Here is a 69646-nt window from a genome sequence, read left to right as displayed (position 1 = left end):
GTAAGTCTTGTCTCTGTAAGATGGCACACAGGTCACTTTCAGTTGAAAATATGCATTGTCCCCGTGCTGACCTCCAGCTCTGTTCCTAGGCCTATCTCATCTACTCCAGCAGTGTGGCGGCCGGGGCACAGAGCGGCATCGAGGAGTGCAAGTTCCAGTTCGCCTGGGACCGCTGGAACTGTCCGGAGAGGGCACTGCAGCTCTCCAGCCACGGCGGGCTGCGCAGTGGTAAGGAAAGTATTGGATACCACTACTGGGACCCCCTTGCTACAGGTTAGAGCCCATGGCCCCCTCCTCTCTTCCCAAGTGCCTACTTTTCTTCCCCATTCTCACCTGAGAAGAGCCTCTCCCAGGAATCACCCCAGGGATCTCCCCAGGACACCCCTTCACCCATCAGCTCCCAGATACAGTGGGATCTAGCTCCAAGGCCTCCTTGCAATGCCAGCTTTACCCATGGACCTGCTGAACCCCAGCTGGCACAGAACCAAACCTTACACAATTGTCTCCCCACAAGGATGCATCCCCCTGACCTGCACATGATCTGCTGGATCCCATGCTAGATGGTGTCCCAGGGTATCCCCAGAGAGGCTGAGAACCAGCACAGGCTGCCTGGGTAGCAAGCAGAAAGATAAGGCTAAAGGGAGCAGGAAAGTTCATCAGCGGCTGTGCTCGGGCCAAGAGACAGGACAAAAGCCTTCCTACATTTTCCAGATGTCAGAATCACCCTAGGCAGAAATCCAGCATCGTTGACCTGGGCCACTGTAGAGCATGGGGCCGTGGTCATTGTCACTGTATCCTATTCCTTACCTATTTGCAGGTCCCAGGAAATATTTCAGTGCATATCTGGCCCTCAGAGCTATGTTTGATGCTCATACCTGCTTTGTAAAAGCAGGACCTGGGTGTGGAGGAGAGCCTCAGGCCTCTGGTGGGACTGGCAGCAGACAAGAGACCAGAGCCCCGGGCAGAGGTGGACAAAGGTTTCAAAGCAGGGCCTTGAGGAGACAGTTGCAGCACAAGGCCCGCTCTGAGACCAGAAGCAGGTCCTGGAACCATTCCTGTCAAGGTTATCCATACCATATTAAAGGAAAGCCAAAGGCTCAGGGAAGCCAGCTGATGATTCCCAGACTTATCCTGGTGGGTAGGTATGGTCACTGCTCAGAGCCCTTTCAGCAGAAGGTACGGCTCAAGGGGACTGTGGGGAAGGAGTTCTTTGATACTTGGAGAGAACCCCTTCCTGTTGGGGTGTGTTAGTGACAAGTGGGGGACATCGGCAATCTGTGCTATATCACCACTGCTGAGGTCCCACAAGGACAACCAGGTACTATCTCCTCCACACCCTTTCAAATGACATGAGTCAGTCTGGATCATATTTGGGAGATTCTATCTTCATGCAGTTCAAGCCCAAATTAAGCTAATCTGACATGTAGGGCCTCTTCTCCACTCCACAAAGTCTTCCCCAATGCAGATGTCCTGTGCAGACTCCTGCATGGTAGGAACAATTTCTAACACTGCCCTTGCCATGAAATCTTTTGCACATCTGCTCTCTTTGTATTCCCCCTTGACAGCAAACAGAGAAACAGCCTTTGTCCACGCCATCAGCTCTGCGGGTGTCATGTACACACTGACCCGGAACTGCAGCCTGGGGGATTTTGACAACTGTGGCTGTGACGACTCCCGCAATGGACAGCTGGGTAAGGAGGGATGAGCTGCTGCCCCTCACTCATCCCAGGTGGCAGGAGAAGCTCTTCTCTCCTCCACTGAGGCCTGCAGAAACACCTCCCCATCCTGGTCCCCACACCTGGGAATAATGCCCAGAGAAAAGCTTTCCCTGGTTCAAATCAAAGTAGCTCTGTGGAAGTTAATGGAGTCACCTCCAGTGTACACCAGCCAAGCTCTTGATGCTTTCCATTACTTTCTAAATGAGCAGGAAAGTAGAAGGGGTTGCAGTTTCCCTGGTTCAAATCAAGAACTCTATTTAAGCTGCTGGAGAGAATGACTATATCATACAGGCAGAGGAGTGGATCTGTTGCTATGCACCTAAATGATCTTGGTATAGCAGCACAGGTCAGGGACCTCAGGGTTCCCAGGGTCTGCAGGACCAGGTTGGCCTACAGCAGAATGACCATGAGAAAAAGCAGGGTGGCATTCATAAACCTCTCTAGCACTCGTCAGCATGACAGGCACACAAGAGCACAATCACTGTGGGTGCACACAGCCATCACACCCTCCACATGGCAGTGATTTCCAGGCCCTCAGCCACCAAGCACCCCTGGTGGGGAACTCCAGGCTGCACCACTTCAGCTCTCTGCTCAGCTTTCACAGAAAACACTGACATTTAGGGATTTTGTTTTGAATAGAAAGAGGTCAAATTTCACATTATCAAGATCTTGTAAAAGCCATGCCCTGCCCAGCTACACTAGGCAGTCAGTATGTGTCACTTTATGACAAACTCCTCTGGAGTGTCCAGTATTTAGTAATTTACTTTACTGGCTGATAGTTTTGAAAACAGACACTACTGCAGAGGTGTCCAAAGCTTGGGAATGCCCGTCTCTAGCAGAGCAAGACTTTTGGGTAACAACACATCGAATTCTATCTTCTCTGGAAAACCAAGTTAGTCATGCTACATTTCCTTTCCCCCAAATATATCTGGTTTTAATACAAAACTTTCCATTGTGGACTTAAAACCTTGTAAGGCACAGGAAACTTTTGGGCTTGACCAAAACAGCATGATTCAATTCAGCCACTGGACTGAATCCAAGCTGGTGAAAGGTTTTTCTACTTCCTTCAGTCCCAGTTCTTGATTTGGACTGCATCATCCACTGCAATTACTCACCTCCCATGAAGCACTCCTGTCTCTCCCTGGGAGAGGGGATCACGATGCCCTGGGGAAGTCCAGGTGAGGGCCAGGCCTTTCCAGAGAGGCACAAGGCCATTAAACCACAACTCCCAACATGTACCAATGTGGCATGTCAGAGTCAGAATGTTCCAGATTTCAAATCATCATTAAAAATTTGGCATCTTTCTCTAGGAGGAAAAGAACGGCATGATGTTTTTCCAGTCCCACTCAGCTCCCACTCAGTTAAGAAAAGTACTTTCACATATTTTTGTGTAATTTCACAGTTCTTTGCTGACTCCCTTGTTTCCTGATGGTAACTAGAAAATTAGACCCTTCTAAGATGCCAAACATCATCTCAGAATTCTGGGTGTGCCAAAACCACAGCCTCCTTGATGCACATGTGCCAGGTTTGGGCTGTTCTGGGCAGAGTGGGATCTGTTCCTCTGACCAGGATCCCTCCACCAGTTTGTTGATCCAAGTTAGCAAGATGCTGTTCCTGCAAGTCACTCTGAACCAGCTGAAGTCAGGGTTTGAGAAGTGATTAGAGACCCAAAGGCTTATCCGCATGTCTGCTAATGCATGGTAACTGATAGCTTCTAAATCCTGCTCTACAGAAAACCTGGAAAGCCCTGTGTTTGCTGTACAGGACATAACCCCTCTGCTGCCTACCTGAGCCACTTAACTATCCAGGCCTCAGGAGAAATGTCATGAACTCAATGGGAGGGAATCTGGGAGTACTGTGTGGTGAAAGGCTGGATTTGCCCCACAGCCTCCATTCCCTCCCATCATTTCTGAAACCTCTTCTGTGTCTTTGACAGCACACATCTCATCTCCTTTCTTAGGGGGACAAGGCTGGCTGTGGGGAGGCTGCAGCGATAATGTGGGCTTTGGGGAAGCTATTTCCAAGCAGTTTGTGGATGCCCTGGAGACTGGACAAGATGCCAGAGCTGCTATGAACCTGCATAACAACGAGGCAGGTAGAAAGGTGAGCGCCTCTCTCCCTCCAGAGCTGACAGTGCATACCAAATTGGCTCTGAGCATTCAATGTGGAGAGTCACAATTTGATGTGGCTAAAAACACATGTCCAGAAGAAACAACTTCCTGGGGGGATGGCAGCAGTACCATGGTGTCTGCTCTAAGGTAGCAAAGCTTCTGTGTTACAGTGTTAATGACTTTCTGCAGTCCTCCTTCTCCCAGTTCAAGGAGGGGAGCACTGTGGAAAAGCAAATCTGTGAGTTTCAGGACTACTGTGCAGGGAGAATTGATGCCAAACTCCTCCACAGGCCTGGAGCCATGGTTCTGCATGCATTGCAGCACAGAAACAGCCCCTCTGTTTTTGTTTTTTTTCTTGAACTCCTCTCTCTGATCACTCTGTAGGCAGTGAAAGGGACCATGAAGCGGACTTGCAAATGCCATGGTGTGTCGGGGAGCTGCACCACCCAGACCTGCTGGCTGCAGTTGCCTGAGTTTCGGGAGGTGGGCACTTACCTCAAGGAGAGGTACCACAAAGCCCTGAAGGTGGACTTGCTGCAGGGAGCAGGGAACAGCGCTGCCAGCCGGGGTGCCATCGCTGAGACCTTCAGTTCCATCTCCAAGAAAGAACTGGTCCATTTGGAAGACTCTCCTGACTACTGCCTGGAGAACAAGACGCTGGGGCTGCTGGGCACGGAAGGCCGGGAGTGCCTGAAGAGGGGCAAGGCACTCAGCAAGTGGGAGAAGCGGAGCTGCCGGCGGCTGTGCGGGGACTGCGGGCTGGCGGTGGAGGAGAGGCGAGCCGAGATGGTGTCCAGCTGCAACTGCAAGTTCCACTGGTGCTGCGCCGTGCGCTGCGAGCAGTGCCGCAAACGGGTCACCAAGTACTTCTGTGTCCGCAAGGAGAAGCGCGAGCGGAGCGGGGGTGGCGGAGCCAGCCGCAAGCTCAAGAGAAAGCTCTAACTTGCTTCTGCTCCTCCACAGTCCTGCCTGCCCCTCTCCTCCCCTGCCCTTCCCATCAGCTCCTGGCACCATTTCTCTTTGGCATAGTTTTGTCTCATTCCCACTGCTGCCTCACTGGCGCTTGGGCAAGGCAAAAGAGCTTTGTATGAGTGCTCGGGCCTTGCCCATACAGGGCATTAGTGCAGTGGGCAATGTCTTCTGGGGAGACCTTCAAGTGTTCACAAAACAAGGTGAGACTCGGTCCCTTCAACTCAGTGTCACTCTATCCAGTGACTATGGCATTATCTCTGAAAGCACAGGAGGTTTTGGTGGTTCCTGTGGTTTTGAGCTAGTCTGCTCTGGGCTTTTGAGTAAGTGAGATAAAAAGTATAAGGAAACCGAGATGGCACCAACAATTGGGCAACTCAGATCAGTAATCTGTAAATGAGAGGAAGCTTTTAAAAAAATAGAGGTACTAAAACAGTTATGGCCTCAGGCCTACACTATGAGGAAATACAAAAGACATGCAACTCCTTTCTCAGCAAGCCAGCCTCCAGGGACCCCACAACTTTGCTAAGCTCTCCAGTGCTTTACTTTACATTTGAAATGGCAGCAGCAAGATCGAAACTGCTGCTTGACCTTCCCATTACACAGCTGTCCAAAACAGGGATTCCATCACTTGATTTTTACATGCTTTCTCTGTGTCTTCCAACTCTCCACATCTGGTGTCCCCTTTTAGGCCAGCATTGCTATCAAAGCCCCTGACTGATGCCATAAAGATGTCCTCACACTTCTCCACTACCTCCTTCCTCCCAAATTGGTCCCAGAGAGGAGCTGCCAAGCTGAGCCTCCTCCCCATGTCCTGGTGTACTTGCCAAGCACTCTTACCCTGTCAGCTAACTAACTAAATACTTCTTACTAGTCTGAGAAAATAATGTCAGTTACTATTTAATGGTGGTGTAAATAGGAAAAGTGAAGCACTTTGAAGTTTAATTTATTGCACAGTTACTGTGATGTATACATAACAGTTTTTCCTCTACCACTTATTGTATATATTCTATAGGCTAAGCAAGCAGCAGGAAGATTTGGTTGATGCATCTCTGTTCCCTTGCTGAGGCTAGGGGAGGGAGGTAAGAAGCTGCCAGGTGCAGGACTTGGGGAAGCTCACTGCACCATCACAGCAATCTTCCCCTGTGCTGTGATAAGATCATCTACTTTGCTGTTTGAAGTGTCCTTTAGCCAGACAAGAAGCCAGCAGAGCTGTTACTGGCCATTAGACCCATCTTGTAGCCAATATTTGTAAACCAATAGCCAATGCAATAAATCAGTAGCCAAGTGCTTGCAAAATGCTGTTGTGTCTAAGTGGCTGGGTGTTCTTTCGTCCCATTTTGCATGTGTATGTTGAAATTTAAGTGTCCTGGAGATTAAAACATACTGCTTACCCATCTGAGCCCAGGAAGACAACCAGTTCCAGCCAGCACAACCTCAGCCCTTACCACAAGGGGAAAGGATGTGCTCTCTCCTGAGCTTGCTTGAGGATGCATCCAACTGCAATGCAACTGCCAGGAAGAAATGGAGTGGGAGGGGGGGTAGGCAGGGCCCAGTTGCCCACTACATAGCTGATATATTAAAGACACTCAGCAGCCTGTATTTGTCTCTCCATTATCAATTAGTCCCTTTACTCTAGGACTACCTCAGAGGGAGCAGGAATTTGGATCTCGGGTCTCAGAGCAAGAGCATTCCCGTGAAGCAAGAATCTGGCCTTTCAAAGATTGCAAGAAACCTTGGCCCATTCTCAGGGAAAACTGAAACACTTCCACTTCATACACAAACCACCACTGTTTGCACAGAAGTTCTTACTAGCACAGTGACCCTGCCCAAGGTCTCTTGTATTCCCAGCAGCAATTCCCCTACGTCCCTGTGGATGGTCAGGAAAGGAAGGAGGAAGCGAGAGCCTCTCGACCACCAGGGAAAGCTCCAGCATGGGCCTCCCTTTTCCTTCTGGCTCCCCCCGTTCCACAGTCAGCTGTAGAAGCTGTAGAAGCCGCTTCCCTCTTCCTGCCACTCGCAGTCCATCTCTCCCTGCTGACACTGCTGCCCGCGCAGGCCGTGGCACAGCCCCGGCGGTGGCGGCTGCTGGCGCAGGGGACATGCGGGGCACCTCAGCGACAGCCCCACCGCCACACGCTGCTTCCGCCGGGGAAACGGCGACACCGCAGCTGCAGAATGTGCTGACCTCAGCAGCGGGTCCCCCCTCCCGGCGCACGGAGCCCTCAGCGGTAAAGGCCCTGCTGCCATTGTGGGCAGGATTGGATGCTTCCATGTATTCATTTCGGTTTAATGAAGGCGCATTCCTCAGAGGAGAAATATTTACATTCAGCTTCCCAGGTGGTCACCTTCGCCCAGATGACACACAAACAGGCAGCCCCCCGCTCCCTTTTCCAATCCCAGCCTCTTTAGAGGCCTCGGGAGGAGGGGAGACAGCGGAGGGGGGGCTGCTGGGCGAGCAGAATAGAGAAGGGAACAAAATGCTAATAAATCAGCCAGCCAGCCCTTTTCCCCTCCCCTCAGTGGAGTCAATGGAAAGTGTCATTTCACATGCTAATCCCCCTCCGATCTCTTTACAACACCTTTTCCGAAAAGTGTTTGGGAAAAGTCCTTGTGGCCCGTTTACAGCTCCCCGCCGCTTCAGATTCCTTCTTGTCTAAGGCCGCGGCCCCGGTGTGGGTCTCTCCCTCCAGCAGGGCTCCTTACAAAAAACATCTCAACAAAGACTTTGGAGTTCATCAGCCTCCCACTGAAATTCACAGCTGCTGAACAAACTAATCCCCTCTCTTGGCCTTTCTTCCTTTCAATGGGTTCTTGGCTTCAAAGACACTTTGGGAAAGGACTTTGTGGGGACTCACACTGCTCCCTCAATAGAAGTTAGTGCAAGCATTATCTTCAGAGCAAGTGGCTTTACAAACAAATACTGCCTAACAATCTCTGCCCCTCCAGCTCCCCCAAACACACACAAGCCTAGCCTGCAGACATGATGTTATCTGCCACAGGATTAGAGCTCTGTTCTCTGTGCCCAGGGATCCTTCCCTGCTGCCCCCTTCCCCCCAGATTCTTTGTCAACCCAAAGGCCTTCTCACCCAACTGAAATGCCTTCTCTGGTGCCCGGGTGCTGTGAAGCCATGTGCCCACACGGGAGGGGGCAATGCTCACTGCCCACAGACTGGGATATTGCCAGCCAGCAGAGATGGTGCTATAAATGGAGTTTGAAGGGTAATATACCACACCAGGGCTGCAGAGACAGGGCCTCTGCCACAAGCCTCTCAAGCGAGTCACCTCACTTCCCCCTCTGCTTGCTTTCAAAGCAAAGAGTTTTAGGGATGGTGCTTACAGGGGTAAACATGAAGCAAAACTAGCAACTGAGGGGCAGGTGGGAAGGATGCACATCAAAGGCAGGATAAACAGCCAGTCTCTCCATAAGTAGCAGTAGCTATACGTGCTGGAGGGACCTAATGTCATTTGTATCTGAGAGGTATGTGGAAAGTCTGTGCTTATTTCTCAGCAGTAGAAGTGGCCTGAGTTAAAGAGAGCAAAGGGCTGCACTGCAAAGAGTACTTATGTAACTGAATCCAAAAAGGCAGAATCTAAGAAATGCCAGGCTTATTAAGTGATCTCAGAAAGCTGGAACTTCCCTTATACACTCATTAAGCAAATGTATGCCACCTGGGCTACCTGTGTGATAACCCCATTCTGATGCTGCTCCAGTGTTACCTTTGAAAATCAGCTTTGCTTGTCCCTGCTGGGGGACAGCTGTTAGGCCAGGCTGTTTGCTAACTGCTCCAGACCAAAAGCTCTTTAAGACTCCTTCACACTGGGTATTTGCCTCTGCCAGCAGCAGAACTACAAAAGCTTGTTTTCCTTGAATGCATGTGGTGTGTCCCTAACACCCACAACTCTCAGAAACCCCTGGGCCCTTCTCAGCAACAGCCCTTCAAATTTTCACCATTCAAACAATCTTTTCAAGCCTTTGCTTCCTTTGAAGTCCTCCAACCCTGGGCCATGTAATACAGTCCTTCATATTTCAGAGTTTCATGACTGGCAGGGCTGTACATACATACTAGCTAACTGACAGAAAAAAATCAGAATTTCTTTCTTTTGTAAAAAAGAAGTTTGATTCCCCCACCTTTATCACAATACTATGTTTCAATTCAGAATTTAATTCCTTCTTACCTCCTTAAAAGATTACATGAAATCAGCCAACAGATTCCTAATTTATTAACTTACGATAAGAACTGACAATTCAAGGGTATAAATTTCCACACAGGTCCAATCCTTATCCTAGTTCAGGCTGCATGGCTTCAGTGGTGTAATGTTTTTTTCCAATGAGAGACAATGCCATCAAGGGCTCTCTGTTTACTTACTCACATACTTCCAACTCTTGATGTCATGTGCAAAATCTCAAACATTGCTGAGATTCCCCAAGAGAACCTGAGTCTGGGGCCTTCTTGTGTCTGATGCAGATGAACAGTCACAACTGACGCAGGTGACCTGGAGAAGATCAGTGCTCTGACCCTGCAGCCTTAGGGAGTGCATAAGACCTGAGGTCTCACCACACCAGGATAGATGCCACCCATAGCAGCAGAGCCCAAAATCTGGTTTGCCCACACAGTTCCCAACTGCCCCCTCTGTGGGTGGCCATGCAGACTGAGGAAGTCTCATGCAGCCAGAGTAACAAGCCTATGAAGAAAAGCATCACAAAACACAGCTTTTATTTCACTGTTCTGTAATTTCTCAGTGCATCAAACCGCAGCAATAGAAACAACACAGCAGCAACAAGGAGGCACTTTGACCTGGAAAGGAGTGAATGAGACATGTCCTCTTCCTCCCTTCTCTGATTCTCCTCCCTCCTAAGTCTCATGGTAGACTAGGTTGATTTGTGTATGTCACTGAACCACAGGCCCACAATAGCATTATCACTCAAGCAGCAAGCAGAGCAAATAGGGACTGGCTACATCCAAATCTTGGGAATAAGCCTTGCTCTCAGCTATGGATCAATGATTGTGCTGCCTGGTTAATAACAAGGATGTTGAGAGAGCAGGCAGGGAGGGAGGAAGAGAGGGAAATAAACACACACAAAGATGTGCCCTAAAATCCCATCTACCTTCCCAGATTTCTTCCTCAGGACAGATATGCTTCATTCATCTACTTCCAGAGGAATTGCCACAGTGATGACAAGTCTCAGCACAATCTGTATCTTCAAGTCCTGACAAGATCACCTCCTGCAGCATATTCCTACCACCATAGTGCCAATGGGCCTTTGAGAACCACCTTTGCATCTATCTGTAGATAGTATGAATGCACCATACCTGTAGCAAGGAGCTGTCTCTCCCTGCTCAAGTCTGGGCTGGTCAGGGTAGCTCAAGGGAGATCTTTATGGGACTTAAACAATCCCTCCTGCTCTTAAAGCCCCTAGGCCATCTGAAAAACCTGAAGTAGGTGGCTTTTAGATAATACCAGTAGGTGAAAAGTCCAGCTGTGCTAAAGTAAAAGAAGTGAAAATGGCCAGGAGCCAGAAAGGGCAGGTTTTAGCCCCAAGACAGGATGTGACTGGCTCTGGGGAGAAGTGCACAGAGCACAACCTGCCAATGTTCCTGAATGGGAGAGTCACAGGAACTGGAAAGGGAAATTAGCCCTGGATCTGAAACACTGTGGGCTTGAGCCTGCAGATGATGGGGGAAAAAGATATAAAGGAAGGTGGATGGAGGGTAAACAGGAGACTTGACTTTTAAAAACAAGAGAGCTGGGTGAAGAAGAGAACCAAAGCTGTCCCAGAGTAGACTAGTAGTTAGTCCCTTAGCTGTAGCAGGATATGGGTGCAGAGGGGTGAAAGGGTGAGTCAAGGATGAGAATGAAGAGAAAGAAGGAGCCAGGAGAGATTCTTGCTGCAGCCCAGCAGAGTGAGGACACACCAGCCTAGGTTCCCAAGGCAGCCCAGCTACCACTCAGGAAGTTTACTCTGCAGCGGGGAATAGAGCTTGAGGCTCTTCTGTGGTGGTGCTGCAGGTACCAGCCCTGTTTGTTTCCTGAAAAATAGAAAGCAATGCCAGCCTAGAAGGGAAAGATTTTCCCCTTTGTGCTGGGGATATAGGGAAGAAGAAGGACCTCTGTGCAACCTGGACAGCCTGAAATTGAGATCCCAGGGCTGAAAAGTGGCCTCAGACTAGTAAGAAAGAAGAGAGAAAAAACAGTCTCCAGGAGCTGCAGGCACCAGTGGGCTGTCTGGAAAGTGGATGGGGCCAGGCGTGCAGGCTTAGCACAGTCCCAGGCACTGGCACAGACCTATTTCTCCAGAATCAGAAGGAGAGTCCACAACCTGCAGCACATCAACAGGTGAGGCAGTCCACCAGCTCCTGGTGTGCACTGGTCCAGCTGCTCCACACTTTACACATTCAGCTTGCCTGCTATGGTCATGAGGACTTTCAGGATGGGCATGAAACCAGACACCTCACTGAAACTGCTGCTGCTCACAACTTGGGTGTGAACCAGGAGACCCTGTGGGTAGTTCTTAGCCTCAATGCATCGGGCAATTTCGTGGAGACCCATGAGGATGTTTGGAGAGAGCTGTGGAGAGGGAGAAGAAATGAGTCAGCATGTTCTGTGATATAACACAGGTCTCTCTCCCTCCACACCCTTCATTACTCTTCTCCACTTCATTTTCACCAAACAGCACCTATACAGTCAAGCACTGGCAGGAAGGACAGCTGCTTCTCCCCCTGCTTTCCCAGACTACAACTGCCAGCTGGCATCAGCAACTGGCATCAGCAACTTCAGAGTTTTCTAAGCTAGTTACACTATGTTCACACTTAACCACTCCCAATTGCCCCTTCCCATCCAGGATCTATGTGCCAGTATACTTCTCGAAGGGTAAAAGCACCTTTCAGATACTTCCTCAACTTCTCCTTACACGATGTCTGGGCCAAAGTTAAGACAGAAGATACAAGGCAGGCTGGATTAATGGTCATTACAAGGTTTGGCACTCCCCTTGTCTTCCAAGAGAATATGTGCCAGTTACACAGGTACAGACATCAAGACCCACAGCCCAGTGCCAAGGTGTGCTCAGGGACCCAGCAGGACCACAAGGAATGTTGGCATCTACTTACGGCCTGCTCGCGCAGCTTCTCGTACAAACACTCCAGCCGCTGCAGCGCGTCCTCCAGCTTCCGTCGCGTTTTCTGAAGCAAAACAGGTATTGCTTGTCTGCCAGAGCTTCAAAGGCACCTCTCCAGAGCCAAAGTGCTCTCACTCAGTCCCTCCCTTCCTCTGCCTTTCCACAGCACCTTACCATTCAGCTGCATCTCAGCCTCTGACAGCCAGGGTCTGTGATACAAGCCAACCATGCTCTTATTCTGCACATATACATACATGTACATGTATACACATTCTCTCCCCAACACAGAAAGATGGATTGTCCCTTTTCCCATCTCCCAGCCTAGGCACTCCTCCCTTCTGCCAGTACTTGCAGACCACAAGATAGACTGATGACTTCCTAAGTGTGAGAAACATCCACTAGTTAACCCATGGGGTGTTCAGACAGCCTCACCCTGACTGGCCCAAGAAAGAGCTTCTTCCTGGTCTTCTTAGGGAAAAGAGGGAATATCTTTCCCACTCTAGATAACCACCAAGGAAAGTGTGTGAAGTGAGTACTGAAGCTCTGATGAGACTGACCTCATTAAGCCCATCTTGAATAATCCACTCACAGGTAACTTATTCCACTAACACAAATGCCTGGCTCCGGGCACTGCTGGAACAGGCCTGAAAGCCACAGGAGTTCAGGTGCCTTGCACTGCTGTACAGAGCCAGCTATGCAACCACCACCTGAGCTAAGTGCTTAAGCCCAAACCAACAGGCCTTTCTGTCCATAGAGGGAACCTTTAGATTATGCTGCAGAAATTGCTATGCTGCACTCACAGAAAGCACAGAGCAAACACACTGAAGATGCTGCTCTAATTGCCTGACTCTGGCATAGCAGTCTGGGCTCAGTGTTCATCATAACACCTATCAACCAGATAGTATTCTGGAAGGCTTCTTAGAAGCCCCAAGCCCTGGGAAGACTTAGCAACATAACACAATGTGCAAACACTGCTTTTCTGCTTTCAGACAGTCTGGCCTGACACATTGACCCAATGTGACAGGTACCAATAGCATTTCAGGAACCAGGGTGGAGAAATTACATTTACTTGGACAGAAAGATTGATTGGCTTTCTCTTCCACCTGGGATATCTCAGCCTTTTTTCTTTAAGTCTAAAGATAGCTGGTAATACCAGCTCTGCAGGAACTGTCTGCAGATCAAACCAGTGAATTAGCTGGGTAAATTCTTCTACTTTCCTTAAAAGAAAGAGCCAGGAGGAAAGAATCATTGCTCCAAAAAGGCAATGAGAAGCAGGGGATAAAAGTTAGAGAATGCATCTCAGTTCCCAAAGATGAACAAGCCTGCAGCCTAAAGGAAGGAGGCAAATGGACATTAACTTGGTTATAGGGACAAGACTTTTCCTTTCTTTACCCAAACAAAAGAAGGAAGCACCAGTCAAACATCTATAAGGGGAAAAATCCAATATCAGAGAAGGGAGGACTTACTGGATCAGTGGCAACAGCTGAGCAGCGTTGTACCAGCCCTTCAAATGTAGCCTTCAAAGCCTGGTGCTCAGGGGGCAGCTCCTTCCTCTCAATGCTTTCCCTAGGTAGCTGGTGATACTGACAGAAAAAAAATGCAGCTGAATGAATGCAACAGGAGCATGAAAGGCTGGAGCAGGTAGATTCCCCTCTTCAAACAAGAGAACAGAAAGAATTCCACCCCTTCACAAACCTAGAGAATATCTGGAAGCACAGAGTTAGGTTATCTTCAGACTGTGATACAGTTCCCGGCCTCTCTGGATTCTCAACTCCCAGCAGGCTGACAAGCCTGCCTGGTCTCCCTCGCTCTCTCCCACCCATACCCAGGTGTCATTTTTCCAACCTGGCAATTCCTCTAATGCTCAGCAGAGATGCCTTGTAGGGGCTAGGGAGCAGCATAAGCCCTCTGCAGCTGCCAAGTAGTAAGAACCTCAAAAGCTGAGCTGTTTTTCTACTTGACAGGATGCTGGTGGCTGGGGAGTGCCCCACTTTCCCTGGTACCTGTAGGCTGCCTTCCTTGGGTGCTCCTGGGGGTGACTGGCCAGATTCTTGCAACCTGGATAGCTGAGGATGGATCCCTTGGGTTTCAGCAGGCACGCCCATTACTGGAGCTGTGATGGGGGCCAGAGGAGTAAATTTCTCAGGCAACTGTCAGCAAAGAAAGAAAAAAAAAAATCAAGAAAACCAAGTCGAAGGAAGAAGGGCTGGTTGCTTCTCCACAGAAAAATTCAACATCCTTTCTAACTTGAAGAGTCTCCAGTTCTCAAGATGATGAAAGAACATATCCCTGTTCTTTCAGCCCCTGACTCAGAGAATAGGGCCCTTCCTCTTCCATCCTAGATGAACAGTCAAAGCGACAGCAAGAAAACCCCTCTGGAATTGCTCAAACAGATCCGTTACTCCTGAGAGCACTGGTCCTCAGAAAGCCGCTTGGTCTCTGCAACGGCACGAGTCCTGAATGTAGAGATTAGCAGCAGTAAAGTGTCCAACTGAGCAAGTATTGGGGAAAATCCCACGACATGGGGGGAGATTCCTCTTGCAAACACTTCATCATGCCCCTGCTAAGCCAGAGAGTCATGACAGATTCTCTCCAACAGGGCTAGATCAAAAGGAGATGGCTTTAACAAGAGGCTAATCCTGTTGTAGTGAGCACAGCCTGAAGCAGGTTCCCAGCTATGCTGCCAGAAAAAAAGGGCGAGAAGTCTGTTCCAAGCTAAAGAAGAGGGGTGGGGGGTGGGAAGGATGCCAAAGATGCTTCTCATCACACCTGCCAGCAAGCACCAGTGATAGAAACAGGGTACTGAGAGCATTTGTTGCAGAAGAGCTCAGCTCACAGGCCCTCCAGTGCAATCACGACAAGGCAGAGAGCTGCAGGACCAGCACAGCAGGCAGCTCACAGCTACACCTGTTCCAGCTTCTCAGCACAAGTGCCTTATCATTTGGTATCAGCATCTGAGGAGAATCACTGTTGTGAGGGAAAATGCTGCCCCTAGCTGTCAGGTGTGAAGAGAATGTGACCTCCTCAGCCGCTATCAAAAAAATTGTGTAGGCAAGGGCATAAGATTAAATCTGTATTTTTAACAACAAATTATTGTAGGCAGCCTGGGAAGTACTGACAGAGGATGCAACACTAGAGCTGATAACCATATTACAAAACAGCCACCCTGCAGAACAGCATGTGACTTTGGATGGCAAAGAGTCAAGATTGCTTGGACTCCATTCCTAGCCATGAAGGCAGTGCAGACCTAGACAGAGCAACAGGGATAGAGACCTGTGGAGTTTGACAGCAAGCATTTATAGGAATGTATCTGTCACATGGAACTCCCTGGCTAAAAGACAACCAACACATACTGTAGCTGAAAACTTACCTTTTTCTTTTGAAGGCCTCCTCTTCCAGTAGAGGGATCACTCCAAGATTCCTGAGCTGCCAGGACAGAGGACAAGACACAAACCTCAGACTGTGAGAAGCTGGCTGCAGCAACAATTCATGCACAATTTAGAACTTCCTCCAGGAGATGGCCCTTTGGCTCCAATTCCCTTGTCATTGCACTTTTAGACTTTTTCAGCTGAGGAATTTCAAACCCAGCTCACAGGCCCATGAGATGCTCTTGCTTCCCCTTCCCATTCTTAATTTCATTCTTAGGATCCTAGTGTGTGCATAGCCTTAATGAGGTGATGTCTGATCAGACTGAACTGGCACATACCCACTCCCACACAGGAAACTTTTTTTCTAACTACCTGAAGCTTTCTGGATTCTGTATAAGCTGCAGAAGTCAGCCTCAGAGTCAGGCCTGAACCTTGGTGGGGACCTGCTAAGTGTGCGCCTCACATTTCAGGAAGTTCTTGGGGTTCCCCAGAGAATATGGCACTGTGGTAGCACAGCAAGAGCCATGCTACAGGTGAGAGGGCTTCTCACCAGTACTCACAGGAATGCTCATGGTGGCAGTTCAAAGCAATACAGGCTGTTCTGAAAAAGGCAGAAAGATTTAGGGGTGGGTTCCCTTCCAAAATCATGTTCAGAACCAAAGCTTAGCAAAATTTGCTGACTGCCAAATAGAAGGGAATAGACTTAACCAGTAAATGCTTTGGGAGCAGAAGGGTGTCTCAGCAGATGCTTCTGTGGTACTCTAACCTCACTCCAGATAATTTAAAATCCATCAGACAACATGACATCAAAAGACTTGCATCCACTCTTTGTTCTGCAAAGGTCAAATTGCAACTACCTTGTCTGCTGCTGTCCTGTAAAGGTACCTGCATCTTTAGACAAAACCCCAGTATTAATAACCTCAAGCCCATGAGACAGGAATAATCTGTGAGAAAACAGAGGAATTCTAAGGGGGCAATATCAGAATTGCTGGAGCTCAGAGCCACACTTAATGAGCTACTGATCCTGAACTGAGCTTTAAAAATCGCAGGGGAAAGATGCAAAAGGTGCTTCATTACTTTAATTACCTTTATTATTAAAATCCTGGCAGCCTCTTTTTGCCCTCCTTTTTCCCATGATTTCAAGACTTGCTCTCTGATGAGTTTGGATCAGAAGTTTAATTAAGTTGGCACCTATTTCTAGCTTGGGGATTCTGTGCCCTAGAACTCTGCTGGCCCCCACAGAGTCTGTGGCCCAGCAGTCCTTGGCACTATTCCAACCCAGTGGCACTCTGTATCCTCACTGGAAACAGCTATTTAAATTATACCCTTTAAGCCAGGCATTTAATCATCAGACATGAGAGACAACAGACCCTGGTGCATTTTGCTGGGGTGAAATACTACCTTCCCTACGCTACTTGTGAAATAGAATTTCTCACCATCCCTGAAAGGAGTGCCCCATGTCAGCAGTCTCCAGCAATGCCTGTCCTAGAAAAAACAAGACCATCAGAGGCTGGAATCAGGGATTATCCTGGCCAGAAAGGAGATGAGCCAACATGTTGCTGTCTTTCTCCCTGTCCCTGACACTCTCAGGAACTTGGGATTTCTGCGGGTGGAGGTGTCTGTTCATTGTGTTAGTAATAATGTTCATGAGCTGTAGATACTATGTTCAGGAATGTCCAGAGCAAACAATTTTGGCCAGTCAGATTGAGTGATTTTACAGTCCCTTTTCAGATTAAGAGAAATACAAATCAAAACCAGAACAATAATAGCAGGCAAGAAAGCACTCTCAAGGAAGCCAGTTTGCACTGCTGAACCAAGCATGCCATACGCTGCCATTAAAACCAGGGGCAAATGCTACCACGGAGAAGGGAATTTCTCAGTAGTGAATTCCTGAAGGGCATCTTCAGCCTAAAGAAGTGCTTGAAATCCTTGCTGTGGAATCATCTTCCCTTAACACGGAGAAACGGAGGTATTTTGTTTCTCTGCTGAAGGGACACCTCCTTCTCTGGAGTCCCACTCCATGCAGTCAGACTGCTTGGGGATCTAAGTGCCTGCAAGTACTTGGATTTCCTAAATGAAGCTGTGATATTTGTGCCTGGTAGATAGATGGTCCTGCCAAAGAGCAGCAATCAGAACAGTGACAGCCCACAAAGACATTGAGCCTTACCCCACTGACAGTGTAGATTAGAATATGACTACCTTCCAACACCAATAAATACCAAGGAGAGAAATCAGTACAAAGTATCAGTCAGAAAACCCCTTGGGTCCAAATTTTCCCCCACAGTCAAAGTAAGATTCAAAGCCAAACCTCACTCTTTAACTAAAGCCAAAAGGGATTTCCAGTTCCCCTTGGAAGAGAGCCCCTAAATTCTGCTTGGGAAGCTCTACTCCACCACTGCTTCTACTGGGACTCCACCTCATCCAAACCACAGGAGGAAAGCACAAGCAAAACCATGCACAAGGCTGGGAGAGTAACAGGGAGAGATGAATTACAACCACTGGCCTGTTCCTCACCTAGAGAACCAAGACAGGAAAACTGTCTGCTTCCCTGTCCTGCTGGCCCAGCAACTGCCTGAAAAGACAGAAACTGAAAAAGGTCTAATACCTCCAGAACTGGAGGGAAATAGAGAAGGAAGAAGCAGGAGACATTATTTTCTGTATCCAACCTCATGAGTGATAGCATAGAACTTTTATTTCACTTCCAATATCCCCAGCTGTCATTTACTAGTCCTCAGGACAGGTATGTTCCCTACCCCACCTGGACAGCTCCCCAGGCATGCAAGGGAACAACAAACAGCAGTGAGCATGCACACATGCACACACATCAAAACATGCATTTCACTGGAAGCAGCAACATTGCCTGCCCCACAGGTCTGGAGGTTTCTCTGGGTACTACCTGCATGATCCGTGTGGGGATCTAGCCAAGGGAAGAAACCTGAAAATCAAGGCAGGGTGGAAAAGGCATAATCACCAACAGCTTTAATTCAGTGAGTAATTTCACTGGAGTACTATGCCAAAAAGCTTTTCAGGAAGGAATCTGTCCAGCTGTAGCTTAGAGCCTTTGGTGTGTAGTCCCCACAGACTTCACACAGTGGGATTTGCTATCCTTGGATAAACACAGGTCAGCAAAGAATTTCAGGTGAAGGCAAACATCATAGCCTCAGATCCTTCACTCTCAGCATACATGTGGCTTGGAGAAGCATCTGCTCAAAAATCTATGGATTGTCAGCCTTGTTGTTAGGGATCTCCACAGCCTGGTTAAGCCTGTCCCTTGAGACAGCAAACAGAGAATTAATAAACACCAGATATTCTGGGAAATAGAAGGAATGCCCATGAATGGGGAACTAGGTCCAACAACACTCTTTCTATTCATCATGCTAGCAAGGACTTCACACAATAGACTGGATTCAAACTATAGACCCAGAGGGGTCTAAAACACTGCAGAGAGGAATCCAGAAGTGATTCCCAGACAAGTCCTTTATGACAACAGGAAGAAAATGGTAGCCCTAGAGCACAGCAGACAGAAGAATTTAGTCCTGAGGCTAAATAAGGAGTATCTCATGGACAGGAAAGCTCTCCCACCATTTCAAATACGCTTCTCATGTAAGTTGCATGAGCAAGGGTGAGATGAGCAAACCTTCCATCAGGCATTCCATGGGAACCACCACCCTTTCCATCACAGCAGATGCCTTTGGAGTAGATGACTATTCAGGGTGCACTGAGGACCTGAAGAGACATCACCTTGCAACCACAACCTGGGAGACAGAACAACTGAGCAGGCTGAAAGAAACTGTCAGCATTGTTGTGTTCCACCACCACAGCAAGACTCAGCACTCTCTGCCTTTAAGGTCTGCCTCAACACCACATCCACTCTTTATGGAGACAGACCAGACCTCAGAAGATCCATGTCCATTACACACTGCAAACCCCACCTGGGCTTGTCCTGGGCACACAAGTCACACAAGCAGTACTTACCTGTGGGAGGAGGAGGAATGGCTGCTGGCAGTGGTTTAGTAGATGGAGCTCCGGGACCTCCCTGAGGATAACCCATGTTCATGGGGCAGTTGAAAGGTGCTGAAGAGAAGTCTAGAGGAGACTGGCTTGCCACAGGGAGAGGACAGGCTGCAGGAAGCTGAGATGATGGGGCTGAGGCTGGAGTGAAGAGGGCAGGTCTGGGTGGTGGAACACCAGGAGGTGTCATGGGCATCAACTGTCCTGGCAGAGAGGGCTGACTGGAGAAAGGAGCAGGACCAACAGGTCTGACTCCCACCGGTCCAAATGGCTGAGACTGTGACACAGCTACAGACAACAAAGGGAGTGTATCAGCATCACTTGTTTCATGTGCCAACTTCTCATGACACTATCCTTCTTGGTAATAAGCCTTCCCTTCTTCAAGCCATATCCTTTAATATTCCTGCCCCCCTAGCCCTGGCTACATCAGTGAAACTGCCACCAAGCCAGCTGTGGCTTTTCCACCCCTATCAGCATACGTGCAGCAACAGTTACTACAACTAAATCTGTCAGAAGCACTGAGAAGCCTCTTAGACAGCTGACTTGTTCTTCGTCAGTACAATAGGCCTGTGAGTAAAAAACTAGAGTGGCCACCCACATTGAAGGCTTTAGTCTCAGAAAACCTAGAAATAGACACAACTATCAGACAATGCTTACCAGGCCCTGAGACAGTTGCTGGATTCAAGCCCAAGTTGTACTGTGGGTATGGGTATGTGTCTCTGGAATAGACACTTGTTTGTGGACCTGTGCTGGCCTGGGAAGGGGCAACGTGGTGAGGTGTCACAGGCATTGCTGGCACTGGCTGAGGTGTGAAGAGGGAAGGCACTGAAGGCTGAGATGGTGCTGAAGGGGCCAATGATGACGGATAGTTGGGCTGCAATCAAAAAACAAAGAACTTGCAAATGGCCAACAGAGTCATATGCATACACAATACTAGCAGATGCAATTTCTATCTCTGTAACTTCTCAGGCAACAGAAGCTGCTGCTGTTTTTGGTGCCCTGGATGCACTCAATCAAAGGCCTTTCCCACCACGTAACTTGCTCAATATGATGAGCACCACACTCTTTCAGAGTATTCTCCAGCTCTCAAAAGGATTAGTCCTCAGGAGCAAGTTCCCATATAATGACTTCCTGGAAGCACAACCAGGAGGAAATAATGAAGGAACAATAATGGAATAATAGAGATTGGAAGCAAAACTTTTTAAACAGTCTTCTTGTGCAAGAACTGAGATGAAGCTGTGAAGCCGTACTACACTAATTCTACTAAGATATCAGGGTAAAATGAGCATAGCAAATTGACCCCAGCCCCTTTCACCCTAAAATTTGAGATCTCAGTGGATCACTACACTTGTAACATTCTCCTCCAGGATCTACATGTAGGACAGGGCTTTGTGAAAAGACGGCAGGCCACTGACTTTTGGATTGCCACAGAGTTCGTGTTTTCTCCAGTGAAGGACATCAATGAGGAGTTCCTCAGTGTCTGAAGTTTATGTCATCTCATATTACTTCTTATGCCTTCCACAACCCAGTAGCCTTCCTCCCTCTTCCCAAGCCATGACACCTGTGTTTAGGGCCTACCTTTTCTGGATGTCTGGGACCTACTTTATGGGCTGCTCCTTCAAGGATGGAACCACTCTTGGCTGCTGTGGGTTTGATGACCCCTACATTGACACGAGCGTAGGGAAAAGGGGGTGGCTGCTGATCACCCACACTCTCTCCTTGAGCATGAAAGAGCCGGTCTCGGAGCTGTTCAATCAGGAGCTGAAACAAACCATGCTTTAGAAGAAGCACTTTGAGAGCCCCAGATGGAAAATGCTGGGGAGGCATTTAAAGAAGACCCTGACCTATAGCACTATGAATCAAACTACAAAACTAACCATGTTCCCAACAGCCACCAGGAAAAAAATCACAACAAATGGTAAATGACAATCTGGGACATCACCTGCCATACTATCAGGCAGATGAAGTCTCCCTAATCCTTCCCCCAGTCTTTATAGTATTCCCTCCCCAATCCCTATCCACATTTAGGCACTAGATAGATTTATTTCAAACCGCCAGGTGACCTCCTCATTCCCTTCCTCTACAAGCTAGTTTCAAGAAGAGAGGCAGCTTCCCTGGCAAGCTGCTTCCCAATGTTGTTCTCCATCAACCATTTTACAGTTCTATAACTCTTTCCTTTTCCTTGAATCAAAGGCACTACAAAGAAAATGCAAATGAAGACAAAACCCATATCCTGGAATACCTTCCCCTCTCACCCTCTATTCTCAAGTTAGCATAACTAAGGTGAAACTTTAAGTCCTGATGCATGACAAAACCCCAGCTTTCTCTCATACAATCTCCCCCCCCTACTTCTCTTTCCCACAACAGCTTGCTGCTCACTCACCTCTTTAGAGCTGCTGGGTAGGTAATTCATTGCAGCTGCCAAGCATCCTTGTGATGCCAGGAGATTGGCATACTGGGTGATTCGTTCTGCCAAGACAGGGCCTGGTGCTGGTCCTGCAGTGCCTCGGAGCATCTCAATGGACCTGCTCAGCACCATCACCTTCTCTATAAGATCCTGAATAATACAGGGGGAAGGAAGAAATCAGACTACTCAGAATCTGACTGGTTTTACTGGTCTATCTCATGCTGAGACAATACCAGATAGCTCTCCCCACTTTCAGTTGACATCAGGGCCAATGTGGACAGAAGTTACTCCCCTCTGCACCAAATACTATCACTGATGACCATTTCCTCAGATGCACTTGGAGAAAAAGAGGAACCAGGAAGCAAATCCTGACATTGCTACTTTAATAGTAAGGGAAAAAAAAGAAAATCAGAAGCCACAAGATTGTTCCAATCAATAATTTTACTAGGAAGCTTCTATTGTTACAGGCGATCAACTTGGAAGAGGAAGGCTTAAAACCATACCAAGAGAAATTCACTAGAAAAAAAATACTACTGCTGGCAAAAGGACCAGAAGTGTTTTAGTTACTCAAAACTCCTTCAACTCCTAGGAATGAAAGCAGTGTTTACAGCTGGAGAATGATACATGCTGATATCTGGCAACTGGGAGGGGACCAATTTCAGAAAGCACCAGGAGTGCTGAAGATGCCTTTTTTTGCTTTTACTCAGTAGTGCGATTACAAAACCAGGGGACTCTAGCAGAGGGCATTATCTGCAGATATCCAAGTGGAAGACTTGTCTAGCTCATTCTAGCAAGTGACAGACACAACAGGGCTTAGTCACTTAGCCAGGACTGGTTGAAGTGTAACAGATTACTGAGATTAACTCAGTTGGTCAGAGCATGGTCCTGGTAATACCAAAGTTGTGGGTTCAATCTCCATATGGGCCATTCACTTAAGAGTTGGACTCGATCCTTGTGGGTCCCTTCCAACTCAGAATATTCTGTGAAATAATCAACAGGAATGAAGAGAGGTAGGTAACAACATTGACTTAGAAGTCCTGATTTATCTGCAAGGTGTGACTTCCCATATGTGATCATTCTACTTGCAGTGGGATATCATGATCCAGACTTCATTTTATTTTGCTAAGGCTGTTCTGAAAGTACAGCAAGATAACTGCAGCATTAAGTTATACATGACAAGCACAGCAGCAAATGTATCCCAGGCTACTACCAGTAAAAAAAAGGGTATAGCTCAAACTTCCCTGACCAAAAGGAAGCTCAGAGATGACATCAGTATGTAAGAGAGGCAAGTAGGCTGTAACTCCTGTCCATGGCTGGATTTACGTGCAGTGTAAACACACAAACCCTGGCTGATTCAGAGTGCAAGCCTCCTTTCAAAGTAGGCTCATAACCCAGGCTAGGAGGAGATACCTGGGTGAGTACAAACAGGTCTCCACTGTCTACTGGAAGCCAGATACCTTGAAGGGAAAATGCAGACAGTTCAGGGCTACCAGACTGGCCTGAAGAGGAGTCGAATCAACATCATAGCACCTGTACCTGTAGGGCAAGTGGTGATGAAGTCTCATGGTTTTTTACCCAGCATTCCACCAGCCTCTCCACATTGCCTGATGAGATATAGCAGAGGCAGGCATCATTGGACAGGGCTGCATCTCCCTCTGACTCCAGGCGGGCACCCAGCATGTCTAGAGAGAAGAGATGCAGCCAACATTTAACACACGTCCCTTTGGAAGAGCTCATTAACCCCAGTGCTTTGAATCTGCACCTAATTAGAATCATAGAATCATTTAGATCAGGAAAGAACATTGAGTCTAACTATAAACCTAGCATTGCCAAGTCCCACTAAACCAAGATTTTAAGTGCCACATATACTTGTTTTATAAATAACTCCAGGGATGGTTCCCTGGGCAGCCTGTCCCAATGCTTGACAACCTGTTGAGTATAGGTGGTTTTCCTAATGCCCAGTTTAAACTTCCCCTGGTGCAACTTGAGGCTGTTTCTTCCTCTCCTATCATTGCTATTTTGGAGAAGTACAACCTCCTTTTGGGTGGTTGTATAGAGCAGTAACGTCACTCCAATCCTCCTTTTCTCCATGCTAAACAACCCCAGTTCTCTCAGCTGCTCCTCATAAGACTTGGGATCTAGACCCTTCACCAGCTCCAATGCATAACTGTTGGATAACAGAGAAATGGGAAGGAAACCCAAAGACAACCTGAAAAAAACCTACTTTTGCACATCTGCCAATTTTTATGTCTGCCCAAACACATAAAAGAAACGACAGATTAATTCAGTGAAAAAATCCAACACTTTTTTTTAATTTCCAAAAGAGGTGTAGGAATTTCCAGGCAATAGTAGGGTGCTGAAACCTGTTTTAGGTGGAATGAAGCCCCACTGGACCTTTTATTGTAAATGAAATACCCTTCTCTATGGAATAAAAATCACCCTCTTCATGTCTCAGCCAAAGGATAGCAGCTATCCTGTTTTTTTTTCCATGCTACTTCTAGAGGTCACAGGAAATACCCACATACACAACTTTACACCATGATTCTCAGCGACAGTGTGCACCTATCATTCTCCTAACTCAACACACCACACTTATTTAAGTTCCAGGTAGCTGTAATGAGTAAGAAGTGCTTCCTTTTCTTAACTCTATCCACTTCTTTCTGTAAGCAGTCCAGAGGTACCCTCTGCAAGGGAAATTGTATCAAAACATAGTACACTGCATACCACAGAGCTGAGTGTAGTCTTCGTGCTTTGAATATGTTAACAAGATGGCCAGTGCCTCCTTCCAGCTCTGTAGATCACAAGTGCAAACAATATCTTGCCACTTCTGCTGCACAATGGAGGAAAGCAGCTGTAAGGGAAGCAGAAGGCCTGTCACTCACTGAAGAAAAAGATAAGCTGACGGTCTAAGTAACAGCTCACTTTGAAACACGCTTTCCACCATGCAGAGACTACTACACTCACTGTATATTAAGGTCCAACAATCTCAGCATCCCTACCTTAACGGTAATTGGAACCTGATGCCTCTAAGAAAAGTAAAAAAGCCCAACAAAGCACTTTAAAGAATATGGAAACAGCCACACTAGACAAGATTAAAGATCTAACACATATCTTGTTTCAGAGCAGCTGGTATCAATGACTGGAAGCACAGTGTTAAGATATCCAAACCTCTGTTACACTTCCCCATTTGTAAATTAATAAGCTAGGAACTTCCTAGTTGAGCTGTTAAGGGGCAGTATGCACCACAGGTTACAAGCATGAGAAGCTGAGACAGAAACCATTACCAAAAAAAAAGGAAGAGAGAACACAGACATACTATGTAAAATTACCATAAAACTACCAAGATATTAGCATAAATGCAATAGGAGATGAAGAGATTCTGCTGACATTCTACTTCCTTCATTGAAGAGAAAGCATTTCCACATATATTCAGAGAAACATTTGGCAAGCCAGTGCACACCTTCCCCTGCTCAGTGTGTACACAAAACCATCACTCACCACGGAGAGATTTGTTTTCCGCTTGGCAAAGTAGCGCTTCTGGGTTTCCTTCAGGAGGTTATCTCCACCAGCTATGGCTAAGATGATGGCATCAGCAAAGCGCTCTGCTCGCATGCACAGCTCCACTGCACCCTCAAAATTCCCCAACAAAAGGGCTTGGCTGATGAGTCCATCTGTATCTACAGAGGTGAGAAGCAGAGTCAACCCAAGGAGTCATCACTCAGATGCATTGATGGTGCTTGTCTTAAAGAGCAGGCAGTAAAAAGCAGTAACAGCTAAAAGCCCACCTAAAAGAAAATTTGGAAACTCAAAAAACCCCACTGAATTGACTCTAGGTCTTCCATCATCTAGAAGAATCTTCTAAATTTTTAATGAGTCTCTCATCTGGAAGAAGTATTTCTATGTTCAATGTGATATGCTGCGTAACACTTGAATGGGTCATATGTTTTAAAAGTATCCATCTGCTGGTGTGAACTAGATTCTTCCTGGTCTCTCTGAATTTTCTGGTTTTCCCTCCTCTCCCCTTTTCCTAAGAGGGCAGATACACTCTTTATGTAACATACCTTCTGTGACAGGAATCTCCAATGTGCTCATATTCTGTGGGATGAGGTTATCAAAAAAGGCTGAAGAGGAAGAAACAGCAGCTACATCATCGCTGGAATTCATCAAAAGCTGCGCAAAAAGTGCAAGAGCTTATTTAATTCACTGCACACACATATTCTACCGAAAACAGTTTAGTGGATTACAGGGTGGGATGGGGCTGCTCTCCATTTGGTTGTGCATGCTCATATAAATCTAATTTCAATTTGGAAACTCCTGTCACTGTGCAATCAATCTGCACAGTTTCACAAGGGAAGCAGCAAGAGCAGTGCTGCAATTGGCAAAGCTTAGGAGATTGATGGTGCAAGACGTGCAATGCCAACAGCACTGCTGGGCAGCATTCATCAACTCAAGTGTCAGCCCTTGAGCAAGCTGAACTATTTTGGATGGAACAGAGATAAGAACAACAAGTAAAATCTGTAAATAACAGGCTGGATCACAGCCATGTGTGGTGCTTTACTGAAATGCAGGACACAATTGCTACTCCTAGAATATCTCAACCAGTGTTTGAGGCTTGTGAAGGTGATTACTAATCAGAGAATATAAGTTTTAGGTACCTCAGAGGAGAAAAGTTTACAGTGAACCAGGCCTTGGAAGGCATCTGAAGATGGACATCCCAAAATTATGCGAAAATACATTTCAGAGGATAGAGGTGAAAAAGAAAGAAATACCACAGCAGAAGCTTCACAGAGGAAATCCAGAACTGTAGCCTCAAGTTAAGCTGGGGTGAGGCTAATTCTACCACTGAAGAAATCAACACAGGTGAAGCAAACCTTCTTGCAGGAATAATAGCCAGGAGTCCTTCATTGCTCACTGGTTAGTTTTAAAGCCAGAAGGGAAAGTTATTATCATTTAGTCTGACCCTGTGAGGGTTTGATAGGCCTGTGAACTGCCCTCTGCAATGCCAGCACTGAGCCCAACAAGCTGTGGTTGGAATTAGGCCTTCCAGTTCATTCTGCCATCCTCTGCTCTCCCAAGCTGGCAAGATGTACAGGACATACCTGATCTGGTGCAGCATTTGTATCACCTGCCTCGGGAAGGGGCTGTTTATCTGGGATCCCATTACTCAAACATGAGGCAATCTAGAAAAGTAACAGACACACACAGAGTAAAGCGAAGTAAGCACCTGGACAGCAAAACTACCAAGAGACTGGCAAGCCCCAGACACAATTCCCCCAACTCTTTCACCTGTTTGAATACTTCCACCTCACCCTATTCCTGGCTGGCTGTCTATCAGTGACTATTTATCCTTTTCAGAGCATTATCCATCAGTGCTATGCCAGACTGTCTCCACCTGTCACCTTCTTCCTGTTTGAAGAATCCCCTGAGACGCAGAGAGCTGAATGCTAAAAGAAGCTCTCACAACTGCACAGTTGTTGAACCATCCCCAGTGCACCAACAACTGAAACCAAGATAACTGGGCTCAAGATCCCTTTGGCTGCACCCTTACAAGTGCTGCATTTGCTTTTTAGTGGGGTATACTTCATGTGACTCCCAGCTGAAATTTCACACACTTTGGTCATTTGTGTGTTGTGAGATCACTTGCTCAGTTCCAGTAGGACCCCACAACCCTCCTGCAGCAGCTTTAGTCCTGTAAAGGTTTCTATTTATTGGAAATACCCCTTACCTTTTTTTGCAGATCCTCTTTACTGTAGCCCAGAAGCTTGAGAAGTTTAGTCCTGGACTCTTGCTCCAAATTCACCTGAGTCCCAATGGATATTAAAAAGACAAAAAATATGTAATATCATAGACATCTACACACTGATAATAGTTAGCTGCTTCTGGCAGCAGCAAAGTTCAGAGCTCAGTTTATAGATAAAGAATTGAACTATGAAAAGTCCACCTAATAACTATTGTGTAAAGATGTATGGAATTTAAGTTATAATCATGATAAAAGGGCAAAACTCAAGTTTGCCACAGTTACAACTGAGGTACAACTGTGTATCAAGATCACAACTGTATACATACCTAGTGTACTTGGTCATTAATTTTCTGGATAATCTAGGAATTGCCAAGTTAATCTCTTCACAAAGAAAACTGACTGATTTGAATCTGGATGAAACTGAAACAAGGTGGTTGCCTGAACTGCTAGCTGGTGGAATTGCTAGCTAATTCACAAGAATTAGTTAACTGTTACAGAAGCTCCCTGGCTGAGGATATCAGACACTCCCAAAAATTCCCACAGGCTGCACATAGCCTAATTGACAGGCACTATTTATATGCTTTAATGCATGATTTACATTCTGCAATGAGAATCTGTCTGTCTCAGTTAACTCCCGTGCTGCTTCTTCTACACAAATGATCAAACTTACATGTGTAAAATACTTGTAAGCAGTCAATTTCAGAAACTGTTCCTGCAGAAGCAGGAATGGTGCTGCAGGACACTTTTGTACAGAACCCTAGTTTGTAGTTTAAGACAATCAATTGTAATATATCCTTTATGTGCTAGAGTGGTCTCTCAGGACCACACACCAGATGGATTATAAAAAGTGACTCAAAATGACAGTTTGATGTGTCTCATTTAATGCAACTGAAGACATTGTTGCAATGGAGACCACTTTCATCACCTAGATTAACAGCTGGCCATCCTGTTCAAGATTCCTCACACAAACATAATACTGTGGCAAATATCTCAATATTTTGCCCTCCACACAGTCTGCTACAAGTGTCTGTAAACCACTGCCAAGACTAAGCCCTGCCTCTTCAGAAGGATGACCTCTTCCTATTACCAAACTCTCATGCTACCAAATTGTCCACAAACGCTAGTCAGTCCTCATGCCACCACAGCTCTCTCCTTTGTTCTGGGGTATCTCATTGTCCATTTGGACTTCACCTTGAAAAATAACAATGTACAGCTCCACAGGCTGCAGGCAGATATAGCTTGGCAATATGTTGAGTTGAAAAGATCCTGTTTCAGGAAGCCCAAACAAGTCCACTGAAAAGACCAATCCTAATGAAAACCAAGATAACCTCCAAGACCTCAACTTTCTGTAGAAAAATAAGAAGTATATTCATTCAATTCCATTTTATATTTAAAGAACAGGAATATAAAGGGCTAGAGAGGACCATATTCCACCCCAGGACCACAGAAGAACTGACCTCTGTATTTCACCACGGCCTTCCTACCTTCAAGAAGTTCCAGAGGTTCTCATCAAATGGCAACTTGGCTGTCTGGATCTTGCCCTGGCAGTAATCAAGGAGGTTCCCTGACTGCAAGGCCATCTGCAGTTCTTTGGATCGGAGTAAAAATTCAGTTTCAGTAGTGACTTGACTGATGAATACCTGGTGTGGATAAGTCTGCTGCATTTGCTGTCCAGGAGCTTTGGTTAGACCAAAGGTAATCAGTTTTCCTCCAAACTGAGAATGACAGAGGAAGACACAGTAAGTATTCTTATAAACAAAGGTGAAAGCTACTCAGTTCTTCATTTAGCAAGACAGACCCAAGCTCCAGCAGCAATCACAAGGAACCCAAGAATTTAGTGTGCATGGATGGTATGAGCACTGAGGGAGCTCTCATTACTAGCCCTTCAGCTGAACTGAACACTGATAAACTTGACACTTGTGCATATCCGATCAGCCTAGCCAATTGCAAGTGCCAGAGAGGCACAGAGGAAAAAGTACCCTTGAACAGAACTGTTAGTTCTTTTGTTACATGGAGAGGCAGACTGCCATGATAAAAACTATCAGGTGAAGAACAGGCACTACACAGACAAAGAACAAGTCAAGCAACAGGCTAAAAGACTAATTCAGCCATCCAATTTAGGAGGAAAGATGTGAGGAAAATTAAATGCCTGGATAGGAAAGAGACAGAGGAGAATGGGAATGCATGCCAGCCTGCAAGGACAGCTTTTACAAATTTTTCTTAGATTATATTGACTTCTACTTATAATCTCCCATTCTCTGCTACAGGACTCTCTTGTTGAAAATATATCTGAATATTGAGAGTAAACAAACTTCACTTCATGGGACACTACAATGCACCTTAAACAGGCATTAAGACAACTAACAACAGGTTCCTCCAGTCAAAGCAAAGGATTGTGTCACAAGACAACACATTTATTGCATTTTCAGCTAAGGATGCTCCATTCACTTACTGCAAATGAAACCCCCACAGGCCTGCGAATCCACTTGGGTGGTTTTTTTAATGGTGGAATCAAGGTGGTCTGAGTTACTTGCTCTGGCACCTGCAGAGGAGGAAGGCTCTGTCCTGTGCCAAAGGGATCCAGGTTGTTGAAGGAGGAAGAGATCTAGAATCAGATGGAAATAGGAAGAAAATGTAATTCAATTCCTCTCTGTATGGAGTAAGCATGAAAAATGAAGCAAGTACAGCACCTCTTTCTGGAATACCACTGAGTCCCTATACAAGAGAAATGGCGTTCCAAAACAGTTCCAGCAATCGTTTCTCAAGGAAGTTTTACCCTAAGAGATTTTCAAGTAGTTTTCCCTTAGCAAGATGCAAATTTCCTAATAAAGCACTGCTAGCCCTAGCACACAGCTCAAACAGAGGAGTTGCAAAACTACTTGTTTTTTGCAAGACAATGACAACATATGGTCAAAAGTTGTCCAACTTATTTCTTGTTTTTCCCACAGAGGAATTCTGACTCCCTTTTTGTTGCTGGAATCTTTCAGTTGGGTTAGTTTCAAGGACTGTCTCAAGCTTTTTTGGCTTCAATGAGACTGAAGAAATAAAACTTTCTTGTCTAGACAAGACAGTGACAAAAGTGGCGCCTGAGCCAGATTTCTTACATTTAGGGAGTCAGTGAACATACATACAATGCTGTTCACAAGCACTTTTCATTTTTAACATTGTTCACATAGATTTGTTGTTTGCTAAAGATAATCCTGTTCAAGTTTGGACCGTAGGGAACAGCTTTATAACTCAGCTAACCAGCATGCCCAAAAGGAAGCAACAACAGGCTGATCAAGCTAAGGCTGCCAAATCTTAGAATCACAAGCAATATTTTGTCTTTCTTCAGAGGAAACCAATTCCAAAGAAAGAATAGTTCTTGAGGAACAGCTTATATCCAAGAGACAAAACACCCTAAACCTTAAAGAAATAAATATACATAACCAGGTCTGCAATAGAGTTTCTGTCCTAAGACTGTTGAATTCATAAGAGAAAGACCTCTTGGTCACAAACTCCCTGTCACCATAACTGTTATTATCTCCTGCTTGTGCTCTTACTTGATATTCAATTTATTCAGGAATTATTCAACACTACTGTTCCCCAATTTTGAACAGTGGAAGTGTGATGCATACACATGAAGAATGCAGAGAAAGAAAATTCTCCATGGGTTAAATAAATCCTTAATCTCCCACAGCTGTTGCTTGATAAAGTATTTTCTGTCTCTTGCAAATCCTATGAAACTGAACCCAGTCAGCTGTAAATGACTATATAAATAACACTTAAGCCAGTTCATACGTATTCTCTTAAAACCTGTATTGTAAGGTATTTGTTGGCTGGGACAGAGGGAGGGAATTAAAAGACTAGACACCAGATTAAAATTAAAATTTTAGACAGTAGTGACATTTAATCTGTTCAGAATTTGCTCATCTATTCATTGGCTAAGTAATGGGTTTCAGTATCAAAAATATTAACACGCTCAAAGTTGTAGTCAAAAGACTTGAGGAAAATTGATAATAGTGCTTTATAAGCCACTTTATAAAATTACCTTCTAAACTAATGAAGAATAACATATCCTATTAATTAGTATCAATGTATTTAATGTTAACCTAATAACAAGAAAAGCTTGTGTACTGCTTTATTTTTAGGCTAATAGTAATAACAATAAAATGTATCTTAACATCACAACTGCGCTCGCTCTCGGTTTTCTTTACACACCTTGTCAGAGGCAATGTGGTCTCTCTTTGGGATCTGGTGGGATTATTAAACCCTCATACAGGCAGCTTCTGGTTCCCACACCATACAGCCATAGGTCCAGGTGTGTGGGAAAGATTGTATTGCTTCAAAGTGACCCTGTTACACACGTGTGCTTCCAGCACTCTGAGAAGTCATGAGAGAAACTGCCAGTCTGTCAAGGTCTAACATGGTCACAGGACTTTACCTTGTCAGCCTGTGTCTTCTGCTGAGCTTCTAAGTTCCCACCCATAACAGAATAAATGTTGATCCACCCATCAAAAGTGGCAGCAGAGAAGACTGAAGGATTCCTAGGACACCACTGGACATCAAAGCACCACTGACTCCGAATGGGCAACTCATACACCACCTATCACAGAAAGAGAGAAGATGGAAGCACAACACAAATAGCCTCCTGCTTTCCCCAAATTACTTGCCCACAGCAAGCCTGTCACTTGATTTACATGTCATCATTGCATACAAATCTCTTATTTTTGCTTCTTGAAGGGTGCATTTGCAACCAAATTATAGCACCTCGAGTCCAAACAGCTGAAAGTCACAGAAAACTCACATTAAACTGGATTCTGACTGTAGAATAAAATCCAAAATTGAGAAGTCACTTTTGCTCTGCTTCCTGAGTACTACTTCATCAGAGTATTATAGCATTGTCACATTTGCTGTTAACTGAGGGAGAGACACCAGAAAACAACACAATAAAACCAGAAGTCAAGAGGCAAGAATGTGTCATGAGCAAGAACACAAACAGAAAGAATAGTGTGGAGTAACAAATGTGACAAGGAAAATAAAGAGCCTAAAGAAAAAAAAATAGAATAAGAAGAGAGGAAGGTAATAGCTGCACATGAACTATGAAGGGCATTGCAGCCAACAAGTTTATGGCTCAGCATTCAAAAAGCCAAAGTTCAATTCACAGACTTCCTGCCTGATGTTGGGCAACTCACTAACACAGCCTTGACTTTAAACCTCCCATTTGTAAAATGAACATATTTCTTCTATGGTTTACAGAAACAAAGTATAGACAATCACAGCTTCATCTTCTGTGGGAACATGATCTGTGTTTTCTGTTCGAGATAGAAGCAAATTAATAATTTGCTTATATTAAAATCTAGATTGCCAAACAGAAAAACTAACAAACAAATCCCAAGAAACCAAACATCCCCCAAACCCAAAGAAACCAATACTTCCCTCAAACTTACGAGATCAGCCATTCTGTATAACTGTATTAATTCTTAATACTGCAAAACTTCCCAACCTTTTTACTTGAAAATTTGCTGTTCATTGGTACCAAGTCAAAAAGAGCCCCCTAACAGTAGTTTATACACAGAAGTCTAATTTGAACTTGGACTCTGCACATCTACAGCAGCATGCATGCCAGCCACAGTATTTTTTTTAAGTTTTCCACTAAAAGACAGTGAAAATATTTTTGTAAAAATTAGACATCAGGAACGTTTCAGAGTCAGAATCTCTTCTAACCACTAGAGATCTAGACAAAGTGAGCATCAAATCCCATGAAACTACAAAAGCAGCATTGCATGCATTTTAGGAAAACAGATTCATTTTTTTCCTTGTCTCCAAGGCAAAAGTGGCCAGTGAGTGATATTGTCCCATGAAATTAATCTACCCTGGGGCTCCTATCTGGACTTTGCTCAGTATTGTTAGAACACTTTCCCCATGCTATCATCAAGATCAATGTCCAAAGTTCAGTTTTATCCAGGATCTCCACATTGAATGAATGGGTGTGCATTAAAAAATTTTAAACAGCCCCACTTTAATTCAGGTGATACCTAAATATACCAAGTATGGTAATTCTGAGATACATGACTAGATAAGCACATACATGTGAAACCATTTTGCTATAAAGTTTACATGCATTGTTTAACTACACTGTTCCCTTTCTCAGTAACCCTCTCCAACATATGCTCCTTGGTCTCCTTCAAATTTCTTCCCAAATAAACTTACTATTCTAGGAGGAGGAAAAAGAAACACATGGAAAGAGAGAACTCTAAAGTGTTAGCATAGCAAGAGTAATCATAAGTAATTGAAACTAAATTTTAAGTTAAAGTTTTCTTCCCTCTCTGATCTCTGGACAAAGATGTATCTATTTCTGTCTGGATATGGACCACACTCATTCACTTCAGAAAGAGTGCATAAGACATGCTTGAGGGAATTACATTGGCACTCCACAAGGATAAAGGGAAGGACACACACACAGCAAAGCACACAGTATAAAGCAGACCCTGTGTACTGATAGCTGTGGTTACGTACCTCTCCCATACTTGGGTTCCAGCACAAGATTCGGTTGTCTTTGGCACTACTCAACAGCAGTTCAGGGTCAGCCTGGCACCAAGAAACAGAGAGAACTCCCCTAAAATAGATCAGAAAGAAATCAGTCATATTTCCTGTACAGTTTGTTCTGCCATCCAGTCGCTAAGAAAGCACCATGCACCAGCACCTTGGCTCAGAAATGCAAGTTCTCATCTCTACCTTCAATCAGATTTATCTGGGAAAGAAAGCAGGCCCAGGAGAAAATCATAGTTCCCCTAAGTCCAGCCTCCCAGCTGTCTGCCTTGAAAAGATGTAACACAACATGCAAGTCCTCACCTGGTGTGCCCTTCCAGCTGGCTAAGAGGAGAGGTAGCAAAGCGTAAGTCCCATATTTGGATCACTGGCAAACGGTCATCCTCAGAGGAAAGGATTAGCTGGGTTGCAACTTCTGGATGCCAGGCCATTCCTGAGCAATGCATCTAGGGACAAAAATAGCACAGGCTGAAAATTCAGCAATGCAAGTTGGCAACAGCACAAATGGGCCAAAGCCATGCCATTCTGTACTGAACTCGCCTAGAATGCTTGACATAAACCAAGTCTAGTAATGCCTTGCTCCAGGCAGCAAGCATTTCTACCATCTCTCCACAGCAAAAACAACCCCACTAACCACATAGAAATCAAAGCCCAAAGTTGACCTAGGAAGAAAGCTGGGAGGCTTCTCATAAATGAGTTGTGGACACAGAAACTGAATGCAAGAGTGCATGAATTTTAAGAACACTAAGAGGCCTTGTTTCCCCATTTCATTCAGGAAAGAAGAAAAAGAGGTGCCTTGATGCTACAACTCCAAGAGAACAAGTTCCAACAGCTCCTAGAATAAAACCACTTGTCCCAAGAGTCTGTGCCACTATGTAGTCCCATGTGGCACATTGTAAGCTAGATAGCGATGCAACCTTTTCTCCACTCACTCTGTTGCTGTGGTCACTGACTTTGATGATGGGCTCATTCTTCCTGAGGTCCCAGACCACAGCCTTGCCGCTGGGGTGAGCGGAGGACAGGATATGCTGCACCTGCCGATTCCAGGACACCACACTGATGTCTTCATGCGGCTGCCAAGACAGGAAAGGCCACACATCCATTATTCCCAAGCTGAGGGAACACTCACAGGAGTCTGTCAATAGTTTAACTGAAGGATTAGGGACTTGATGATACATAGATTCCTCTCTTCAACTGCTGATCAACTAACTGGAAATACCAGCAGCACTAAAAAAAGACTAGGGAAAGTCCTTTACTCAGAGTACAGTGGACACTAAAATTCTATAGGGGAATGTCACCTGGAAAAGTACCTCTGCATTTGATGAACAGGCACTGGATTCTACATTGGCCAAATGTGTTACAAATCACTCCAGACAGAACTGCAGCAAAGCACACATATATGTTTCTACCCCAACTTCTCAGATGAACTTAAATGGAAAGATGACCTTGTGCAACATTTCAGGAGTGCATTGAAATGGAAAACAATGAAGTATTCATGCCTAATTGCTGATATTGTATCTACTGCAATGCAGGAGATAGGCAAGGAAACAAACAGGAGACTTACTGGAGGAAAAACCTGGACTGCTTTTACTGAAGTTTACTATGATTTTTCTATTTCAGGAGTTGATTGCCCTGAATAATATAATAAGCATCAGAAGATCAGAAACTTCTTCCTCTTCAAACTCAGGAAATATTATCTGGGAGCAATAGGCAAGATGCATTTAATGGCTCACTGGCTCTGCTAGGGATATGACTTTCATGAGATATGAAAAGCCTCAGCTGAAGCCTGAAATAAATTCATTCCTCAGAGAAGGTCCAATAAACCTTCTTAATCCATCACACATGCCCCAGCTGGATCACAAGATAAACTGGTCAGTTACTTGATTCAAATCCACAAAGAGCTTACCCATCCATGCAAAGTGCATCCTTCCAGAGCTTGCCAGTCTACCTCCCCTCCCTTTACAACACTTCTTCCACCCCCAAGAATGAAATCAATCAGTCTCTTCTGATTCATCTCTCTCCTGACAGACTTCAAAGTCATCCCCTTTCACAGACTGACTGACTAGGCTAGGATTCTCCACACACATCTGTTTGTCTCGCCTACTGAGATACAAAACTGCACAAGTATTGCCCAGAGGAAAACTCATTTACCTGTGATTTAGTCCCCGGAGTCATAGGCACACTGAAATTATTCAAGTCCCAGATGAAAATTTCAGAATCATTGGCTCCAGAAGCCAAGAGATTATTCTGTAGGGAAAAAAAAGGAAATGCTCAGTTGCGATTCCTGCTCACAGATTTCTTAAAAATAAATGGAAGCAAAAACCCCAAAATCTTCTATAGTGAGATGAGAGCTGTATTTCACAGCCACTGGCATGCATAAAGATACTAACTGGATTATAAACCAAGCACATCTCTGGCCTCCGTGCCATCCACTGCAGCATAGTACAGACACATTTAAAAAATGGCTGCTGTTAATCACGACGCAATTCTGCCACAAGCCTTGAAGCCACCGTCTCTGGCCAGCTGAGCCTTTGCCTGGCATCAAGGACATTTCTTCTGAGAAGATGCAAGTTTCTCACAACTGACTGCAGACAACTTTCCATTTGCCTTTGCGCTACCACAAGAAACATGTTCTGTTCACTCCTCATTTATGTTGCAGTCCTTTCAAATGTGATCAGAGCCCCACTGAATTAAACACCAACTGAACAAATAAAAAAATAAAAGTTTTTATTTTGAAAGGACAATGGTTTGACATTTAACAATATTACAAGACATGTTTTTATAGAGAGGTATGTGATTTGAACAAGATCACAGGAGAATTCAGATGCAAAGCTGTGAAAAGAACCCAAATCTGAGTCTCAAACCAGTCTTGTGTGACAACTACTGTGCCTCTTAAGTTAAAACTTGTCCCTTCACTTTATGAATCTATACACAAAGGAACATATTTTCTAACATGGAGATTAACTTTCCTTTGGTATCTTTATGTTACACACCTGGAAAGGGTTGAAGTCAAGGGCTCGAACAGGCCCTGAGTGCTTCTCTGCCTGCGCAATGACGGGGTCGCCCTTGGAAGCCAGGACGCGGTGCACGCTGTACATGGTCAGCACTCCGTTATCCCCCCCACCAATGAGCACTCCAGAGGACTCTGCAGACCCATTGCCAAAGTTCCCCCAGATCAGCTTATGAAACCTAAAAAAAGAAGAAAATAAAGCTGGCATAGGCCATGATGTTTGGTGGAAATCAAGACACCCTCTTCATTACCAAAACTCACATCCCTGTTTCAACCTATCAAACATATCCATTGCACTTTAAACAATCATCTCCCTTTTAAGAGGACTGCGGCTCTTGCATGCAAAAAAAGAAATAAGCTTCCTTCCAATGACTTTTCAATGGAATTTAAAAGGGAAGAGCTTGTCTTCAATTTTTCGGCTGTTTTGTTGTTTGTTTAAAACTTTTAGGACCTCACATGGGATTTGGTGAATACAATCCTCTAGCCTACACTTTACTGAAAATTAGTTAAGAGATCTATGTGCCTTCATTTGCAGACCTGTTATCTGAAAAATATGTTTACACCATTTAAAATCTGCTAGTTAGAAATCCAGGCTGTGTTTCACAAGGGGCAGACAACATCTACACTGATAAGCCTAAGAAATCATCTTGCTTTAAAGAGCTGGAAAGTAAGTTTCACTCTCTCAATAGTCTCTTCAGGGCAAATTGTTAGCCCCAGCAAATTCACACTATACATAATGTCTCTGCTGACTGACTACCACACAAGTAATTTCAGATTTCTCTAATAGTCTACCTGCTCTACTTTTATAACCAATATGATCTCTATCAAAAAAAATGTTCTGTTTTTGAAGAGAGGTCAGTTAATTCAAAACATCACTTTATATGCTGTAAACATTCTCCTGCTCTCCTTTCTCACACCAGAAAACCTTTTTCATTTTCATTGATTGATACATCAGTATGAACCTCTAGTACCTGTTTGAGGCAGGAAGTGCTCCTTTCTGCTTCATATCCAGGGAGGGGTCCCTGAAGTCAGCCTCAAATATTTCCAAGGTGGCATTTGTACTGAAGGATGCATCCAGTTGTTGGGCAGATGTTCCTAGTACAAGAAATACAAGAGCGATGCAAGTGGACATTTTTATCAAAAGCACAACATACAAAAAGAGTAAGGCACTGAAAACCTATTCTTCATAGTCAACACAACCTTGCTGTTGTAACAGTTCAAAAGAGGACATGTTTGAACACCTCAGAAAAAAGAATCAACAATTATGACAAACTTTGAAAGAAATTGAAAGTTCTTCAGGAACTTGATGACCAAAGTTACTGTTACACAGATAACTTTCTTTCTTGGGATAGGTGCAACTCATGCACCTTCCACCAAGTAACTATGGCTTTTGATATTAATTCTTCTCTAAATTACAAAGGCACTGACATAATGAAATCCAGCTACTGTTACAATCCCAAGTATTCTGCATACTGCTCCTCAATCATGACATGTCTTAATCAGACCTTGTAAAGCTACTCTACAGACTAAGTTCTTCAGCTGTAACCTACTAAACATGCCTCAACAACCCACAGACACTAGCAGTCACAAACTGGTAGGTTCCTTCTTTCTCCTTATTCATATGGAATAAAAGCTACAGGTTGATTTAACATTGTCTAGTGGGACACTGCCAGGCAAACTGTCCCCCAGTTACCACAGGGATGCTTACAGCATAGAAAGTGCCCAAAGGACTATTAAAAAGCAGTACAATTTATGAAACCACACAGCTTCTGATCTAAAGCAAACTGAAGCCAAGACCTTTGGTTCAATCAAAACCCTGGCCTTGTTGTCTGCGAACTTCCCCAATGTAAATCCTTCCCAGAGGCTGCAGCTCTTCACAGAGGATCCAGTGTGGGTCCCCTCCATGGGGTGGTCTTTCAGAACAGATTGCTCCAACCTCAGTTCCCCATAGGGTCACGAGTCCTGCCAGCAAACCTGTTCCAGCATGGGCTCCTCTCTCCATGGGGTCACAGGCCCTACCAAGAGCCTGCTCCAGAGTGGGCTTTCCACAGGGTCACAGCATCCTTTGGCATCCACCTGCTCCAGCATGGTGGATTGTAGCTGGGTATCTGTTCCTCCACAGACCTCCATGGGAGCAAGAGCCTGCCTCACCAAGGTCTTCACCAGGGGCTGCAGGGGAATCTCTGCTCTGGCACCTGACACACCTCCAGCCCATCCTTCTGCATGGAACTCAGTGACTGAAGCATTGTTTCTCTCCCATATTCTCACTCCTCTCTTGTGCTTCAGTTACACATGGCATTTTTTCTCCCTCTTGTTAACAATGTTACCCCAGAGGCACTCCCACTGCCAGGCTCGCCCTGGGACAGGGATGGGTCCATCTGGAAGGTGGCTGGCACCAGTGGCAGCAGGCACAGCAGGAGCTCCTGACAGCTTCTTACAGGAGCCACCCCAGCTACCAAAGCCTTACCATGCAAACCCAACAAAACCACCAGAGCTGTCAGCTCCACAGACAAACTTGCCTGCTGCCAACTCAGTGAATAGTCTCACTTTCTATTTCAGGAAATAAAATTACTATAAGAATAGTGATTAATTAATAAAATCAACAAAATAAAATTTAAGGTTTTACAAAAGTACCGAAAATAGAATGTTAACCAAAACAGGCAACTTTACAGATAAGAGGTTTATAGTATTTAATTGTCAAGCTACATGATTATGACTGAAGACAGAGAAGTACAAGTGACCTTAAACAAACATTACTTGAATTAACTTTTTCCCCCACAGGCATAGGACGTGTGTAATGCAGAACATCAAGCAGTGTTGGAGTCTTAATTAGAAATCAAAAAAATCATGTATTGAACCTTTGAAAAATCACTCACATTTAAAATGTCAAAGTTGGTCACAGAAGTAGTTCTCTACCAGTTACTTTAAACATAAAAGCTGTAGTGTTTTTGGTATATTGGTTGTAAGTTTTCCAGGGCCTATCAAGGTGGAAACTGTTGAAAGCTAAAACCCATACAACTCCACATAATATTTTTCTGTGATTCATACTCTAATATTCACAAATTGTGAAGAACTTTACCTGTTGCTAGGTAAATAGGGTGGTTGTTTGCTGGACTCCATGCCTGCACAGCTGTTCGCTCAATTTCTTTTAGCTTCATTTTCTAGACTCTGAAAGAAATTTCACACAGAGTTTAGAACAGAGAGACACAGTTGATGTGAAAATATTCACATCAGAAACATGATGAGAACACCCTGCTCTCAAAACAGTGAAGTTAATTGCTACTTCCTGAGGCAGTGAATACTGGAATAAATCAGGATATTTGACAATTCATTAAACCTGCCCCAACCCCGCCCGCAAAATCCCACTGTCTGTCCCCAGATTTTCTTTCATATATAGCTCTCTTTTTGATATGTCCCAATTACAGGAGAGTTTCAGAAAAAAAAGAAGGGGGTCTAAATTAACATACTCAAGTCTTCACTGCAGGCTGGTTTAAATCAGCTGCAGAAATTAATTTAAACAAATGTATTTTGATCTAGCACTAGTTGCTCTCTCCAAACAAGCTAATGTCAGTATATACATAAGCAAAAAGGGAGCAGAAGGAATCTCAGGGCAGGCTAAATTCCAAGCAGAAAAGTGACGTGGCAACAGAAAACAAAGTGCAATGCTATCGTGTGCCAATTCAGTTAATGTACTTTGTTCTTGCTCCTCCAAAAAGCAAAAGGAAAAAAAAAAATCATTTGACTTTCTCTTTGAGCTAGGAAATGGCAGAAGGTGAGAAGAAGTAATCCACAAGTAACTACTGGGTTTCAATCTCAGCAGTGATAGCAACTCTTTATTTACTCAGGATAGATTGAGCGACACCTGTAAAACGGGAACCAAATTTCCCCATGTCTCTGGAGAAAGATTAGTTGGGCAACAATGTAGCAGGTTAATTGAAAATCAAACATCAACAGCAGGCAGGTAGCAGGGTGCAAAACTGAATATAAAGACAACTGAATACAATACAAATAATTATTGTTCTGAGTAGGATCCCATTCTTACTAAGGAGAAAGCACCCTGCACTCCATTCCTGACCACAAACAGGCCATCATAAATGATGTGTGCACATTCACAGGTTAGTGGGGTCACTCTCATGAGCACTGCCTAAACTTTTCAAGCTCGGATGCACTGCAGTCTTTTAACTTCAGCTAAACAGAACTGTATGCTTAGATGATATCATGCTGAATAAAGTAAAACTGTCAGCAGGCAGCATAGCAAAACCCTCTGCATCTTGTCAGTTTGCTGTGATTAACCTCTCCTGGTTCCTTGACACTGTTTGTGTAAACCACAACCTGCATCACATGGCCCTCTGCTCAGATGCAGAGCTTATGAGAAACTGTGGTCTCCCGGGGCCCGCACAAGGGGGAAGTTTGGTCAGCATTACTTCTTGGGCTTGGACCTCCCAGCTAATAATTCTACACCTCTTTTTAGGGTTTCTTCTGCCTCAGGAGTCAGAAGTTAAGGACATCCTCTCTTTTTCTCTGTCTTTCCCATGCACTATTAGGATATGCTGATTGACTAGAATCTATTTAATGCTTTTTAGCATTAGTCTGCAGCAGTATCTCCCAAAGCTCACACTGCCAACTGCTATTTGCACATTAAGCTTATCCCAACTTAGGTGAGGCCCAACAGAATCTGAACAGAACTCTTGTACAATTAAAAAAAGTGCAACTATTTCTTCATTGCCCCCTATGAATAGAGGTGGAAAGGTCATCTCCTCATTACCATAACAAATCTCTAAAGCTTACTTTCCAATCTTCCAGTACACACTTTGTGGGGTACTCGTTAAGGGTCTACCACACTCTCCCTGTGGTGCATCTCTCAAGATGTTCCAGTACCTACTCATGTCTCCCATACTACTGCAGAAACCCTGCCCAGGTCTTCTCCCTTCATTGGCAGAGGCGAGTGAAAATATCCACAGTACTTAGGTGAATCTTCTAGCAACAGTCTATTGCACAAGGCTCTAGCTGACACCACCACTATGGGGGACAGGACAGCTGGTGTGCACCTTACAAGTCCCGTTCTCGCCTCTTCCTTCTCCAGTTACAAACTATCAGTTGTAGGAGCTGGCTGTACACTCAGGCCTCACTGCTTCTTGGCTTTTGAGAAGGCAACTTCCCTGTGAACATTAATAGACAATGGCCAAGAGATCTCTTCCCTACAGGAAATTAACTGATAAGGAATCAGTGAAGAATACAACTATCACAGACTTGGTTGGGTAAATGGTACAAGCTCCCCCTCATTACCTCTGTGCTGGACCAACTACACTGCTGAAATAATTTACGTTTAATGTGCAAATAAAGATAAGCTGCAAAAATTGTGCAGAACAGTATTGATCAATTGTTTGGCTTTTCTTGTCAATAGAGCGTTTTACATAAGAAAGTCAATTACTGCATCATTAGTGTTCTCTTTTCACAAACTTAAGTCAGGACAGAATGTGAAGGTAAAGTGTCTTGGTCATGGTAACCCACCCAAATGGAGGAAAGCAAACAACACTCCATTTAGAGTGGCTCAATGCCAACAGAACAACTGCAGAAGTGCTGGATCATAGGTACTGAAGAGGTTCACTGTGTCTCTGGTCCTAAAGGCAAACCAGCAGTGGTTCCACAGACTTGAGGAGGCCCCCAGAGGATGCATAAGAAGCTAAAAGATCACAGTATCACACTGTCTCTTAGGAACGTCTGAGCAGTTCAGCTCCACTGCAGCTGAGGATCTGCAGAGATACAGCAGCACCCCCTCCTTAAGTCAGTGAGCTCTGAGTTTCAAAGGGGAAAAAAAAGCCTGATTAAGTGATCCTTCTATACACTATCTGTACCCAGGAGAGGACTCATAATTCTTAAAGACGGAAAAAAAACTCTTCTTTAGCAAACTCTTCTGGCTCCCTGAGAAAAATTTGCAAGAATTTAACTCTCCCACAGTAAAATTTTTAGGGAGAGGTTGCCACCTGCTGTCATCTCTCAAAATAGCATCTAAGACTTGCAAGAAAGCTCATGCTTTTCTCAGGACTTCTAATTAATTAATCATGACAATTCCTCACCCTTCCTCTACAGATCTAATATATGAATGAATCTCAGCCCCAAAGGGAGTGGACAGAAGCAGCAATTCCCCACAGCTTTCCTCAGACATGACTTCCTGCACAGACCTTAAAGGGTAACAAAGCAAAACCTGACAGGTCAGAGCACACCTCACCACTGAGAAATAGAGAGCATGCTGCTAAACAGTGAGCATTCCCAAATTACATTAGACCATGCAAACAATGCTGTCAGAGGCAAAAATTTCTCACCTTTGCTAACCTGAAATACTTATGGCTTTACAGTACACTATAATAAGACCATGGTTGTTGTTGTATGAATTAATTGACCCTCAAAGCTGTCATAATAATTATCCCTGATAGCACCCTAGCGAGGCGCTCTCTCTTCTGCACCACCCCAATACTGTCAATCAGAAATCCCCTCCCACTGACTTTCCCAGTCCTCCTCCTGCCACTGGGCACCCAACCATTCCCCTTTGTTCCTACTGATACTGGACTTCCAGCACTGCACACAAAGGACCTGACAGGCTGATCTCCCCACACTTAGCTAAAAAGTGAAACTTGAGCAGAACAAGATTTGTCCAAGGTCACCCGGGTGACAAGTCGACACCCTAAAACCTGAAAAACATCCCCCAGCCATGACACAATGGTTAAGACACAAACTGTCCCTAGAGTTTCCACATCCCAGCATTGATTTAAAATCTCTGTACCGCCCCTTTTCCCTTAGCACTGTCCTGACATGACACGCTCCTTCCGCAGCTCCCCACAGCCAGGCTGTTCTCGTATGTGCTTATTATAAACCCCGATTACAGAAGGCAGAGACACACTCAGCTAATCTCAGCTAATCACTGGTGTGTGCAAGGTGGGGTTGTTGCAGGGCAGGGCTCAGCACATTCCTCCATGACAGCTCCAATGGTATTTAAAGAAACTTCTTGTGCTCTGCGCAGTTTCAGAAGCTGTTGCCCATTGCACGGCGCTGCACACACGTCCCAAGTGTGCTTGTCTGCACAACAGCATTACTCCGTGGGATGGTGAAAAAGAGCAGGGGTCTAGGAGGAAAGCATTGACCTCGGACACTGTGTCACACACAGGCTCCGGGCTACGCCAGAGGCCTCTCCGCGGCCCAGGTCACACGGCTGAGATCCCCGGCCGCTCCCCGCCCGCCGCCAGCCGGCGGAGGAGAGACAGGAGACAGGAGCCGAGGCTCCCGGGACAAGGACGGGGCCACGGGACCTGGGAGCGGAGTCTCGACAGAGGCGGGCAGGGCAGCACAGCAGCCCTGGGCTGGGGGGACAGGGGCGCGGCGGGGCAGGGCCAGCCCCAGCTCGGTGTCCGAGGGGCGCGGCCTGGCCGGGCCGGGTCGGGGGGCGGGCGGCCCTTACCGGCTGGCTGCCCTTACCGGCTGCCTGCGTGCTTCCCGCGCCGCTCGCTCCCGCAGCCCGGCGCTCTGACGGTGGCCGCGGGGAGCCCAGAGCGCCGCCCGCCCCGCCCCGCCGCGCCTGCGCGGGGCCGGCCCCGGAACACGGCCCGGCCCGCCGCCCCGCAGCAGCGGCCGCGGCCGGGCCCGACACCCCCGGGCTCCTTCCCCCTCAGTAGGATACCTGAATCGGCTCCATCCGTCGGTACCGGATGGTGCGGCCGGAGGCCAAGGACACCATTGCTGGACCGCGGTGGTCTAACCGCAGCAGAGCCTGCCATACGGCTCATATGTGGCTGCCATACCCCCTCAGAACTTTGCCTTAGCTATACATGTAACGCATCCTGAGCGTGTGCAGAAAGGAAAGGAATGTATTTTTCTAAAAGTATTTTAATTGCCAGGAAACAATATGCAGAAGGACCCAGGCCTTCTTCCCGTACATCTCTCCTGCTTTAAGAAAAAAATTGCCTACATTACAAACTCCATTTTTTAGGATTTCTGAGCCATATCTGCCCAACCCATTATGCCATCCCCATGGATGAAAACCATAATTAAGCTACTGTTTAGAACAAACTGGGATTGGAAGCCCCCAAAGCGGGCAGCAGCAAACAGCGCTGGAACGCTGCACAATGAGCTGGATGGGCCTAGCCCTGCCTCAATACAAGTGCTACACTATCACACACACCAAAGCTCCCATTACTGCTCTGATCACCTTCATTTTACTTAAGACTCTTACAGCTCTCGTAACATTTTATACAGTGCTGCATGTAAGTGCTGTGGAATGGTAATTCTCGACTCAAGTATCCCTAAGGAGTGTTTTGCCCTGCAAAACAGAATTCAGTTTTAAGGTCCCATAGCTCATAAAAAAACACTCGAACGCCCTTCTGAGATAAAACATCATTGACTATAATTTAAAAGCAAGCATTTCTGTAATGAGAAGGTGACAGCTAACAAAATCTATGAGGAATGTTGATTGTTCAGCACCTCCAAAGGAGTTATAAATATTTAGGTGCAAATAAAACTATGTCCTAGCATTCAATCCTATAATTTCCTTTAACATATATCCTTAAAAAAACCCTTACACAAAAACCTAGCTAACAGTCTCTTTAGAATTTGGGGTTTAAAATCTGTACAGATGGAAAAACTGTGAATCACTGTCTTTATATACCTGCTTCTCTTAAAGCACAAAACTACAAGTTGTGACAGGGTACTGAGAGCAGAGCACAGCACCCAGTTTATAGGAAGCACCTAGAGCGGACCAAGCCTTCTGCCTTCTGTGATCACCCACTCCTGCAACAGTGGGGTTAAGGCATAGCACAGCACAGTTGAGAGAAGATTCACTATAAATTAGTACTAAAGGTACTGTCTCCTCCAGCAACAAGAGGAAAAAAAAATTATGTTAGAGTGTACCTGGCCAAATTTAGGAGCTTAATATAATTGTATGTATAACTTTCCCAAGCAAACTGTTGCTGAAGCTATAGGAGGTCCAAGACCAGTGGTTTGCAGTAAAACAGGCAGATGTCATGGGTCAGATGGAACTCCAGGCCAGGTGGATGAACTCAGGCCATAAAGGAAAAATTATGGGCACCTGTACACTTGTATCAAAGCAGATCTGGCCAGAGCTGAACTTGCTCATTAGCCTTTCCATACTGCTGCTATCCACACACCTCTGCTGTCAGCTTCAAGCTACACACTGCAAGGCTCTGTGCCTCACAGGTGCTTCCTACTGGTTATGCAAACTTCACTTGACAGTGCATCTAGACCTGGAAGAGATCAAAGTCAACTCCCAGTAAAGGCAGACACAGTATAAGACTCCCAAGGACTGGCGCTTGCCAATCTGTTTCTGCCTGTCGTTTTACAGTATACAGTGACACTCCAGTTCAACTGCCAGCAGCACCTGCATTAAATGCCTTTGTTACAGGCAGTATTGCCTACATAAACAGGCACAGGTGAGGAATGTTTGTGCACAAGATACATAAATGACCAGCAGTCCTAGGTCTGCACTCATAATTTTGCCCCCTAGATACTATCCCCTTTAGAAAAACGGCAAAGGTCACACCATTTGATTAGCTATAATTCAGCCTTCTCAAACCAACAGATGACAACTAGCACAGTAGGTGTCATTGATATATTTCACTGCAGTTAGCAGCTGAGCATTGAAGAACAAGTGTTAACATATGCCAGTGAACACTAGACAAGATTTCTTCCCCAGCAGAACTGACGGAAATGTAGGACTTGAACAACTTTCAAATTTCATAGTGTATCACCGCTGGTGGCTTTTTATTGGGGTCTCCTCCTCTCTCTAGATACAGGTCATTGAAGGGATATTGCTTCGGTCCCTGCAAGGAAAGACAAACAGTGGCAAATTCACCAAGCAAATTAAGGGGTAAGAGGAAAATGTCTCATACCATCCCACCCCTACCCAAATGAAGGCTTGTAATTTATGACCTAAATTTCTATTTCTTAAGAGCTTCAGCTAGAATATTAGAGTATGAGGAAAGTAAATTCAGAAATATAGGGTTCCTTGCATAAGTTATTTTTTTTTAACAGAAACATCAAGGCGGTCTTGCTTTTAATCATAATCAACATTTTATCTCACAGCATGAGGATAACGTATTGCAAAAGCTGCTTGTGTATTCAGACACATTTTTCAAGAGTACATTTCCCAAATGATACAGCTCATGAGATATAGTTAAAAACACAGGGCAAGAGAAGAGTTAAAGCATCTCACTTGAGTAGATGCACACACAGGGAAGGAGAATACCTAGACCAAAGAAGCATAGCTCAAATTAGTTCCCTGTGAACAGGAACTGCACACTATGAAGCAGCATCTGTGAGCTGAGCCAGACCAGCCCAGAGAAAAACTCAGGCGAGGTGAGGCCACAGGACATCTGTGGGCCCATTCACTGCCAGCAGCAGTTTTGCATTTACACCCATCACTCATCTTCAGCAAAACCACTCTTATAGGCATTGGCAATAACAAGAAATACAGCTACTTCTTCTCCCTTTACCCTCAGGCTTCACTCACCACAGGCCTGTAGGATGGGTAGATCTCTCCAAGACCAAACATGATCAGCATTATGCTCAAAAAGAGAAGGAAGTGTTTGCTCATGGTGTGCCAGGGAACAACAGTGGGGGATGTATCAACCCGGTTCCGAATGTACATGTCAAAATCCCAGTGCATCTAAAGAACAAAGGAAAACAATTGCACATTTACCAACAGTGGTCAAGCCGCTTCTCTCAAGGGAAGCAGCACATTACAGCATTCACAAAGCTGCAAGATGCTGCACTAAAAGGACTTTATTCAAATGGTGGCTTCTTTGCTAAACAATTCTGAACCCAGCTCTCATACTGAGTCCTATCAGGCAAATAAAATTACTCCTGCAGGGAAAGTTACGTTTGTTAAGTCTCCCTTCTCATATGTAACATAAGTTAACTGTCCTAAGTACTTTTACAGTATTTTACAGATGGCTAAAGCCTAACTTTGCCTTGAACTGACTGTCCCTGCTTGCACAGGCAACACACACCGACACTGGTGATGAAATTATACAAAGGATTCACCAGGAAGCACTAACAAGAGGTGCATGTTAGAATTTAGTAACAGAAGCATTGGTGAGCAACTTGAGAAGTGGAAGTGGTGTTCCTACCGGCTCACCCCAGTTGTGCCTCATGTCTGGCTGGTCCCACTGGTACCAGGGGTCCCTCTCGTATTGAGACTTATTAGGGAGCATGGGATAGTCACCATACCTATGAGAAACAAACAAAAGACGAAACATAAAGAAATCTGTACTAATTTAGATATAATTTGTAAGAGACAGTATAAGACAGGCCTAAGGAAATAGTATTAAATACTACTTTGTTTTTATAGCTTTTATGCATATAGATTTTTGAAATGCATTAAAACAACTAGCACAACAATAATTACCTCGACACCAGTCACCATAACAAATGGCATTCCCCAAACTGGCCTTATTGGACTCTACTAGTTGAAAGAAAATGCAGCTTAACCAAAATATGGAAACCTAGTTATGTTGGCATATGTAGAAGTATTCCCCAACATTTAAACATCTCCTGAAACCTTTATTCTAGACATGGCTTTCAGTTCATCCCACTTAGCCTTGTAGTACAGCAGCATATGGAGCCTCTCAAGTTTCTCTCACGAAGTCTCTCGTGTTTTATTCACACAAGCCTCTAACTCATTCCATTCGTTCCTATTTTAAAACACTGAAGTGTCTTCAAATCTCTAAGCTCACAGTAGAGCAAAGGCAGGCATTCACCAGGAGATACGAGCCTACAGCACGTCCCCCACAAAGCCAGGAGCTACTGGCCCCGGCCCGCTCCCGGCTGCGGAACAACGGCGCCACACAGCTCACCCCAAGCCATCGTCGGGGTAGGGCTGATAGTCCTCCACCCGCATGTTGTACTTCTTCGCAGCGGCCGCCCGCTCCTCCGGAGTCCGCGGATACGGCCCAGGCAGCATGTCCTTGGACATCTCCGAGGCTGCGGGAAAGGAACGCGGCAGAGTGGGCGCGGGCCCCGCCGGCAGCCGCAGCCGGCCCGGGGAGGTCGCGCCGCCCTCCCGCCCCGACCCCGCAACCACCGGCCCGTCGCCCCAGACACCCCGACCCCGCCGCCGGCCCCTCGCTCCAGCCTCCGCCTCCCCGCTCACCCGCCCGCGACCCCGAAGGCGCCGCCAAGGCGGCCCGGGCCGCCCTGAGCCCGGCGGCCGCCCGGGGCCAGAGGACACCGCGGAGAGCGCCCGCCGCCATCACCCCCAGCGCGCAGGCGCGGCCGCGGGAAACACGGGGTGGGACCGAGCCAGCCCTCACTCAGGAGCTCGGGGCGGTGCTCGGGGCCGGGCCGCTGCCGGTACCGGCCCCCGCCGGGGCTGGGATTGATCGGCCGCGGGTGCAATACTGACACGGGGGAAATGGACGGAAAAGGCAGCGGTGCGATATTTCGCTTTGGCTGTCACCGTCTGAAGCGGGGCAGCGGGAATGTGTGGCAGGAACTGCCTTCCAGACGCGGGGAGCCTCCTGCGGATCGATGCTCAATCGGATCGATGCCGTGCCCGGCGGCGTTATGCAAATCGCCTTCTTTGTATCAGTATCAATATTATTAAATTCAATACCCAAATGTAATCGTCTTATCTCCATGGAGCCAGAAGAAGGTGGACAGCAGAAATGGCATGTTAATTTAGCAGTGTGATTCTTCAAATGTAAGCAATGAATTATTGTAAATAAAATCAATATGAGCATTAAAGGATTTTGCAGTTTACTTCATTATGTAAACTCTGTGGTAGTTGAACTCATTTTCCTTCAGTTATTCACATCAGCCATAATGGGTAATGTCTCTATAACGATTTACGTTATAAAGCTTTGCAACTCAAAAACTATCACAGGCAGTTTGTCATTAAAGCCATTCCTTCTAATAACAACATTAATTTTAAACCTAATAATTGAATGAAGATAGTGATGAACCATAAAACTATATCTGAGATATAGCATGCCTGAGATGGGGGCTTTGTTGCAGATAAAGAACAGGATCCTTTTACCTATCGCAAAGAAAGGCCTATTGATGTCACTTTAATTCAGCCAACTCCCTTACAAACAAGTGTCCACTGAAGTTACTCAGTTATCTAATAAAGTTATTAACTCAGAGCCCAAAGTTCCAGTGTAGATGCTGCTGCTGTTTTCCATGAAGCAGCATTTGGAGCCTCTCCCACCTCTGCAGCCCAGAGAGCTGTGGGGACAGCAGTGTGGGGATAGCACTGGCAGCGCTATCCATTGACTTGGGCTCAGGCTTGGATTGTGGTCAGCTGCTTCTTACATCAGCTCTTCACCACTGGGTATTTATTTTCTGAGCTATGTTTGAGTTTTCCACAGCTGTGTTTCAAGTTTCCTAAGCACCCAAATATATTTGCAAATACACTGTAAAAAATGTTGTTAACCTGTACAGCAGAGATGTTGTAGATTTAAAACGTGAGAGGACACTCATTTTCCCAGAAACTAAGTCTATTAATAAATTTTGGAAGGACAAAAGGAAATTACCTTATTCTCATGAAGGCAAAGTTCTGTGCAGGCAGAACAAATCCCAGCTAGTGTAAGATGAAAACCATTGTATGCCAGAGACCAAAATCTCCAGAGCTGATGCCTAATGTGGCACACATTCTTGGGAAATAGCGATCATCATTCTTGCTGTTTGCAGATTAAAAACCAAATGTAGACTTTGTCTCAATAAACATACAAGAAAATAATTCAACGGCTCAGCTTCAGTCACACAGTTCATGAAATCCTGCTAAAATGATGTAGCCGCCACCACAGGCTGGGTGTTAGTTGCACCAGTCAGTGCTACATTGTTTTTTGTAGCCTGTTTTTTGTAGCCGGTGTTAATTAAGGATCTCGTTTTCAGGCGCGCAGCTCCGCAGCGCATTTCCCGCGGCCGGGCAGAGGCAGCGGGCGCTGCTGTTTCCATGGGCAATGGAAATGCCCGAGGGCAGCGCTGGCGCCCGCTCCGCCGCCTTTCAGGGGAAGGGGCGGCCGGGGCCCGGCCAGGAGGCTGCAGAGCCGATCCTGCTGTTTTCTGCCCCTGCTGCGCTCCCAGCGCCCAGCGGGGCCTGGGAGCCTCGGGAAGGGACCGAGGCCCGGGACAGCGGAGCCCCTGCAGCCTCCGCCCGCGCGGGGGCGCTGCCGCCGCCGCCTCCGCCCCCTCTCTCCTCCCTCTCCATGTCCTCTGCCCTCCGCCTCTGCCCTCCGCTTCCGGCGTTGCCATGGGTGCGCAGCTTCCGCTTCCGCCTTCCTTGGGACGGGTTCTCCGGTGGAGGCGGCGATGGCGGCGGCCTCGTCCTCCTCCTCCTCTTCCTCTTCTTCTTCCTCCTCCTCCTCCTCCTCTTCCTCCTGCTCCTCCTCGGCGGCCGCCGCGGGTTGCCGGGAGGGTCCGGCGGTGGCGGCAGGGCCCGGCTGGAGCGACTCCCAGTTCCGTCGCTACTCGTTCGAGACGCGGCCCATCCCGCGGCTCAGCCACAGCGACCCCCGCGCCGAGGAGCTCATCGAGAACGAGGTGAGGGGGTCCCGGGCGCAGTCACCGCCTCATCCCAGCCCTGTCCGCCCTGGGCACCGCGCGGGCTCTGCTGTAGCCGCTCTCCCATTCCTCTCTGCTGTGGTGGACATTTTTCTTCGGTGCTACAGCGTTGAGTTGTGAAATTGGCAGCAAACGTTTATTTTAAGCCCTTTGTTGTCGGTATGGAAGTTGTGGGAACTTTGTGTAAACCCCTGCGCAGATATTGATTGTTTTCTAAGTGCCAGCGACCACAGATGTAAAAGTTCCTTTACAGTGGTGGCTCTCGTACTGGTTTTGTACCAGCTCAGTCTCCTCGGTAGTTGGGTTTTTTAAGGAAAGTCTGCAAGAAGTTGTGTATGCACAGCTTGGGAACACAGTGCTGCCTTGGTTAGATTGCTTACTGTTAGATGAGATAGGAGATGTACTTTGTCTTCCTTTTGTAGAGGTTCTTTTTTTGCTGTAGAAGAGATGGTCCGTTTTTGGAGGGTGGTTATCTGCAGTCCTCTGAGAAAAGAGATGAGTTCTGTTTCTGGATTCAGAGGGATCTTTTTGCTGGCACATACCCTTCAGAGCTGAGGCTGGAAGTGACCAGCCAGAATCTACCGTGTCTCCTGGCTACGTGTCAGGACCAAGCAGGCCCAGAAGTGTTGCCAGCTAGTGTTTGTCTAACCTTGCTGATGGAGACTGGCTAAGTAGATAGTGCAATCTGTTGTCCCATTGCTACCAGGAGCTTACTGTAGCCCCAGGCCACCATTTTCTTAGAATTTCCTATCATGTCTTGCTTGGTTTTCTCCCCAGAACAAATATACGATTACTTCAAATGCCTTTTCCAATTCCCCATTTTGAAAGGGAGTTTTTGTGGGTGCAATAATGAATGTGTTTGTTCTTAAGTTCAAGAGGTCTTTGAATCAATAAACTTCCTGTTTCTCTCCAGGAGCCAGTGGTGCTGACAGATACAAATCTGGTTTATCCTGCTCTGAAATGGGACCTGGACTACCTCCAGGAAAACATTGGCAACGGGGACTTCTCAGTGTATAGTGCCAGCACACACAAGTTTTTGTACTATGATGAGAAAAAAATGGCCAATTTTAAGAACTTCAAACCCAAGTCAAGTAGGGAAGAAATGAAGTTTGCCGAGTTTGTGGACAGACTCAAAGAAATACAACAAAAAGGGAGTGCTGAGAGGTAAGTGATAAGTGGAGTGTGGAGGTTTCTCTGTTTCTTCAGACCTAAGTAGGAGCTAAGTTTCTCTTCAGTGGGTGTTGATGATTAAAGTGTCATGAACTTTTTGGAATTTTTATTTGTTTCTTCTTAATGACCCTGCTTTTCCTGCAGGGCTTCTAGTTGACAGCAGCCTTGTTACCTTATTAGAAAAGTCAAACCAAACAAACTGTTCACACTGGCTGTAGGAATTTAATTATTTTTCCCCCCTCTGTGTGAGGCAGGGTTTGTATAGAGAAAGAATTAAGCTTCGCTTTTTTTTGGCAGACTGTGGTATTGGTAGAGAAGCTTGTTGTCTGATGTAAAGGTATAGGCTATGGCATTCAGGCTTTCCCACAGAATCCCAAGGCAGCTGGAGCTAACCCTCTTTGGGAATATAGACCAGGTTGTGCACGTGCTGTGTACTGGGGGTGATGGCCTGTGCCACTAACAGAGCTGTGGGTCACTGAGAGGAGCTTCAATTGGACATGGAATAGAACTGTCAGCAGCTTAACCCTTAGTGTTTTCAGTCACAGCCCTCTAAAAGGAATTACAGATGTTTAATTGTGTCTTATTGGCAGCAACACTGCCTACTTGTCATCTGTGCCTTTCTCTTCTTTCTCAGCTTTGGGTGTGCTTTTTCCAAGAGAGAAGTCAGTCCTTGCTCTTGGAAATGCATTTTTTTCCAGCATTGCAGACAGCAGTCTGTAATACTGTGATTGTTGGTACAGAGGTTAGATTTCTCTGATCTCTATGTCTAAATGTAAACATGGCTTTAAGTAACTTGATACTGAAATGTGCAGGCTCTCCTGAGCCCTCTTTTTCCCTCATGTAGTTCTGCTAGAAGAGGTAACTGATATTGCAGGTGAGTTAGAGGGGTGGCATTCATCTAGGGATTTATTTGATATTTGATAATGGCCAGTCTGTTTAGAGTTTCCTCCTCCTGCCCTGCGAGAGGGTTGTTCTTCCTTAAAATTATTTTTTTCCCTTGCCATTGTTCAAGTTGAACCAAGATCTGTTCTCTTGTGTACTGGGAAACCTTACAGCAAAGTTTGTGGACTTTTTGAAACTGTTTTCTTCCACAGGTATTGAAGCTGTGTAGTGATAGAACAGAATCTCTAGGAAGTACTTCTCTGTTTTGAAATCTTTCTGAAGAGACAGAGTATGTCTGTGCTCATGACAAAGTTTAATACTTGATTTCTGCTTTCTCTCTTGGACAATTCAGGCTATATCTACAGCAAACACTGAATGACACAGTTGGAAGGAAGATTGTAGTGGATTTCCTTGGCTTCAACTGGAACTGGATTAACAAGCAGCAAGGGAAACGTGGCTGGGGTCAACTGACTTCTAACTTGCTTCTTATTGGCATGGAAGGTAAATAGCTTCCTCAGACTGAAGGAGAAAGGGAGAAGATTGCATCAGCAGTTCTGTATTTCAGTTCCAGAACGTCTTTCAAATGGATTTTCCCCTAGATCTGTGTGTTCCTTTAGAGGAGGTAGTGTAAAGCTTTGCTGGGAGGAGACTGTTGTCACACCTTGACTTGGGAAACAAGGAAAGGAATAGTCTGTATTTTGCCAGGGATGTACTGTGAATGCCTGAATGTAATGTGCTCATGGAAAGGCTCTGTGATGCTGGTGGGACTGTGTTTCTAGTAACTGCTAATGATATCCTGGGATCTGTTTTCTGTTTGCATGCTTCAGGCACTGTAGATTTAAAAAGCTCGAAGCCTGCAGATTCGAAATGCAGAAAGGTTTGCAACTTGAACAGTGTTAGACTTCTGGGCTTTTCTGAGTATGTCCAATGTCTGCCCAGGAGGAAGTCTGATTATTTTGTGAAGCCTTTATTCTTATTTGAGCTAGTACACTGTGAGGAGGAATTCTCTTTTGATTAAGACCTGATTTTTTTTTCTTGAGAGCCTATAGGACAGTGGGAAACTTGAAGATGGGTAAATTCTAAAAGTATTTGAATAGAATAGAATTCCAAATTCATGTGGAGCCTGACTAAGAGGCAAGTGCCTTAGAAGACTGAGAAACCACTAGACTGTTGACAAGGAGAACATTCTTTTAGAAAGTAATCTCGATAACTGGGGAAGACATGTAGACTGTTCTGTGAAGTGGGAGAGCCAGTAATCAACATGGCCAGTATATCCAATTATAATTGTTCAGTTACACAACTTGGATGGTTTTTTCCCCTTTGCACCAAGTCCTACTCAACCTACAGTAGTTTGTCTTTGCCACTTGTTTTACTAGCTGAGAAAACATAATATAAAATCAGTGGACCAACACTTCCTTACAGGCTATATAGTCACTAAAATCTTATTAACATGTTAGCACAAGAACCAAGGAATTGTCTTGAGCCAGCATGTGCTAGAAAAAAGAATCTCTTTAGAGCAGCATGTGATCGTATGATCTATTTAATGAAATTATGGGGTTAACTGTTATCTTAATTCTTGCAGGCCAAGAGAGTAATATCTGAATTGGCAAACAGCCTGAAAAACAGTTGTGAGGGGTACAGAACAACCCCCTGCATTTAAAGATTTGATTAAATTTCAGATCTAGTGGCAACAGTCAAGCACTGTTAATCAGACTTGAGCGGGTGCTATTGGAGCTCCATTGACAGAGATTGTTTAGTTGTTTTCTTGAAAAACTTCTGGGACTTTTTTTCAAATCCAACCACTGAACTCCTTTTCTCTAGACTAATAATCTTTGACAGTCTGTTCCACAACTTGTCATTTAAGCAAAGTGTTTTATGAAAAAGCTTCCTATCAACATTCAGCATCTGCTGTTCATTGGAACAAGCTGGAATTCCTAACCCTGTAGAGCATAAGTTGCTGAGTATGGATTTAGAATGGAAATTAAGTGGAGTAGCAGCTCCTCAATAAAGGCTGATGATAGGATGTTTGTAACATTCCTATTGTCATTTTCCTTGTTTAGTTTCTGAATATGTGGGAGTATATTTTCTGTCTTCAGCAAAGAATATAACTTGCATCCCTTTCATACCTGAGAGCGTCTTGATTTTCTTTTCTCTCTGTGTAGGGAATGTGACACCAGCTCATTATGACGAGCAACAGAACTTCTTTGCTCAGATTAAGGGTTACAAGAGGTGTATCCTGTTTCCTCCTGATCAGTTTGAATGCCTCTACCCTTATCCTGTGCACCATCCATGTGACAGACAGAGCCAGGTGAGAGTAGCAGATCTGTTCTCTGCTCCTTGCCAAAAATGGGCATTTGTAAAGATGCTAGGTGGGAGGAAGCTGCACTGGAGTTAAAGCTGCAAAACACTTGCTGAGCTTTTGCAAAACCTCTGCTCAGTTTTGTTAAGTGGGGAATGCATTGGTGGTTTTCTGTTTGTGTCTGGTTCCGACTTGCAAGTGCTAGGGCCATAAAAACCTCCTTACTGATACACAGTGGGTCTGCAGTTGCTACGTCCTCTGTTCTCTTTCACTGATCACTGGTCAAACACAGATTTGTTGACAGACAAATTGCAAGATTCCTACCTGTATTGCACTTGGAGGGTACTGCAGGACCTCACAATAAAGTTAAGATACAAATGGAAATGTAAAAGTCATGTAAGGGGAGACCAGGATGATTTGACACTGAGAGCCAATAATGAGGATTGTCATTGCAGGAGATTCTTCTGAGTTTCTTAATGTTTTCTCCTATTAGGTGGACTTTGACAATCCTGACTATGAGAAGTTTCCAAACTTCCGGAATGTGGTTGGCTATGAGACGGTGGTGGGTCCTGGGGATGTGCTGTACATACCTATGTACTGGTAAGAAGGATGGCTGGACTGCACTGTGATAAAACACAGAGGTTTAAAATGTTTTCTACTTAGTGTTGGGTTGGCTCTTAAGAGTATTTTGTTTTTACTTCTCCAGCAACTGAGATATTTTCTGTGATATCTTGGGCCAGCATGCTTCTAATTCCTATCTGTTGGATGGGAATAGTAATTCTCCCTGACACCACTTTAATTGTACATGTACTTACTAACGTGTGAGAAAAGGATCTATATTTAAATAAGGAGAGCTTTCCAGAAGTTTTGAAGTCTTGATGCAGGAGGTATAGGGCCAGGCTTGTCTAGTGCTGTCTGAACTCATCATCCAAGGTATTTCACTATAAGCTACAGCAAAATAGTTTCTTTTCTTTTTTTTATGTGATTTCCATGCAGGTGGCACCACATTGAGTCTCTCCTGAATGGGGGGATTACCATCACTGTGAACTTCTGGTACAAGGTGAGTACAAGCACAGCTTGGTTCGCCCCATCTCAGATGATTTTTTCAGGTAGAGATGTATTGGGACACGTTGTCGATATGAGAACTCCGTGGCACCAAGTCCTTTGCTTCCGGAAGCTACTTTTTCCTCTTCAGAGTTGTGTGTGTGAAGAACTGGGTGACTGGGTACAGTGGAATAAGCTGCCAATACAGGAAGCGTGCAAATGACCTCTTTTTGATATTTCAGGGTGCCCCAACCCCAAAGAGAATTGAGTATCCCTTAAAGGCTCATCAGAAAGTGGCAATAATGAGGAACATTGAGAAGATGCTGGGAGAAGCCTTAGGAAATCCACAAGAGGTATGGAAAGAACCATGTGGTCACTGCTGTTGAAATCATTAAGGCATAATGCAAAACTTGAGATGACAGCTACTTGGCTCTCTAGGTGCCAGAGTGAGGGTGGGAAAGCAGGATTGCTCTTTGCTGATTCTTCCTGCAGTCTTCAGAAGGTCATTTGCTTACAAAACTGCAAGCTCTTAAAATTACAATTATGGAAAGGACCCCTACAAACAATGTTTGTTGTTCTTGTATGTGGGAAAAAAGTGTACTTTAAATTTGGGCACTTCAGGAAAGTGTTGTTCCCAAAAACTCCTTAGTCTTCTGTGCAGCAATGATACCCATTTACAAAAAAATTTGAAACTGTTTCACCTGTTGAATCCAAGTCTCTTAATAACAGAAATTTCTTCTATTAAGTCCTGTGCTCTTTAACATGTCTCTTGCTTGTGTCTGAATTCTTTGCAGTCTTAACTATCTGGTATATCAAAAAAAAATACACTGAGGTACTAAGTCTAAAAAGACAGAGGTACTAAGAGTATGCCTTTGAAGATCTGATCATCTGAAAGTGGAAATGCAGGTCAAGGATAGAAATGCTTTCATGGTCTGTAATCCTTACCACTGTGGAGAAACTCCTCTTTAGCCTTTCCCCTGAGATTTTTTTACTGCCATAGCATTCTGAACTTCCCTCCATGATTAGGCAGTCCTGAGATGTGGGAGTGGTCTTGACTGAAAAAAAAAACCTGTAGCCCCCCCCCTCTTAGTGACCCCAGGGACCAGAGAGGATTCAATGAGTGAGAATGTTCCTTCTTTCCCTGAAAAGAGCAACCCGTGATGACTATTGATTCTCTTTAATAGCATCTACTTAGAAATCACAAAGGTTAGGTGGGAAGTGAAAATGTTTCGGGCATGTTTCCACTCTGGATGGAATGCTTTGGTGTCACCTGAAGTCAGGTGTTGACAGAGAACTGCAGTTTCGGTAGGGTATTTTAAGAATGTGTTCATGTGCGCCCCAGTGTTTTTCTAGAAAATACTTTGAAAGTGATTAGGTGTATCTTGGGCTCTGTGATGCAGAGGGAGCAGGCTCTGTGCTGCCATTTCTGTGTAAGTGTCCTGGCTAATGACTTGTTTTTGCTTTGAACAGGTGGGTCCCTTGTTGAATATGATGATTAAGGGCCGGTATGACTAATGCCTGGTGGCCCTGGCTGATGTTGGAGCTGCTTTGTTCACAAGCAATGGAAGATACTGAGCGCTAGTATTGCACGCAGCACTTAACAGACTGATGGGTTTCCTGGCCTGTCCTGCCCCCACTACAATAAAGGGGCTACTGGAACTGCAAAACCATTAGTACCCTATTCATCCTCCATTCTCATCTAACTGAACCTCCCAAGAAAGAGTCTGCACTTACTGGAAGCTGGATTCATGCTCACTAACTTGTTTATTTTCTTCCCTCTGCCCTGTTTGCCACAACAAGGAGCATGGCTTCTGGCACTCGGATGTGTTACTTCAGGATTTTCAGGCATATGAAGAAGAGCTTGGAGGATAACCAGGAGCAATATTGTTTCCTCAGCCTCATGGGGTTTGGACCTCTTGGCTGGGTTTGTGTGTTGGTGGCAGCAGTGGATATAAGGCGGGAAATGTTAGGTTTCACAGTCCTCTGTTGTTAGAGGACCTGTCCCTGCTCAACTCTGGCACCTTTTTGTATTAATGGAAACGAACATGTGAGATGGCCTGTGTGTATTGAGCAACTGGACAAATGATTCAGTTCCTTCAGCCTAAGACATCTATGCTTTGGATGTAGTACAGGGTAGAGATCAGAATGAATTTATCTAGTGTGTGAGCACCAAATCCTATGCTGTCCAAATAACATCTGTCTTGTATGAGTCTAGGTAAATCTCCTTTCTGACAGCTTTTTCTGGGGAGTGAAGGCTTCTCTCCTGCTCTTTTGAAGCTGCAGTATGGTTCAAAGGAGATGTAGCATTATGAAGGGAGATGCATAAATGCCAGGGCACTCTCCAAGTCATGAATGATTAAGCCACATTTTTAAATTAAATATCCAAGGGATGCTGAGCTCAACTGTCACAACACAGTGTCAGATAGGTACAGAGCCTCACTTCTCCCCAGCAGGGTGCTGGCTCCTGAGACTAGCACAGGAAAGTGCCCTTTTTACTGAAACTGCAAGAACTCAAGTGTGTGTGGCTGCGCACAGGTGCGCACGTTTGTGTGATTTTGTGTGGCTCCTGTCCATCAGTTAAATCCATGCCAGTGTGTGGTTCTCTTCCTTGTACAGTCATGTGAAAGAGTTCAGGGCGTTTTGTTTAAATGTGATTAAGTTTATCTTGATCCTTTTTGTGTTCCGGGACTTGACATGGCAGACTGGAAGTGACAAGACCAGAGCACAGGAACCAGAAAAGCCTCTGTTTGAGTCCTCAGTAATCACTCTGAAAAGTAACTTTGCTTTCCTCCTTCTCCTCTTCCATGCAGAAGCCTTAGGCTCATGTGGAAGCTGGCTTTTTATTCCCTGAGGTGTGCTGCACTGCTGTCCCTGGTTTGGGGAGCGGTGCAAAGATCTTGTACTTGTGATGTGGTTGTAATGGGTTCCAAAAGCTAGAGGTGGGAGAAGCTGTTTCATAGCCCATGTATCTCATCCCAGAAAGTGTAGAATTTGTTTTGTTGAGACTTCCCAGTGTTTCCCCTGTTGTGCTGGGCTTGTTCTGATGTGGGTTCTGATAAAAGTGTAACATGCTACTTGAGAAGTGCTCCATCTTTGGTCTCAGGTCCCATCTTTTTCTGGGACAGTTCATGCACCACTTGCAGTGGGCTTGTCTATCACAAAAGTGAAAGGCTTCTCAAACAGGAGGAAACAGGAGGTCCTGAGGCAAGTTTTCTGGCTGCTTTACTGGTCAGAATAAATGAAGTTTAATTGGCAGCTACAGGGTCCTTGTTGAAGAAATGTGTGTCACTGAGTAGTCTGACTGCCATGTTGCAGGCTCTCCAGAGCTGTGGTTAGATCCAGACGAAGGTCACTCAGCTGGATGCTTATCAATGCTCAGCCTTTGGACAACTGGGGAAGAACCTTCTGACTGGCCAAAAGCAAGGCCTTCCCAGGAATCTTGGGCACATGCCCTTTGTTGAAAGATGCTCAAATTAAATCCCATTCTGTGCTATTTATTCAGCACATGGTAGTCTTCAGTACTGCTTGTTAGACACCATCAACTCTTGAAGCTCAGGGTGGGAGTTCATATCCCATGTGGAGAGAGAATGGTACTTACAGAACTTTTAGGATCCTTTTTTTTCTTTTATTTGCCAAAGGTCTAACTTTTAAAGTGTCTGAACAGGTTTTGCTGCACTTGACTTTGTGAAAGCTCATTTACAATGCACTGATGGACTGACTCCCTCCCCCTCCCCTTTTCACCTTGTGCTTTCAATGCCCCTTGCCATGGTATTGGGAAGCTGTGTGTTCTCTGCTAGGGGTGTGTGTACAGGGGGTGGGGTGTGACAAACACATGGTACCTTCTGAAGTGTAGTTCTTAAATACAACCAATGTTGAACAACAGAATGGTGTGGCTTTTATTTTGTGAGTGGCTGTGTAGAAGGGCTCTATAAGGACGTGTGTCTAAATCTACCTTTCAGTCTGACAACTCCACTTGTGTTCTTCACTGGTGAAGGCTGTTGGTCTCCAGAACTGCCTTCAAAACAGCAATACCAATTGCATTATTATGAGTCTTCACAACTTTCACCATACTACTGCCAGAAGCCTGAAAGGAAAACTGGGAATAAGATAGTGTGCTTGTACCCTGTCAACAAGAAGTGTTGGTGGGCAGGGAAAAATTCCCTTCCCTGCTGACCTGAATGCTGTCACCATACTCTGACTGGATGATGGAGCAAACTACACAAGCAGGCCTGATGAACTCAATTAATTGTCCTGGAGATTTTGGGGGGAAGCTTGCTGTGTGTACCTGTGCTGTATGTTAGCAGCCTTGGGAGATGGAGTCCTCTCTACCTAGTAAACAGAAGTTATTTTACAGTAATATTAACTCCACAGCAATCTTGAAATATAACCATTGGTGAAACGCTGACTAATTCAGAACAAATGGCTAAGATGTAGTAAAATATGGAAGAGTCGAATAGTAGGTGAAGGATGTTGGCATTGTGGGAGAGCGAGATGCCTCAGCCTGGGCCACTGCAAATGCCATTCTCCTCACACCCTTGGGGGACAGGGTGAATGTGAAGGGAGTAGGAAAGCCAAGTGCAGAAGTCTGACTCTGGGTGCTCACCCTTCCCTGCTGTGCCTGCTGGCATCATCATCTCTGAACAACCATGCTTGTGCTCCACTGAACTTTGTGATCTACTATGTCTGATCCTTTCAGCTCTGCATTGCCTCTTGGATAACGTACAGGTGGCATCATAAAGCTCAGAAATGTTTTGGTTGTGCAAAGAGCAGAGGAAACTGAGATGAGAACTGTGTAATTTGAAAACTAGGTCAGAGGCCAAGATTTTTTACTTGTACTTACAGTCTTTTTCTTGTTTTATTTTATTAACTTAGGTTCCTTAATACCTTTCTTCTCCCTTTTTTTTTCTCCTCATTTCCCTGCTCCTTGAAAAGAGGGATTCTTCTGAGGAGAAGTCTTAATCCTTGTAAATCATAGCTGCAGAATCTTTCCTGTGTAAGGAGAAGCACATGGATTTTTTAGCTGATCCACTTGTTCACCCCCTTGTTGACCAGGGTCATGCTCAGCTTAGGGATATTTGGAGTGATAAATCAGGTCCAAGGCGAAGCCAAGAGGTGAGGATCAGGCCTGGGCTGAGGAGGTATCAGACACAGCTGCAGTGCAGTCTGACTCAGCTGGGGGCAAGGGGTCACCCTTGCCATCAAAGCAGCTCTTGAGAGAGAGAGGGGCAGGCCTGGGCAGAGACTTCTTTTGTTTGCAACGGCTCTTATCAATGGCCAAGCTGACCTTGAACACAGCCAACTGTCCTTTAAAGCCCTAGAATGGGCTAGTGCTCACTCTAGTGCTCTCAGGGTCTCAGCAATCTCCTGGCAGGCCTTTGTTAATGCATGGTCTCAGCCCTTGAAGCAGAGCAGCAATTGCAGCAGAGGTATTGCCTTTGCTCATGTGTTTCTACACTTAGAGAAATGCATTTCTGCCTCGTGTGTGTGAGAAGCATCCTTGCACTCTTGCTTCTGGTCTTCATCTGTTCCTGTTTCAGAACAGAAAGCAATCTCCCATCAATGTCCTCAGAAGCTCTGAAGCCACCATCTTCCCTGGGCACTTCTCTGCATTGCTGCTGCCTAGACTGAAAGGGAAAGATGCTGTTACTGTGACAAACACATGCAAAGTAAGTTCTAATTACTGCCTCGAAAAGTCAAATATTTGTTGCAAGCAGAGGACTAATTGTGGGGGGAGGGAGCGGAAGTCGAGGCTCTTGGAGTGAAAGTGGAACAGATGCCCGGACGCCTTGGGGAAACACAGCTTTCCTCTACAAATCAGAGCTTTAAATTACAAGGCTTTTACCAACGAGAACAGTTGTGGGAAGTCGTCTGCTCTCATTTGCGTAATGGCTTCTGTCACTGGTGATTAGACACAGGATGAAGGAAAAGAAATTTGACAATTAGGAATGAGCGATCATTAATCAGAATCTTTGTTAGAAGGAGGGAAGGGGGGGAGAATATCCCACAAACAATGGAGGCAGCCACTAGAGCCACCGTGAAGTCCACAAGATGCATAACTAAGTGCTCCTGTTGCTCCACGGAGCCATCTCTGCCTAGGTACAGAGCAGCAAAGAGGGTTTTGTGAGGCTTGGAAAGCTTGGGGAGGAAGGCAGTGAAGCAATATCCTTCCAGTCCTACTTAGTAAGGGAGAGAGCATATCTGGGAGACCAGTCCTTCCCCCACTGACACCTTGCACTTCCATCTCGATGCCTGGCCACAAACTGACAGCAAAAACCACAGAAACAAGGTCTTAAATTTTCTGTCTCCTTTCTCCACATTTTGCATGCAGTTTGTGGTGTGGAAGAGAGCAGGCAGGGGCCTTGACTGGCATGCAGCAAGCTTAGGATAGGCAACATGAAAGCAGTTTCAGGCTCTTTTCCTGATAATGTCATTTTCTACAAGAGCAATGAAGAACCTGATGGACTGCATGACAGGTAAAGAAAAGAAGGCAGTGGTGACTTCTCTGTGTCTGTCATTTGCTGTCTTGCCTCATCATCCACTCATGCACAATCCACTATATGCTTTTGTTTGGGTTTTGTTGGCTTTGATCAAATTATCATACATATGGAATCTATGTTACCTGGTTTTCCTACAGCTGTCATTCATGGTCTTGTCAGGTTAAACACTTTGGTGTAGTTTGCATGAAGAGGCATTGCCTCTGATTAAATCAGCAGTTCTAACCTGGGAGGGGGCATGACAGACCATTTGTAGGCATACAGTGTTGGTTGGTTCATCTGAACACTTAAGCTTACTGGATCCATTGATTTCAGTGGCAGTTCCTGTCTTTGCAAGGCTGGGTCATTTACTTGAGGTGAAGGTCTCCATCAGGGTGATTATTCTTTCTGCGACTGGAAATCAAAGCAGATACAAAGGTAAAAAACAGTGGGAGCTCATACCTGTGGCCCACTGGGCCCAGGACGCTGCATTCCAGCAGGGAGGGACTGATAACAGACTGAGTGAGCTGAGCTACAACCCACAAAGAGGACTTTCCGAATTTGTCATTTCTTCCGAGCAGCAAGAGGTTTTGTTGTTTAGTATTGTTCATTTTTGTGCTGGTGAATGCTTTGCCTGCTAAATAAACAGTTTTTTTCCACTTTTCTCCAAGGAACTATTTTCCCAGACCAGTAAGGGGAGGGGCTTGCTTGAATCTGCTTTCTAGAGGAACCCCTTTAGAGGTTTTCTCCCAAATTTGCCCTAAACCAGAACAAAAGGGGAGAGCTGAAGCCATGTTGTCTCATTCCCTGCTGGCTCTGAGCTCAGACAAATGAGAGCAGCTTAGATGTTCAACCTCTTCCCATGGCTAGTGTTCACCACAGGAACTCAAATGAAAGAGAGAACAGTAGATCTCAGGACAGGATCAAGCAATGATCTAACAGGGTTTTTCATCCAGAGCTCATCATGACAGCAGTTAGGAGAATCACTGGTCACATTGCTTAGGATAGGAAGATATGTCAGGTAGTGACTTTTATTCCCCCTTGAACACAAGAGGAAGGCTGCTCCTCATTTACAACACTTTTAATGTGTGCTTACATTTGGAGTGCACCTTGTGCTCTTTGTAGAGGGGGAAGGTAGGTTGTGCTGTAGTAGGTAGCAGGGTCAGAATTCACTTAACAAACTTGCAGTAAACCCTGAGCAATCAGACTTTGACATGGCAGGGCATTGCCCTTTCTGTAAGAAATGTCGCTCTACTGGATGGCAGGAGCACAAGTGTGACTTTTGTCCCAGTGTCAGCTGTGTTTTTGGTTTTTTTTCCTGAATAGTCAGGATTTGCCATTGAATGCCTTGATGGGGAGGACCTTTGGATGTGACTTAACCTCTTGGGAAGCCAGGAAGGGAGGCTCTCCTGTGTGTAGGTAATCTGTGTTACCAGATCTGCTGCATGCTCTGTGCTCCTTGAGCTGCTTAAGCAGTACTGGCCTCATGCAGTGAGCTGTGTGAGGGCTCAAGCTGAGCTGAAAGCAGCTAAAGGGGTGAGGTCAAATAGTTTGCTTCTATAAAAGGACATTCTCCATGTCCACAGAGAGGGCACATGGGCTGATAATAGCATCCAAGGGGATAGTTTCTGTAGAAGAGATTAGTAGCACCGGCAATGGGCTGATTCTGCTGCAAGTTCCCTTGCCAGGACCTCTGATATTTCGAAGCTGCTCCCAACCATCTGTGTTTCATTGGGTTAAAATCCTTCTGGCAGCAAAGAATTACTGGTGCTTGTGGGTATTTGGGTCAAATGCCAGTCAATACAGGCTGTGGAGCTGGAGGCAAGGCCTTGCTTGGTGTTTGAGGTAATAAGCTTCTGGTCTGTCAGCTCACGGGAACTGCAGAGGTTTGTAGAACTGAGGTGTCACAGGACCATGTTACTTGGGCTGTCAGGTCTGACACTGCTCTGGTGGAGCAGGCCTTAGTGCTCTTTGAGCCTGTGTTTGGGAGTGGTGCACACCTGAGGAAGAAATCTCCAAGTGGAATTGGGGGCTGTGAAGGACCCATTCATCTGCCACCAGTTCACTCCAAGCACAGCCTGGGGCCTCTTGCTTCCAATTCCTCCCCAGCACAGAAGCAATTCTGTGTCTCCTGCTTTTGCTATTTGTTTATAGCTCTCCCCATCCCATCTGTCTTTCTCTTCTCCTTCCTCCCGTTCCTTTTCCCTCCCTCCTCCCCCTCATTCTCTGTAAGCGATTAATCATTTTGACAGGCTCAGCGATGGCCTTTATTTCCTTGAGGCAGCCAAGAAATGTCTGTGAGCACCTTCTCTGCCACCCCTCGTGTTCCCTTGCCAATCAGATCAGCCACTTCGCTTGGAGTGACTCCGTCAGGAACATGGAGAGGGGAGCAGGGGGGAAACTCCAGCAGGGTCAGCTGGGAAATGGGCAGTGGGGCAGCATCCAGTTGGGGTGCCATGTGGGCCCCCATTAGCTGTGATGAATATGTCATTTCACTATAGCTTGAATATGTCATACTTTGCTCCCTCTCTCTCCTGAGGCTCCCCTTAAAATCTTGGTTTCAGTGCAAAGGCAGTTGAGAAGAAATTGGGCTTCTCAGGAACATATCAGCCTCCAACAGAGTGGCTGGAGGGAAAAGCTGTCAGAAGAGAAAGAAGAGCAGGCAGAGATCATCAAGAGAAAAAGAATGAGGATGATTTTGCAGATGGATGTGGAAGTCTTCCTGGGAAACTCCCTTTTGTCATGTGCAGGAAGGAAGTTGCTTCTGAGTCTCTGTCATGGTTCACCTGGACTTGTCATGTTGTCATAAGGATGCTTTCTATTCACCTGCAGCCTGAGAACCTCTTGGGCCACAGTACCTGCTCTTGCAAATGCCCTGTCACCTAACTAGGATGAAAATGGGGTACATCAGATGTGTGATAGTCCCAAAAGGATTTTATCATCTGCTGTTACCAAGCTTTACAGTACCCACTGTCCCATCAGCATGGAACCGAGGAATGCTATACATATAGAATTCTCTTCCCTCTCATGGATGAAAGCTGATATCCTCCACAGTGTGAATGAGAAGTAATAATAACCATTCTCCTTAGGGGCTCTGGGGATCTCTAGGGCCCCTTTGTGCAGGGCACTGGATTGTAACTAACATTTACAGAAGAGGTTGTGAAGGAGAGAGAGAAGATGTAGGTGATGTGCTAGAGGTCAGATGGAATGTGATGTAAAGATCTAGGACAAGGTGGTCAAGTATTATAAGGTGGGAGACTGAATACAGAGACTCAAGGGATCCTCTCTGGCTCATGCATTAAACCAGTAAATAAGCCTTGAGTTGAGCTTAGAAGAGAGTTAATAGTCTTATCCCAGATAAAAGGCTCTAGCATGAGACTGTTCCAACTCTATTAGACCAAGGAGCATGGTGGATAGAATGAGCTGTGCTTTGAAGTCGCCACATCTTGCAGTGGGAGGGAGGCAACAACACAGGGCCAAACCCCAAAGCTCAATGCAGCTTCTCCTTTGTGAGATGCAGCCAGGCAGGTGATAGCTCCCAACTGAGTCTAGGAAGCTCAGACCCTCTTACCATTTGCCATGTGAGCTCAGTGAAGCAGCCAAGGAAAAAAAACACAATCTCCCTCCTACACCTCTTGCTGTTTGTTTCCTCCTCAAAAAAGTTGCCTTTTAGGTACAGACCTAAAAACTGATACAACCTGAGTCCCAAGGGAGGCCAATGAACTCATCTGGAATAAACACCTGTGCCCCTTGAGGGCTGACTGCATCAGATGTCTGGAAGGTAGGAAGTCTCCAACAAAAGAGGAGTTAACAGGCATTTTCCAGCAGGCAGTGTGTGCTCCCTCTGACAGACATGCTGCCCCATGTCTTGGGAGTGGCCTCTGCCAGGGTCACTGCTGGGTTTCTCTCAACCAGCATTTCTCTCAAGTAAATATTGATTTTGTGCTGGTGGTGCTAATCAGTGTTGTTGAAAGAGAGGCTGTAAATGCTTGGCAGAACAGTGGTGGCCCTTCTTGGCAGCTAGACTCACTCATTTGCCTTGTTTTCTGCACACTTGTGCTCATGGGTCCAGGGTGAGGAACGCTGGCTTTGGACTGCCTGACTAGTGACCACTAACAGCTTTAGTGCCTCTTCTCCTGTGTAGGGTGGTTATGTTTGCTCCCATGAGTTCAGTCAAGGATGTTCATTAGCAGCAGACATGCAAACTGCCCCGTCCCTGCTCAGTTTGCATCCAGTAAGAGGTAGTAACATTTCTTTCTTGGGCATAACACAAGAAACAGTCTGAAGGCAGAACATAGATCGGAAGGCAGAGGTTATCCCAGATAACCCAGGATGTAAGGGAAGTATCAGGTGATTCTATTTCTCTATGTAAAATCTTTTGTGGATGTTGTAGGCTATGTTCTTTGGTCTCCAGAGTCATGAAGAGCTTCCTCACCAAACTAGCCTTATGTCTGTCAGCAGAGCTGGTCAGCAGTGCCAGCTCAGGCAGATGGTGATGGAATGAGAGCTGTTGATCATGACAGATGTTTGCCACTTCCCCACAGTGAGCGTCCACACCAGGCAGTGGAAAGGGTGGGACATTGCAGGGCAAGGACTGTAGAAGCAAAAGCACTATTGCCACACCAGCACAGTATTGAGGCTTGGCTCACTGCTGCAGCTGAGCCAGCATTCTCTGCTCTGTGCTGTGCTGAACTGGTGAAAAGAACAAGCTCACATGGGGATGCCAATGTTGCTGTGTAGATCATGTTGCCTCTCCTCTCCTGGAAGACTGACCTGGTTGACAATGTGACTTGCCTAGTTGCAAATGGGAAGGTTTAGCCATCAGGAGTTGAAATCCCCCACAATAAGACAAGCTGGACTATGTCCAGTTAGTTGAAGACTAAATGAGAACTTGCCTTCACTTTTCGGGGTTCGGGATCTAATTTCAGAACTTGTCTGTGCTGCATGCTGTGCTGTTGCTGTCCCAATGGATTTTTTTCAGGTTCAGGTGCTAATCAACCTTGTAGCAGCCTGGGTCATCCTCTGTCTCCTGGAAAATCTGAGATATCCTTGGGTATTGGCAAGCATGTCCATGTTGTGTAGCTGTTCCAGACTTACAAGCAGCACCTGGTGCTTAATGGGAAAGCTGGAGCATGACGTTAACTTTGCACATTCTGTTAGGTGACTGAGGTGTTTGTGCCCTTGGAGACTTCAGAATTGGAGACCGGGTCAGTTGGTTTTAAGAATCTCACATTTTGCAGTGTCCATCCAGTGGAGACATTTGTGTCTGAGCTCTGTCTGTCTGGGCTGCTCTGAACATTATGGATGTGTTGCTGCTGTCTTTGCGGAGTGGATGAAAGTGTTTGTGGTAAAATGTAATCAAGTGGAAAATTGCAGTGCATATAAACACATATGGCACTCAATGACTGGGCATTAGGCACAGTGACTGCAGGCAAAAAAAAAATTATCTGTAAACGTTTCGCAGCAAGTTTCAAAATCTTAAAGAACAATAAGATATTAGCAATTTAATGGGGTGATTCAGCGAGGCAGCGATCCTTGGGTTGGGAGAACAAGGATGCATGCAGCTGCAGTGACGGGAGTGGCTGGGATTACTCAGCCAAGCTCAACAAGCCCTGTCTCCCAGCACAAAACAGCTGCCAAAGGTTTCCTCCACATGGCAATGTGGCTGTGCTTGGAGAGGAGAGAGCCAGGAGGTGGCTCATGAACCTTACCATTGCCACCTTCCAGCCCCCTCCAAGAGCCTGCTGTTTACAGCAGCATTTGGAAGAGGTTGTGTGTGGTCAATGAGGCAGAACTGATGGGCGAGGTGGATCAGGCCTGGCTCAGGTTGGGAGCTGTGAAGGCACTGCAGGTCAGTGGCTGCCTTGGCCTCCCAGAAAGGGAGAGCTGGGTCTTGTTCATCTCCTGTGCCTTCAGGCTCCATCTGCTTTTGCTGCCCAGGATAGCACCTTTCCAGCTACTGCAGAAAACACAGCAGCCCAAATCCTTCCTCAGGGCAACTATTTTGCACCTTGCCAAGGAGCTCTGTCATCTGCTGGAACTGCACTTGGATCTTGCACATCTAAAACCATGGGAATCACTGCCTGAGCAAGGTGTCTGTCTCCAAACCTGTTGCTTTGATCCTACCACTTACAGGGAACATGCCAGCCTGTGAAAATGATTTTTTCCTGAGTGACAGGAGTACCAGAAAGGTGTTTTTCTTTTCTTGCCATATGCTGACTCCCCTTT

The 69646-nt window shown here is 45.7% G+C and overlaps 4 protein-coding genes across 6 annotated transcripts in view; 2 read left to right on the top strand and 2 right to left on the bottom strand.

Annotated features, from left to right (window-relative positions):
* The window catches only part of WNT8B (Wnt family member 8B), a 13590-nt gene extending 7606 nt beyond the window's left edge, over positions 1 to 5984 (top strand). Inside the window, exons 3-6 of the mRNA XM_071438348.1 lie at positions 90 to 228; positions 1566 to 1691; positions 3679 to 3821; positions 4214 to 5984. Of these exons, the coding sequence (XP_071294449.1) occupies positions 90 to 228; positions 1566 to 1691; positions 3679 to 3821; positions 4214 to 4771 (966 nt within the window). The 3' untranslated portion in view covers positions 4772 to 5984. The remainder of the gene's footprint in view (positions 1 to 89; positions 229 to 1565; positions 1692 to 3678; positions 3822 to 4213) is intronic.
* A 3508-nt stretch (positions 5985 to 9492) lies between these two features.
* On the bottom strand, positions 9493 to 44552 carry SEC31B (SEC31 homolog B, COPII coat complex component). 2 transcript variants are annotated; one of them, XM_071439023.1, is made up of 27 exons: positions 44453 to 44552; positions 40062 to 40150; positions 37954 to 38077; positions 36966 to 37161; positions 36124 to 36219; positions 34905 to 35045; positions 34276 to 34418; positions 33940 to 34039; positions 31865 to 32026; positions 29894 to 30046; positions 28926 to 29156; positions 27427 to 27501; positions 26801 to 26881; positions 25763 to 25871; positions 25200 to 25378; positions 24426 to 24552; positions 23238 to 23383; positions 21678 to 21851; positions 20873 to 21055; positions 19952 to 20168; positions 19259 to 19582; positions 18180 to 18218; positions 15286 to 15341; positions 13919 to 14065; positions 13382 to 13498; positions 11908 to 11979; positions 9493 to 11368 (listed from the first exon to the last, which is right to left on the bottom strand). In XM_071439023.1, exons 2-27 carry the CDS (start codon positions 40138 to 40140, stop codon positions 11189 to 11191), a joined length of 3651 nt encoding a protein of 1216 aa, XP_071295124.1. In that variant the 5' UTR covers positions 40141 to 40150; positions 44453 to 44552; the 3' UTR covers positions 9493 to 11188. The 2 variants fall into 2 exon arrangements, with proteins under 2 accessions (XP_071295124.1, XP_071295125.1); XM_071439024.1 differs by lacking the exon at positions 18180 to 18218.
* A 2031-nt stretch (positions 44553 to 46583) lies between these two features.
* NDUFB8 (NADH:ubiquinone oxidoreductase subunit B8) lies at positions 46584 to 49297 on the bottom strand. Its single transcript, XM_071439022.1, has 5 exons — positions 49140 to 49297; positions 48844 to 48970; positions 48118 to 48217; positions 47499 to 47654; positions 46584 to 46809 (listed from the first exon to the last, which is right to left on the bottom strand). Exons 1-5 carry the CDS (start codon positions 49237 to 49239, stop codon positions 46717 to 46719), a joined length of 576 nt encoding a protein of 191 aa, XP_071295123.1. The 5' UTR covers positions 49240 to 49297; the 3' UTR covers positions 46584 to 46716.
* Positions 49298 to 51242: 1945 nt separating this feature from the next.
* On the top strand, positions 51243 to 62722 carry HIF1AN (hypoxia inducible factor 1 subunit alpha inhibitor). Of its 2 annotated transcripts, none has more exons than XM_071439021.1 (8): positions 51243 to 51529; positions 52464 to 52714; positions 53955 to 54103; positions 55765 to 55910; positions 56395 to 56501; positions 56898 to 56961; positions 57188 to 57298; positions 62483 to 62722. In XM_071439021.1, exons 1-8 carry the CDS (start codon positions 51299 to 51301, stop codon positions 62705 to 62707), a joined length of 1284 nt encoding a protein of 427 aa, XP_071295122.1. In that variant the 5' UTR covers positions 51243 to 51298; the 3' UTR covers positions 62708 to 62722. The 2 variants fall into 2 exon arrangements, with proteins under 2 accessions (XP_071295122.1, XP_071295121.1); XM_071439020.1 differs by lacking the exon at positions 62483 to 62722 and adding an exon at positions 58416 to 60830 and having other exon boundaries at positions 51244 to 51529.
* The last annotated feature ends 6924 nt before the right edge of the window (positions 62723 to 69646 follow it).

Source organism: Agelaius tricolor, unplaced genomic scaffold (genome assembly GCF_023055355.1).
Source record: "Agelaius tricolor isolate 1412-34295 unplaced genomic scaffold, bAgeTri1.0.p SCAF_13, whole genome shotgun sequence".
Lineage (NCBI taxonomy): Eukaryota > Metazoa > Chordata > Aves > Passeriformes > Icteridae > Agelaius > Agelaius tricolor.
The sequence above is the reverse complement of the archived record's forward strand: the minus strand, read 5'-3'. Positions and strand labels throughout refer to the sequence as shown.

Excerpts from the sequence above, each read along its gene's own strand:
- SEC31B (XM_071439023.1), bottom strand. The coding sequence starts at position 40,140 with ATGAAGCTAAAAGAAATTGAGCGAACAGCTGTGCAGGCATGGAGTCCA. Across the intron at positions 37,162-37,953 it reads GCACTTCCTGCCTCAAACAG|GTTTCATAAGCTGATCTGGG; the intron begins GTACTAGAGGTT and ends TTCTTTTTTTAG. Across the intron at positions 19,583-19,951 it reads AGCAACTGTCTCAGGGCCTG|CTGTGTCACAGTCTCAGCCA; the intron begins GTAAGCATTGTC and ends TGTTGTCTGTAG.
- NDUFB8 (XM_071439022.1), bottom strand. The coding sequence starts at position 49,239 with ATGGCGGCGGGCGCTCTCCGCGGTGTCCTCTGGCCCCGGGCGGCCGCC. Across the intron at positions 48,971-49,139 it reads GCCTTCGGGGTCGCGGGCGG|CCTCGGAGATGTCCAAGGAC; the intron begins GTGAGCGGGGAG and ends CCTTTCCCGCAG. Across the intron at positions 48,218-48,843 it reads TACCCCGACGATGGCTTGGG|GTATGGTGACTATCCCATGC; the intron begins GTGAGCTGTGTG and ends TGTTTCTCATAG.
- HIF1AN (XM_071439021.1), top strand. The coding sequence starts at position 51,299 with ATGGCGGCGGCCTCGTCCTCCTCCTCCTCTTCCTCTTCTTCTTCCTCC. Across the intron at positions 55,911-56,394 it reads CATGTGACAGACAGAGCCAG|GTGGACTTTGACAATCCTGA; the intron begins GTGAGAGTAGCA and ends TTCTCCTATTAG. Across the intron at positions 57,299-62,482 it reads CCTTAGGAAATCCACAAGAG|AACAGAAAGCAATCTCCCAT; the intron begins GTATGGAAAGAA and ends TTCCTGTTTCAG.